Genomic DNA, 72,089 nt, shown 5'->3' with positions numbered 1-72,089 from the left:
AAACCAAGGAGAAGATTATCCATAATCCATGCCCATTGAGATTTATCAACCTCTTGAGAACATTGGACCTGTATATTCCTAGTTTTAGAGGATGGTTATCAACCAACTTTAAGATTTGAACATGGCACAAAATGCAGACCATGCATATTGCACAACAAGGTTCCAAGACTTCGATGATTCGCTACATAATGTTCATGACCTCCTCTCTAATGTCTACAACAGAGACAACCCCAGGGATGAGTGAAGGGGATAACTTATAGGTCAGGCATTGTATTTAGTGTTGCATTTTGTGTGTTTGTTTGTCTATTCCAATATTTTAATTAATTGCTTTCCATTTTTAATCGACTGATTATATCAGTCTCAGCTTCATGTTTGGTTTTCCATTTCTATTTTGATTCTGCAGTGTTTGTATTCACTATCAATTGCTCTGATAGTCCCTTATGTTACTACGTTAATGAAATTTTACTCTTTCCAAAATTATATGTGGATTTTCTTTAATTAATGAACCCAAAGGGGGAGAAAAGGGTATAAAGTTGAGTTAAAATGAGTAAAATTGGGTTAAAATTGGAAAATATGAAATTAAATTTGTTGGAACCATGTAATATAGCAAACTGGATTTGAAATTTGAATTTAAATCACATTATTAGTGATAGGGGGAGCATATGCATGTGATATGTATGTATGCTTTTGTTCTTTTCCTTGGATGTGTATTTGGATATTGGTATCCTATGTGCAAAAGCTTTTTCAAGTTTCTCAATGGATCTTAGCTCATCCATTCAACTTGAGGGTGTTGGCTTCATCAAATCAGGTGGAGATTGTTGGTACAAGCAAGCTTGAAGCAGACATTTGATAAAGCCAAGTGCATCAAGATCACATTTGTTTGATGAAGATTGATGAAGATCCACTTGAACATTATGTTTTTAGTGTATTAAATCTGGAAATAATGTGTTAAATGTAATGATTAGATGTTGAATCATGTTGGTAGGCAATATGACATAGGTTAGATGTCATGTTAGTCTTAGTGTGTCCTTTTTAATATGTTAAAATGGGTTTTAACAGGTTAAAAGGCTTGCAGTATATAGTTTTTGGTATGAATGTATTCAATCAGTTGAATTATTTTTCAATCAACTGATTTCACTTAAACTAGACTACATAAGCTGTATTTTTGAGAGCAAAGGTACAATTCCAAGTGTTTGAGCGCAAAAACTTGTCATTCATCACTGGAAAACTCTCTTTCTCTTTGCAATACACAACTACAACGTGTAGATTGAAGATCTTTGTTTATCTTGGAGGCATTTTGGCTTTAGATTAGCTTGAAGAACTCATGTATTGTTGGCTAGGGAGAGCCACCATCAAGTTTTGTAGTTCTTGTGCCTCTAGTTGTTTGCCTGATGTGATTTCAGGTCTATTAGTGTGATTCTTGTAGAGTGTTAGTCTAGATTTTTGTGTGAGTCCAAAATCTTGTGAGTTTCTTTGTTCAAAAGTTTAATCTTGGTGTGTGATTTGTAAAACTACTGAATATAGTAGAAACCAGGCTCAGGTTGTCCTGGTAAACTGGATGTAGCTCTGTGATTGAGTGAACTAGTATAAAAACAACTATGTAATTCTCTTTCCTTCATCTCACCCACTTTAAATCACTAAAAACTCAAGAAAACCAAGAAATTCATTATTCGTTGTTCTTTAATGTGTTTTTGTGTAATCTGAGGTTGCATACCTGTTATAAATATTGATTAGAACAAGTCTTGTATGTAAAAGTTTGTTGTTTGTGTTAAATATACGAATTCTGCATTCTGCATAAATTCCAAGGATTGTAGCCAATTGATTTGAAATTGTAATCGACTGTTTCATAGGTTCAAGAACAAATTAGTCAGCTGTTTTTTTTTACTGATTGAAAGTGTATTGTTTTGCAACTTTTGCATTTGAATTTCATTGTCTATTTGATTCAATCGGAAGGGGTTTTATGCTTTCGAAAATGTTTTAAACAACCAATTCAACCCCCCTTCTTGGCTTAAATCACCATTTCAAATTAACATAAGCATCATGGATAGGACTATGATAGATGTTTAAGTGGAGGGGCATTGGTGGACAAAACGCCTACAAATGCGAGACAATTGATTGAGAATATAGTGTCAAACCATCAATAATTTACCACCAATAGTAATTCCAGAACTCTATTGAAAGGAATCCATGGAAATCACAAGAAAATAGAAGGGAAGTTGGATGACTTAGCTGCCATGGTAAGAACCTTGGTAGATTTACAAAAAACTGCTACCCCTGCTACCTTATGTGGAATTTGTGCTTTTACTAGTCATCCTACTGAGGTGTGTTCTGTGTTAAAGGAGACAGGGATGTTAGACATTTAACAACCTCAGGCGTATGCTGCCAACATCTATAGCAATGGTAGATCACCTTAGCAGCAATACAACAATGATTTGTCCTCCAACATATACAATGTAACGTCCTAGCCGGAAATTACTTATTTAAAATAAAATCAACTAAATATAGTAATAATAACCTCATTTATTCTCAAATTCTTTCCCAAAACGCGAGAAAATTTAAAAAACATTTAATTGAACGCGACAAACCAAATAAAATCATGGTGTTCAAACATTACAATCCTAAAATAGTATTGAAGCCAATACAAATAATCCATAAACTTCCAAATAGAAAAATTAGTGAATTTTCTATTGTGTTCCCCACTCCATCTCTACGCATCTACACGCTCATTTGCATCAACATCTGATGTTACATGATCATTGCCAAACACACACAGATAGGGTGAGCTCATTTAAATAAACAAATAAAACATGATAGTAATTAAAGCGTCACAAAACTAAATCCAAAGTTAGCTTTTCTCTTTCCATAGTTCATCCACTTTCAACATTATGTTAAACACCTCTTGATTCTACACACTTTGGTGAGGACACTGATCGACCTTTGTTGCACGAGTGTCTACTCACCCCTCCGACTATAGGCCACCACCTAATAGTCCACACGCGGGAATAAATTGCCACGACCACAATTCGCGACACCAAGTGAAGTTCCCTAAAACGAACCAAAGTCCGTAGTTGTCCCTAAACTACCAAACTCTATTAGATGCATTGAAGAGCGCAATCATCTGAAACCTCGTCGTACGAGTCACGATCTTGCACACTCCACTGGACTTCCTAAACTACCAAGCTACAACATAGAGTTGCCACGTGTTACCCCAATACAAGTTAAACTCGTAACTAGGGCCCTAGACAAAACATCGCATCATGACATTCATCCAAAGCTGTGTAGAAATCCTCCTCACAAACCACTCTACACCCAAAATCATTGGCGCCCCTCTCGCGTCGCTAGGCAGAACTTGGTTCCAGACCGCCAAGCGCACCTCTCGTGCCGCCAGGCCCAAGCCCCTTCTAGGACTTCTGCCTCACAATTTCCGCCTGGCAAGATAAAACCTGCCGCCAGGCGCTACACGCGTACAATGGCCATTGTCACTATTTTGGGTCTCCATCGCCTGGCAGGCCGCCGCGCACCGCCATGCGCCATACCACTAGCGTAATGTTACTGGTTTTTGGCATATTAAAGAGGTCCTAAAGGACCCCAAACACACAGTACGCGAATTATAACACACTTAAAATCATCCAGTCATGATAGTATGACTGAACATCAATGTACCCATTCAATCATGCCACAATAATTGTCAATATTGCACATACACTTTAAAATAACACAAACAGTGAAGCATAATATCTATACCACCTCCAAACATCAATCTCATCCATCCAGGCATATTTATAACAACTGAATTACACTTTCACTCACTTCACTTAGCAAGTTTCTTCATTCATAGCATGCCTTCCCCTTAAACAACAATGGTGCATTCTACTTCACATTCATCATATTACCAATTAACCATCCCTTAATCATCTGAATCAACAACTCATAGTGCCCTAATTACCGCTTTCCAATAAATACAACCCATATCAGTTTTCATAATTCAAGTTGTGCTTTATACTTAGATATAATGTACACAATGATGACTACATTATTTTACCAATTAATACCTTGCACACAAGGATAAACTCAATTGGATATCTGGCCTCCTAGTTGTTAGATATAGCAAAGATCCAATCAATCCTCTATATTTATTTGAATCAACTTACTGCATTGCTTCATCTACATCCATAAGGCAGTTTGTAGCAATTGGTGTGATAGCCTCTTTGTAATCCTCCATTTTGAACTTTTTCAATAGGTAAAAAAAGTATTTTGACTAGCTTAAAAATGTCTCATGCTTGAGTTGCTTCACTTGTAGGCCTAAGAAGTAGGTTAGCTCGCCCATCATAGACCTCTCCAATTCTCCTTGCATAGATGCAACAAACTCTCCACACATGTAGTTGTTATTTGATCCAAAGATTATATCACATCACTTGCATGTTTTCTAATGAAAAGTGTTTTATCAACAACACCTCTATCATATCCTTTAGATAAAAGAAAGTTGCTTAGCCTCTCAAACTATTGTCGTGGTGCTTGGTTCAAACCATACAAGGCCTTTTTCAATTTGAAAATGTGATTAGGATAGAGGTGATCTCCAAATCTAGGGGGTTGTGATACATACACTTCTTCATTTAAGAAACCATTCAAGAATGCACTTTTCACATCCATTTGAGAAAGTTTAAAATTACATATTCAAACATATGCCAACAATAATCTCATAACTTCTAGCCTAGCTACAGGTGCATATGTTTCATCAAAATCAATATTTTCCTTTTGATTATAACCTTTGGCAACTAGTCTAGCTTTATTCCTAACAATGTTACCATTTTCATCCATTTTATTCCTAAACACCTATTTAGTCACAATCACATCATTTCATTAGTTCTAGGAACAAAAGACCACACATCATTTCTTGTGAATTGATTAAGTTCGTCTTGCATAGCAACAACTCAATTACTATCACCTAATGCATCATTCACATTCTTATGTTCAATTTGAGACACAAATGCAACATGTTTAAACAATACAAGCTTGTGTCTAGTGGATACTCCCTGTTTTATATCACCAATTATGTTGTCTTTTGGTAACCCCTTGGGATCAATGCACTCCTTGGGTAAGTTGTTGTCAATAGGTTTTTCAGCCGAATGAATATCCTTTTCAACTGGATGATTTCTTGCAACAAATTGCTTTTCTACAGCAGTTTGCTTTTCTTGCAGCATATCTTCTTCATCTACAATCTTAGGTATTTGATCTTGTTGTACTTGTTGACATGAGAACCCAAGGTGGTTTGCTTCTTGATGATTTGATGAAGATTGAATGAAACTCTTTTGAACTATCTTGAAGCCATTACCATTGGAATGAAGCCTACATTAATGAAGGAAAGGTGATTTAATGATAACCATGTTGATCAAGGCTAGAACGTGTGCTCTCCATGTAGTTACATCATTTAGAAATTGTATTTTAAGTTTGTAATTCATATTGTAGACATTGTAGCATTAATTAGATGTATTTGGTCTTAGGTGTGTCTTTTAATCTGTTGAATGGTTTTTCAACAGGTTAAAATGTTTCTTTTAATCTATTGAATGGTTTTTTAATAGGTTAAAACGTTGGCTGCAATAGTCTTAAACTGCAATAAATTCAATCAATTGATTTAGTTTTTAATTGACTGATTTCACTTAAGTCAAGTGAAATTAACCGTTGATTTGAAAATCAACCTGTTGAATTTCGTAACAGTTTAACTATATAACCTGTGATTTTTGAAAGAGTGGTATGGTTGATCATTTTAGAGCACAAATTTGTTCTGGAAACTTGTGGAAACTCTCTCCTTTGTGATCATACGTGTTGCAACTGTTGAAGATTGATCTTGGATCAATTCTTGGAGCTTTTGGCTTGGTTTAAAGCTTTGAGAAAGTGGTTTGTGGTAGGATGGGCTATGGTACTAATGAGGTTTGACCTTTCTCAAGCTTTATGTGTGCCTGGTGGTTTTGCAGATCTGCAAGAGGGTTCTTGTTGTGCTGGTGTGATTCTTGTGTGATTCAAGAGTCTTTTATGGTGTTTTTGCATATTTTGGAAGTGTAAGGGTGGATACTTTGTAAATCTTTTGAAATAGTGTAAAGTCAAGCTCAGGTTACCTTGACAAACTGGATGTAGCTCAGGTTTGAGTGAACCAGTATAACAATTTTGTGGTGTCCTCTCTTCTCTAACCTTTCTCTCTTGCATTATCATTTTAAAGTTTAAAGAACTTGTGCTTTAATCATCTCTTTCATCCTCTTGCATGTTTTCATAGCATTTGCAATATTAAGCATGTTTACATAATCATTTGGAACCTGTCTTGATCATTCTTGTGCATTGTTCCTGGTTTAAAATTCAAATTCGCATTTCTGCATTTTTCCCATTATTTCAGTCGACTGTTTTCTTGTTTCAATCGGTTGATTATACCAGAACATAATCTGTTTAGTAAAATCAATCGATTAACTATATTTTTGATCGATTGAAAGTGTATAGTTCAGTATTGTTTGTATCCTAACTTGATGATCTATTTGATTCAATTAAAGGTGGTTTTTAGCTTGCAAAGATAGCCTAAATTTTTAGCTAGCCAATTCAACCCCCTTCTTGGCTTTTCAACCATTTCAAAACTAACAATTGGTATCTAGAGCTAGGTACTTGAAATTTGCTCAAGTAAGGACCTAAATCTGTTTTGAATTACTTGAAATGGCTGAAAACAAGTTACCCTTTGGTGAAGGTGCCTCAATTCATAGACCCCCTGTGTTTAGTGGCATTAATTACCAATTTTGGAAAATTAGGATGAAAATCTTTATTGAGTCAATAGGTCAAGGGATATGGGATGCAATCATAAATGGACCATATACTCCTAAGCATATTGTTGATGATGTGCAAGTTAATAAGTCGTGGACTCAATGGACAAAGGAAGAAAGGAGGATAGCTCAATATGATTGCAAAGCAAAGAGTATCCTTACTTCATCTCTCAACATGGATGAGTTTTTTCATGTTTCACAATGCAAGAGTGCCAAGGAAATGTGGGAGGTTCTTGAAGTGACTCATGAAGGAACCAATGATGTTAAGAGAGTAAGGAAGCATGCTTTGATTCAAGAGTATGAGTTATTCAAGACGAAACAAGGAGAAAGGATTATGAAATGGATCCCAAAAGGATCTAGAAAGGCATAACCATGATGGACCCAACTTGTCAAAGGGTACCAAGTAATCCAAATCTGTTTTGCAGGTCATGCAAGGTGATAAGAAAGATTTGTGGTACCTTGATAGTGGTTGTTCGAGACATATACCAGGAGATAAAACCAAATTTGCAAAGTTGGAGTTGAAGGAGGAAGGGTTTGTAACCTATGGAGACAACAACAAAGGAAAAATCCTTGGAAATGGAGTCATAGGCAATGAATCGTCTTTCAACATCAAGAATGTGCTGTTGGTAGAAGGACTCAAACACAATTTGATAAGTATAAGTCAACTATGTGATAAAGGCTTTAAAGTCATGTTTGAACCAAATAGTTGTTTGATATATGAAGCACATGGTAGTATTGTTTTGATAGGCAAAAGAGTCAATAATATATATCTACTTGACCTGCATCATGCATCATTTAGAGTGATCAAGTTTGCTTACAAAAGAGGATGATACTTGGTTATGGCATATAAGACTTTGTCACATACACATGCAGCATTTCAATTGGCTAAATAGAAAACAGCTGGTTGAAGGACTACCAAAACTCAAGTTTGAGAAGGATAGAGTGTGTGAAGCATGTCAAAAACGAAAACAGACTAAGGTCACTTTTAAATCCAAAAATGTTGTTTAAATTGAAATACCTATAGAGATGCTTCACACGGATCTATTTGGTCCATCTCGAACCATGAGCCTTGGTGGCAATCTTTATGTATTAGTCATTGTTGATGATTTCTCTAGGTACACATGGACTTTATTCTTAGCTGCCAAAAATGACACTTTTCATGCCTTTAAAAGAATTGCCAAGATGCTTGAAAATGAAAAGAGTTCCAAGATAGTGTCTATTCGAAGTGACCATGGTGGGGAATTTCAAAATGAAAAGTTTGAACACTTTTGTGAAAAGCATGGCATTAACCATAATTTTTCTGCACCAAGAACCCAACAACAAAATGGTGTTGTTGAAAGGAAAAACAGGTCACTTAAGGAACTAACTAGAACTATGTTAAATGAAAACTCACTACCTAAGTATTTTTGGGCTGATGTAATCAAAATTGCTTGCTATGTTTTAAATAGAGTGTTGATTAGGCCAATTTTGAAGAAAACCCTCTACGAGCTTTTCAAAGGGAGGAGGCCTGCTTTAAGTCACCTAAAAGTATTTGGATGTAAGTGCTTCATCTTAAATAATGGCAAAGAAAGTCTTGGCAAATTTGATGCAAAAGCGGATGAAGGTGTTTTTCTAGCCTATGCTACATAAAGTCATGGATATAGAGTCTATAATAAGAGATTGATGACTGTTGAAGAGTCTATGCATGTTGTATTTGATGAAACTAACCCAAAGTTGCAAGATCAAGTGTCAAAGAATGCAGATGAGGAAGATCTACTACAGGAACAAATTTTTGCTGCAAAAAACCCTCTGCTGTAGGAAATCAGTCGGTTGAAAAGGAAAAATAGTCGATTGAAAAAGCTGGTGACAACAACTTCCCAAGGATTAGATCCAGCCTTGAGGTTTATCAAAGGACAACATCATAGGTGATATCAAACAGGGAGTATCTACTAGACGTAGGATTGTATTTTGTGAACATGTTGCTTTTGTATCTCAAATCGAACCTAAGAATGTGAATGATGCTTTGAATGATAGTAATTGGATTGTTGTTATGCAAGATGAACTCAATCAATTCACAAAAAATGATGTGTGGTTTCTAGTGCCTAAAACTGATGATATGAATATAATTGGAACCAAATGGGTTTTTTGAAACAAAATGGATGAAGATGGTAATGTACTAAGAAACAAAGCTAGACTAGTTGCTAAAGGTTATAATCAAGAAGAAGGCATTGATTTTGATGAAACTTATGCATTTGTAGCTAGACTAGAAGTTGTGAGATTACTGTTAGCATATGCTTGCATGTGTAACTTTAAATTGCATCAAATGGATGTGAAAAGTGCATTCTTGAATGGTTTCCTAAATGAAGAAGTGTATGTTTCACAACCTCCTGGATTTAAGGATCATCTCTATCCTAACTATGTTTTCAAATTGAAAAAGGCCTTATATGGTATGAAACAAGCACCAAGACAATGGTATGAAAGGCTAAGCAATTTTCTCTTATCAAAAGGTTATGCTAGAGGTGCAGTGGATAAAACACTCTTCATTAGAAAACATAATAATGATTTTATAGTTGTTCAAGTGTATGTTGATGATATCATCTTTGGTTCAAATAACAACACATTGTGTGAAGAATTTATTGCAGCTATGTAGGGTGAATTTGAGATGTCCATGATGGGTGAACTTACCTAAAATGGAATGTAACATTCTGGTAGGATATTACTTAAAATAAAATAAAATAAAATAAACAAGCAAAAATAAATAAATCATTTATTAAATAAAGCATTTCCCAAAAACACAGGAAAATTCAAATCCTTTAAATTTAATTTCCAACATAAATAAATAAAGTATTAATAAAATACTCAAATCCTCCTATTACAAATTTATTGTTCAAAACCATAATGAAATTATAGAAAATTATTTAAAAATGCTTTATAAACAATCCCAAGATCTTTGTTCCCACTCTCCGCTTTTATGTAGCTCTTGGCTCACCTGAAACATCATCTGCCACCGGATAATAAATTACTCGATCATCGCCACACACACAGATAGGGTGAGTTATGCACAGATATACATATAAACATAAAATAAATATGCCCTCCATCCCAATGAAAATAACACCACTAAAATATTTCATTATTTTCAAATTACCCATCCCTGATCTCATAGTCCTTCATGAGTCATATGCATGAACTAGGTCTTGGGACTTCATTGTACTCCCACGAAACTAACCCATTCGTGGTCCAACCCTATGAGCCTATCATGCTCATAGTCCTGCCCTACAGACTCCTCGTCTATAATAAAACATCCAAGCCCAAACCATGATATCTCGCTTGGGTGAGGTCTGTTCGCCTAGGCGAGGTCATCTCTCGCCCAAACCCATAGTCTTTTCTCGCCTGAGCTACAATCTAAGCAACACACCAATATTTATCACGATTTCTCGCTTAAGCGAGATCTTCTCGCCTAAGCAAGACCTTAGTTTGCTCAAACCCTCAGCTCCTCGCCTAAATGAGGATTTAAATCAAAATCCAACCTTGATTCGTCATAGCTTCACTTGGGCGAGCCATCCTCACCTGAGCGTGAAGACACATTACTGAACACCAAGCGAGTCGCCTGGCGAGATGTTCGACCCTTAAACCAGTAGCGAATTTCTGCAACTCTCGCTTAGGTGAGTGTCTCGCTTGTGCAAGTATTGCACTATTTCTCCACTGTTCTTGCGCAAAAACAACAAACCCATACCAAAAACTCAAGACAATCATTACCAAGGCTTTCATTTCATCAAACAACCACAAGAACATATTTGCATACACATTTGAATTAATAAAACCAAAGGTTTGGCCATAACAACCAATACAGTACCATAACCCTACTCCAATTCATATAAAACACCCATAAACCAAACAATGTGCACATCATCAACCATCCAATTCTCAATCATACTGTATGTACTACGAAATTTCATATACATAGAAACCAATTGAGAATGTAAAACACAGAATCACAAAGCATAAGTCACACATGTAATTTTAGCACCCCTAACCTGAATTCTTGATTGAAATTGGGAAGAAAGTAAGGGTTCCTTGGTTCACCAATGCTTTGCCTCACTCTCTCTCCCAATTCAGCCCTTGCACACCCAAAGACTCACCTCTCACTCTCAATTTTGTGCCCCTTTCAAGACTAGTTCCCAACACTGCCAAAACCTTTTCTTTTCCCCTAAAATAGCCTTTTATATGTGTCTTAATTATGGGTTTAAGTACTAAAACGAAAATGAGACTAATGGTCTTTTTAATTTCCAATTAAGGGTAATTACTTAGTGTTTTAATATTATTTTGCCAACCCTTTGGCTGCTCCTCATTCTAGTTTTACCTTTGTCCTTTCACCTCCACTCCAAGCTAAAATTATCAAAAATAAAGCCTACTTTATGTCCATCAAAGTTTGGACCCGTGACCCTCCACTCATGAGACCAAAGCACAACCACTATGCCAATTCACATTTAGTGATAACTATTATAATCTTATGATTATAATATCACTCACCAGTCACATTATATTATCAAAATAATAATTAATAAATTAAGACACAAAGCATACATAATTGGCATACATAGGACTCGAACCCAAGTCCTCTAACACAATCAAGTACTCTCAACCATTGGAGCTAGTACTTTTCCACATCATACCAATTAACCTTTAATGACTTCAAAGTTTCCCACCACCCGCATTTATTACTTAATTAATTATTTAATTAATTAATTTCCACGGGTCTTACATGGAACATTTTTAAATCAAGCAAAATATTGTTTTGACTTGTTGAAAAAGTTCAAAATGGAGGATTGCAAGAAAGTTGCCACTCCAATTGCAACAAATTGTCTTATGGATGTAGATGAGGCTGCCCAACCAGTGGATTCAACCAAATATAGAGGGTTGATTGGGTCTTTGCTCTATCTTACAGCAAGTAGACCAGATATTCAATTTGGAGTATGCTTATGTGCTAGGTTTCAAGCAAATCCAAAGGAATCAGATGTTGATTTATGGTATCCATGTGAGTACCTCAAAGGATTCGAAAGTACCTCAAAGGAACAACCAATGTTGGTTTATGGTATCCATGTGAGTTTAACATAATTCTTAGTGGCTTTTCATATTCGGACTCTGCAGGGTGCAAATTGGATAGGAAAATTACAAGTGGTACTTGCCATTTGCTTGAATCAAGTCTAATCTCATGGAATAGAAAAAAGCAAGCTTGTGTGGCACTTTCCACAGCTGAAGCTGAATATATTGCTGCTGGACATTGTTGTGCATAAATCATATGGTTGAAACATCAACTTTTGGACTATGGTGTAAGGCTAAGCAAGGTACCTTTGTATTGTGATAATTCTAGTGCAATCAACTTAACCAAGAATCCAATACAACATTCTAAAACCAAGCATATAGAGATTAGGCATCATTTCATTCGTGATCATGTTCAAAAGAGATATTGTGAAATCAAATTTTTTAAAACTGAAAATCAATTGGCGAATTTGTTTACAAAATCATTGGCTAGAGATAGGTTTAACAAGCTAAGAACTAAACTAGGCATATTAAATATCAAGAATGTGGTCTGATGTGTTTGTAGCATGTTAATCTTATGTATTCATGCACTGGTTTCATAAAAATCAGCTAGTGTATGCAAAAATTAAAAACTGTCATATTCAACCTGTTGATTTTGCACTTCAACGTGTTGATTTCACTTAAATCTGCCTCTGTTTAAAAAAACATGATCTGTCAACCTGTTGACTCTGTATTTCAACATGTTTATTTCACTTAAACTGCCACTGAATGCTGAAAAATTGATTTGCTATGATTTTTAATCTGCTATTTTCACAATTCAGTATGTTGATTTCATTAAAACTGAATCTGTAAAAATGAAGTTAAATTTTACGATTTTCAATCTATTGATTTTCAAAATGAGTTAACTGATTTCACTTAACCAGATTCTGTTTTTAATCTCTGCTGCTCTGATGTTGTTTTAATCGACTGATTTTGTTTTTCAACATGTTGATTTTACTTAAAGTTTGCATGTACTCACGAATTGAATTGTTGAGCTGACCCAGTCAAGAAAGCATCTTTTTGTTAGGTACTATCTGCTTTTAACTGCTCCTTTCATCAGCCATGTGTTACTTTTACTGATTTGTTTGACCAAAACGCATGTTGGTGAAGAAAATTTTGGAAGAGCTTATTTGTATGATTCTCTTAAGTTCGATTCAGAGGAAGAGTTGTACCCAAGATGTGCTAGATTTACACAACTATCGGCAACTTTGAAATTGTACAGTTTAAAAGTAAGGAATTGATGGACAAATAACACATTACCTATCTATAATTTGGAGGCGAAGAAAGTTTTACTTCCAATGAGTTTGGAATATCAAAAGATACATGCATGCTCCAATGATTGTGTATTATATAGAGAGGAGTTTGTTTCACTGAAGGTGTGTCCAACATGTGATTTATTGTGGTTTAAAAAGAAAATTGATGTAAATAGTGGTGATGAAGAGAAAGAGGTCCACCTTCTAAGGTGATGTCGTACTTGCCTATAATATCTAGATTCAAACGACTATTTTGCATTAAAGAAAATGCAAAGAACTTGAAATGTTCGTTGATTGAAGAAAGTGTGATAATCTTCTTCGACACCCAGCTGATTCTTCGCAATGGAAGAAGATTGGTGAAACATTTCCTGAATTTGGTGCAAACACAACAAGAAAAATTGATATTACTGACAACAATAATACGTTGGTAATCCTTAAAATTCGTCTGTAAATTAAAATTACCAACGAATTTCTGACGGCCAAAACTCCTTCGGTAATACCTTCATAGATGAATTTTACCGATAGATAATAATTTTGTCGGTAATTACGGACAAAAATATTCGTCGGTAATTTCAATACTGATTTTTTTTGTTCAAATTTAGATTTTTTTTTTCGAAATTAGACTTTTTCTTTTGGGTAGAATTTAGAATATATTTTTTTTGTTAAAATTTAGAAATTAGATTTTCTTTTTTAAAATTAGATTATTTTTTTTTCTTTTGGCTAGAATTTACAATTTTTTTGGTTAAAATTTTATTTTATTTTTCCATTAGATTGATTTTTATTGGAACTTTATTGTTGTGAATGCTTTAATTTGGTCCAAAACAAAACAATTCCAGATTGCATCACCAAAAAATATAACCTGCCCAAATAATTAGAAAAAATAAAAAACATAATCCACCACAATAACAATATCACAGATCCAGAAAAAAAATATAAACAAAAACATAATCATCCACAATAGCATTCACCTATACATCCCAAATCCAGAAAAATGACAAAAAAAATACAAACAAAAACAGAATCCTCTACAATAGCATTCACCTACACATCACAGACCTAGAAAAATAGAAAAAACTAAAAATAGTTAGCGTTCGGCTTCCTCATATGAAGTTTCAAACCGAGAAGAAGCAACAACAAAAAACAAAGACGAAACTGAGGAATAAACCCTCACTCAAGGGTGAGGCAAAACAGGGCCAGCGTGACTAGTCGACAATGCTTCTAATCGCATGGAGAAGGTGCCAGTGACAAAAGCTTGAAACATCATTGGAGAAGACGAGATCCATGAAGACGAAGAAACCCTCGTGTTGTGAAATAAAAAAGGTATTTGTAGTGGCGACAATGTTGAAAGGCTTCTTGTAGTGGCGGGGACGACTGCATTTCAGAAGGGAGGAAGTGGTAGGGAAGAAGACGATACCTTCAAAAAGAGAAAAAATGAATTAGGATTTATGAGAAAAGAGGACAATTAGGGTTATTTTAAGATGTTCATTAACATTGTAATGAGTCCGCCAAATTAGCCCAATCTCACATTACTCTTGTTATTAACATTTAATTATTATTAATAATTAGTATTTTAACTTGTAAATATTAATTTTAAATAAATAGAATAAAAAAATTAATTTTCCTGAATATATTAAATAATGATTTCAACGTAGACAACAATATCAATTCCCAATTATGCATTCATTAATAATTTTAAATAATTTAATAAAAAATCATTTATTGATAATAAAAATTTTATATTATAGAAATATTAATAATTAACAATAATAAAAATCTTCTCCTATTAAAGAAAAATAATTCAAAGAATTCGTAATAAACATTTTCTATTGAAATTATTTTTGTAAATAAAATTTAAATGAATTAATTAACTAACATCAAAATTAAAAAAATAATAAATATCAATAATTATTTTTATACTACAAACAAAATAATTGTATTATTAATATATATATATATATATATATATATATATATATATATATATATATAATTTAAAAGAATTAAATTGTAAAAAAAAAGTATTGTTATTATATTTTATTTTTGCAAATATTGAATTTAAATTTATAGAATAAATTTCGAATAAATGATGATTGAATGAATTAATTAAATTATGACTCAAATAAATGCTAATTTAAAATAAATGCCGATTAAAAAATAATTATTATTTATCAAAATTATCATTGTTATTAACTAATACTGATTGAAAGAAAGAACTTGTCATGTGTCAAAGTCTCATTGCACAATCAAAGAGTCAAACAAGCTACTTTAGTCAAACAAGAGGGCTACTTTAATCAAAAAGTTACTTTGATTTGTTAACTTTTACTTGATAATACAAGGAAAATAATAGATATGATTAAACATGGTAACATTTAATTGAGAAGTTACTTACGTTAAAAGTAAGAACACCACAAGTTAATTGAGAAGTTACATTAATTGATTTGAAAATTTAGAACAATAATCTTTTGATAACCACTACAACAAAAACAATTTTTACCAGAGGTTATTTATGATATTTCCGGGGGTTTTAACCCCCATTAAAGGAGTTTCCGGCGGTTTGTTTTTCTCCTAGAAAAACCAGTGTCGTTAACGGATTACCGGCGATTTTGACTAAACCCTGGTAAAGCAACACTTACCGGCGGTTTTGAAACCCCTGGTATTTACCGGCGGTTTCAAACTCCTGGTAATTACCGGCGGTTTTAAAACCCCTAGTAATTATCGACGGTTTTGAAACCCCTGATAATTACTAGCGATTTTCAAACCCCTGGTAATAACCAGCGGTTTTAAATCCCTGCTATTTACCTGAGGATTTAAAACCCCTGGAAATTATCCCTAGAACCGATACTTTTAAGGGATTTTCAAACTTTTGCTAGTTTTCAATAGTTTTAAATCCCTGATGGAGTTATTTGTGTTTTTACTTTATGTTTCAAATTTCCTTAATTTTATTTATTTCACTTTTTTAATGCACATAATTCTTAAAACATCAAATAAAAAGCAAAAATTATAAAAAAAATGTATATTTGTTTATAACTAGATATAACAATCATATATCAAGGAACATTGTCTATAAGTTCAAGGAAAATATTACAATATCTTTGTTCCAATTTTTATTCCGGCCATAATTTGTCTATGTTCTTCCTACAAAATTTAGGAAGTTAAATTTTAAAATCTTTGAACACAGAACGGAGAAGATTGCATGGGGTCTTCAATACTCTCAAGCTTTCCAAAACAATATGATTTTGAGCAAGAAGTTTAATGAGCCATGTAAGAGCAACAATTGTGGTATCATGGTCTGCAACCAGCATAGTTAATATATTATCCTTCAATTGCTTATCTATGAATTTATTTTCATCCTCTTCTCTATCTTTGTTGTGTTTCATAACTAACGATCCTAAGAAATCCTGTTGAAAGTCTTGGTCACTTCTCCGCTAAATTGTAGAATCCAACATCTCATACATCCTATCTTGAGCCTGCACACATTCATAGCATGCATTAGGGTGAAAGAGAGTTAAGTTATCTTAGTAATTGAACCAAAGAACCTATTTATTTCTGGGCGGAATGTTTTGTACTACTTTGTTACCTTGATGCCACGATGAAAAGTTGTTCCTGGAATTTTAAAAGGCAATGATGCAAATGAGGAAGAAATAATCTGAAAATTTGATCTAAACTTTTCTTGCTTCTCCCTTGAAGGCTCTAAACTCATGATCATATGTCTAATCACTTTTAGAGTAAACTGTAATATTCAAAATTTCAAACATTTAGTATGGAATAAGAATGTATAATATAGCCAAATAAGAAGTTTTCTTTGTTTGAAAAGTTAATGCCACTCAACTGTAGAAGCCTCCTCAAGAACCAGGACTTTCCTTCCTTCCCATTGATCTCATGTCTGCATCTGCATTGCCTGAATGCTGATAAAATGAAAATAATTTTTCAGTCCATCAATTCATAAAGGTTCACCAACCAATATTCTTAGCCTTTTGTGTGCGTCTCCAATAGTATGCAACAAGGTAGTGGGGCCTATAACTTGATACAAGGACTGGTCAATTTAATAGTATCAACTATAAAAAGAGTATGTTATGATGGATGAGATAGATGATGATGTGAAGGTGAACAAGTGTTACTATGATCAATTACTTGTCCCCATCTAGAAGAGGACTTATGGATGGTGTGTACATCAGAACTAAACAGTATAGGCATCTAGAAAACATTTTAGAGAGAAGCGAAGATAAACACAGTCTGGGATCCAGAAAACATTTTAGAATTTAGAATTATTTTAACAAAGATTATACTCCTTTAAGAAGATGAAATCAAGCCTAACAAAAGGATAAAAAAATTCAAAAACCAACTTAAATATGCAATCAAGAATGAATTGATTTCCGTTCCTATTACTTGTTTCATGAAATTGTATTATTACTTCCCCAGGATTTCCTTATTTGCAACTTAAATTCCTTCTATTCCTTAATATAGTATATCACCGTCTTTTCAGAATTCTATATTACATCCTTGGCTTTGATACATTCTCAAACCTCATTCAAATGTCTAATTACATTGTTAGATTATATCACTAGCCAGGTGTTCTAGAATAACATATGAATCTGACAACTAAATATCTGAAATTATAAGCTATTGAAAATGATCAAGTGCATGGACAAGATGTATGTGTATTAAACCAGTCAGTTAATACGTCTATGAAATGTTAACAATAAATTTTATTCCTTCCAAGCAGAAACATGGGACCATGACAGAAGAAATGTCTAAAAAAGTATAAAAACTCTAAAGTGGTCTTTGGGAAAATATTCCAAGGTAACTTTGATCCATACAGTAACAAAACATGAACTAATAGTGCACATATATAGAAATAAATTTGTTAAATTTTAATCCATACATTCTATAAGTTAAATTTTTATATTATGGTTTCATCTTCAGAATCATTGTTAAATTTTAATTAAAATAATTATTACTTTAATTCTAATCTTATGATACAACTCCAAAACTTAATAAATTTAAAATTTTCACAATTATTAAGTCTACTCTGTCTTGTTGCAGGAAAAACATTAGTCTTATGTAAGTTTACTAGTAAAATAGTTATTGAGATGAAATATCAATTACATTGCTAGTTGTATATTTCCATCCTCATTTGGAAACCTCTTCTACTTGTCATTTTCTCCCTGCTATCACCCTCTGGAATCAAAGTTTTTATGATAATTGTAAGACCCGTGAAAAATTGATTAATTAAATAATTAATTAATTAATAAACGCGGGTAGAAAGTGCCTTTATGGCATTAATTATTGTTTAATGTGATGTGGAAAAGTACTAGCTTAAATGGTTGAGAGTACTTGGCTTGTGTGAGAGAACTTGGGTTCAAGTCCTATATATGCCAATTATGTGTTGTTGTTTTATTATTGATTTTAATGATATGCATGAGTATGGAATTGGTATTGTAAACTTATATTGATTTGAGTATATCATTAAATGTTAATTGTTGTAGTGGTTATACTTTGGTCTTATGAGTGGAAGGTCATGGGTTCAAACCTTGTTGGGCATAAAGTAGGCTTTATTTTTGCTAATTCTAGCTTGGAGTGGAGTTGAAAGGGCAAAGGTAAAAGGAGTAGCCAAAGGGCTGAAAAACCTTAGTTAACAATGAATAAGAAATTAAAAACATAATTAAGCCCATTTTTTACTTTACCCTTTTAAACCCTTAATTAAGACACCTATAAAAGGCCATTTTAAGGGAAAAGAAGGGTTTTGGCAGTGTTGGTAATTGGCTTTTGAGAGGAGCACGAATTCTAAAGGAGTGAGAAAAGAATTTAAGGTTGAATTGGGAGGGTATTGGAACAAAAGAGTGGGCAACAAAGGAACATTCTCTTTTTCCCAAAATTGAATCAAGAAGTTCAGGTTAGGGGAGCTTATCCTAATTTTCGTGTTGTTATTTTAGGTGTATGCATTGGATAAATTGTATGTCATGGAACTTGTGTGGTATGTGCTGTGATTCAGAATTTGATTGGTTGAGATTGTGTGCAAGCCTTGCTATGCATTTTTTTGTGATTAGAGGGAGGGTTTTGGTATGGAATGGGTAGATATGATTTAATCTCGAGTTGGGTAATATGAATGGATGATATACGACCTGTTCTGATGATTGTGGCCACTATTTGTGCTTGGTAATGTATTAATTGTGTTTTGATATTGTTGGTGGTGCAATTTGGACAAAGTTGGGCGATTTGAGTGCGTGAACAGACTCGAGAACCTGCAAGTCTCGCCCAAGCGGGTCCACCTCGCCTAAGCGAGAGTTGTAGAGTCTCACATTGGGTCCTGATTCGTGGTTCTCGCCTAGGCGACCTGGAAAATGGTTGAGCAACAAGGTCTCTCACTCAGGCGAGAGGCACTCGCCTAAGCGAGGTCGCGAGGAGAACCTGGGAGTTTTGAGCGCGATATCTCGCCCAGGGTTGTATTTGCTTTTGCCAAAAAATCTCCCCCTTTTTTATGATGATCAAAACAATATGTTTAAAGTATCTGCAATCAAAAAATCTGACAAGTAGATTTGTTAGTAGCACTGTTTGGTTTAAACTTTTAAACTTTTTCTCCCCATGTTTTGATCATTTGAAAAAAGTTTTAAGAGAAAAGCTCTCCCTGAATTAGACAATGGTAAATAAAATGGACTTTTATTAAGAAATAATAACAATGGTAAACACTTTACAATAGAAAAAAAAATAATAACAATGATGTAGACATTTAAAATTCTTGACTCATGTCATCATCTTCATCATATTTTTCAAACTTATGTTCTAGATTAGAAATCCTAGAATTTAGTCCTCTTATTAAGCCAGTGATTTCTTCATGTCGGTTAGTGGAGAGGAGAAAGAATTCTTCAAGTCTCTGGTTTAGGTTTAAAATGTGATCCTCTAAAGAAGAGGATGACCCACCAACCCCACTTGATGAGCCAATATTTGTGTCAACAGGAGGGATAGGAGCAGTGGGAGGATTCTCTTCTTCGTTATGGTTCGAGGGAGGCATATCATCCTTGTGAATGTAAGTATTCCCAAAAGGAATAAATTTCATCTACTTCAAGAAATTTTCAGCAATTTTGTTTGCCTCAGTGGTGTTATGAGATTGTTCATCATAGACATTTACACCTTTGTACTCATAAATACGAGAGATTAGCAAGGAATACGGGAGTGGATATTGAGGCAGTCTCTTGGCTTTGAGCATTGTGTCAAGAATGATGCTTGGCCAATGGATAGGAATGTGATTGAGCATAGCATAGATAATCATGAGATCAGCTTAACTGCACTGTGCATGATTTGCACCACGTGGACATAAAATCCAAACAATAAGATAGTGAAGTAGACACTCATCAACTTTGAGAGGTCCTGCTAGCAATTGTCGACCTATTTCTTGATCTAGTCTTCGCATTAGTGATCTATAGGGGAATATTTTGTTGAATCCTTCAATGCCAGCAATGAGGATTGGAGATGTGCCATCATGAATGGGAAATTGAGCAACATTTTCCCAAATATCATCATCCAGAATGATGTCGACGCCTTTCACTTTTGTAAAACCCACTCCATCTCTGAATTTGTAGTTGAAGTAGAAGGCTCATACCAGATCAGGGTAGTAGGTGCCCTGCATCTTTGTGAAGAATTTGACCCCTTGTTCAACAAGAAAGACAAGGATTGTAAAACGCCGATTTACAAACCATTGAGATTTGATGAATTTTGGAGTGATAAGAGGCTTGTCTTTTCATAGAGTGATGAATTTAGATCTCTTATCTTCATCTAAAATCCAACCTTCAATGGAGGCAGTCCTAGGTGCAATTGAGGTTTGAGGAGCACAAGATGCAGTTCTTCTACGGGTAGGAATCTTCCTATGAGAAGCTTCAGCCATTGTTTAAATGGAGGAGAAGGAAGCTTTGAGAGTTTTTGAGAAAATGGAGGGATCTGAAGAATGTGAGGGGTGAAAAGAGTGTAACAGTGACTAGAATGGCATGTATTTATAGGGTAATGTCTCCAACGGCCATATACATGGATTTTAATGCAAATCTAGTCTTTACAACGGCTAGATTTTGAAATTATTTGGTCCAACGACGTGTAATAATTGATTATCTAAAGGTGATAATCGATTATTGTTTCAAAAGCTATGTAAAACATGAATCCTGATGAGCTGATAATCGATTATCTTAAGTGATAATCGATTATTCCAGAGAGGTTTTGATATTTGGCTCAGAATTAATGATAATCGATTATTGCCCCCAATAATCGATTATTCCATAATGTTTTGGAATTTTTAAGAGTGGCTGATAATTGATTATTAGCCATGATAATCGATTATTGACGCTGTTTTTCGGATTTTTGAAGGAACTTGAGTTTTGGCATTTTTAAGAAATCTCTAGTATTCCTAAGTCTCTTCTTAGTTCATAAAATCTATCTTTAGCTAATGGTTTGGTAAAGATATCAACTAATTGATGCTTTGTGTCTACGTATTCTATCTCATAGTTCCCTTTATTTATGTCATATGTTAGGAAGTGATGTCTTATCTCAATGTGCTTTGTCCTAGAGTGCATTATGGTATTTTTGGTTAGGTTAATGGCATTGGTATTATCACATTTCAGAGGTATATGATTTAGAAAGATATTATAGTCTTCTAATTGTTGTTTCATCCAAAGAATTTGAGCACAGCAGTTTCCAGCTACTATGTATTCAACCTATGTAGTTGACAAAGCCACACAAGCTTGTTTCTTAGAGTGCCAAGATACTAATGAACTTCCTAAGAGGTGACAAGTACCATTGGTAATTTTTCTATCTATTTTACAACCACCATAATCAGCATCTGAATAGCCTATCAAACTAGGAGATGCTCCTGAAGGGTACCAAAGTCCAAAGCATGCAGTTCCTTTTAAATATTTTAAGATTCTTTTCACAGTAGTAAGATGTGATTCTTTTGGATTGGCTTGAAAACGAGCACACACACATACAGATTGCATAATGTCAGGCCTACTTGCAGTAAGATATAACAAAGAACCTATCATGCCTCTAAACATAGTCTGATTTACCTCTATTCCTGATTCATCTTTGTCTAAATAGCAGGAGGTTCCCATAGGAGTACTTGCTTCCTTAGCAGTATCCATTCCAAATTTTTTAAGTACTTCTTTACAGTACTTAGTTTGAGAAATGAAAGTTCCATTTTCCATTTGCTTAATTTGTAGACCCAAAAAGAATGTCAATTCTCCCATCATTGACATTTCAAATTCTCCATGCATTATACTTGCAAAGCCCTTACATAGAGAATTATCAGTAGACCCAAATATTATGTCATCTACATAAATCTGAACTAGCAATATATGCTCATCTACACTTTTAATAAACAGGGTTAGATCAATTTTACCTCTTTCAAAATCATTTTCTAACAAAAATGTACTTAATCTTTCATACCAAGATCTAGGTGCTTGTTTTAATCCATACAATGCTTTCTTTAATTTATAAATGTGATTAGGAAACTTATAGCCTTCAAAGCCAGGTGGTTGTTCAACATAAACATTTTCTTTGATAAATCCATTTAAGAAAGCACTTTTGACATCCATCGGATACAATTTAAATTTCAAGAGAGAAGCATAAGCAAGAAGTAAACGTATGGCTTCTAACCTGGCAACTGGAGCATATGTCTCATCATAGTTTATACCTTCTTCTTGTTTGTATCCCTTTGCTACAAGTCTGGCTTTGTTTCTAGTGATGTTTCCATCTTCATTCAGCTTGTTTTTGAACACCCACTTTGTTCCTATGACTTGGTGTGAATCATCCCTAGGAATGAGTTCCCAAACTTCATTCCTTTCAAATTGATTTAGCTCTTCTTGCATTACTATACACCACTGATCATCTTGAAGAGCTTCTTCTACACTTTTGGGTTCTATCTGTGAAACAAAAGCAACAGTCATATAGAAATTTGACATATTTCTAGTAACTACTCCATTTGATATATCTCCAATGACATTTTCCAAAGACAGCCCTCTAGGTGATTTCCAGCTTTTGGCAAGATCTTCAGGTTCAGTCAATGGGTTCTCATTTAGGTACATCTCATCAAGAGCTTCTTTAAAGTATTCTTCATCACCTGCATTTGTTTTATTTAACTCAAGAGGGTTCTCCTCAAGGTCCACAATTTCATCAAAAACAACATGCACAGATTCTTCCACATTCAAGGTTCTTCTATTGAAAATTCTATAGGCTTTACTAGTTAATGAATATCCTAAGAAAATAGCTTCATCTGCTTTAGAGTCAAATTTACCCAAATTTTCTTTTCCATTGTTTAGAACAAAGCATTTGCATCCAAATATTTTTAAATGTGCTACATTAGGCTTTCTTCCTTTAAACAATTCATAGGGGATAATTTTTAAAATTGGTCTAATTAGCATTCTATTTAATACATAACAAGTCGTGCTCACATCATCAGCTCAAAAATATTTAGGCACATCATATTCGTTCAACATTGTGCGAGCTAATTCTTTTAAGGATCTATTTTTCCTTTCTACAACTCCATTTTGTTAAGGAGTTCTAGGTGCAGAAAAATTATGCATAATTCCGTTTTCTTCACAAAATTTTTCAAATAATTCATTTTGAAATTCTCCACCATGATCACTTCTCAAAACTTTAATTTTCAATTCTTTTTCATTTTGAATTACTTTTGCAAATTTCTTAAAAGCTTTAAAGGCCTCACTTTTTAGTGTGAGAAAGAATGTCCATGTATATCTTGAGTAATCATCAACAATAACAAGAGCATAATAATTTCCTCCAAAAATTTTTGTCCTTGAAGGACCAAACAAATCCATATGCAACAGTTCTAAAGACTTTGATGTAGAAATCACATTTTTTTGAATGAAATGATGATTTTACGTTTTCTTTTCGACATGTATCACATAGTTTATCTTTTTCAAACTTTATTTTTGGCAATCCAATTACTAATTTTTTAGAAATTAGTTTGTTTAATTGTTGCATGTGAATATGAGCAACTCGTTTATGCCACAACCAAGGATTTTCTTCTTTAACAACCAAACAAGTTATATCACTAGATGATGCAGTATCAAGATCAATCAAGTAAATGTTATTGTGTCTAATACCTTTTAAGGTTACTTCTTCGAAGTCCTTTTGATGAATAGTGCAAAATTCACTCTCAAATATTACTTTGAGTCCTTTATCACATAATTGGCTTATGTTGAGAAGATTGTGCTTTAGTCATTCCACATACAGTACATCCTTGATCTCCAAAGTATTTCCTCCACCTACATCTCCCGTTCCAAGTATTTTTCCCTTGTTGTTATCCCCATATGTAACAAATCCTTGTTCCTTTCTTTTAAAGTTTTTAAACTTCTTTTTGTCTCCAGTCATGTGTCTTGAACAACCACTATCAAGATACCACATTGATCTTTTGGATTTAGAAGTCATCTACAAAACAATGGAACAATTCATTTAGGTCCCCAACAACTTGTTTGGGTCCTTGGGGTTAGAAGAAAAATATTTACTTATAAACAGGCACCCAATGATACTTCCCATTTGGAACACCAAAATGTTTAATATTGCATTTATTTGAAGTATGACCCTTTTTCATGCAATAAAAACATGTAGCAGTACATGCATATGTATTCATAAAATGAGACGTTCCTTTTTGTACCCAAACTCTACGAGTTCTTTTAGTTTTATTTTTAAACTTATGATTATGAGCATGCTTGGTCTTATTTGGGTTTTTCTTAGATCAAACTTTTCACAGTTTTTATTTTCTAAGGCATCTTCAAGATGTTTTTCTAAAATACATATATCAAACATGTAACTTTTACATGAAGCACATTCAACATTTTCTTTTTCTAATATTGAAATTTTATTTTTCAGAAATTCTTCTTTTTCAAGAGATTTTTCAAATTTACATTGCAAATCTTTAAAATCATATTTTAACTTTTTATGAGCAGTATCCAATTTACTAGATTTAACAAGTAATTGTTGAAAAGCATCATACAGATTATCATAGTCATTTTCATTGCAAGTAGAATTTACCTCACTGTTAGAATCATTGTGATTAGCCATCAAACATAGATTTGCTTCTTCATTATCAGAATTGCTAGAATTTGATGAGCTTGAGGCATTGTCTTCCCATGCTATGTATGCCTTCTTTTTAAAGAATTTTCTACCCTTCTTTTCTTCACTTTTATCTGAATTTGGGCAATCAGCCTTGACGTGTCCAGATTCTCCACATCCGTAGCATTTGAAATTTGAAGATGATCCTTTATTCTCTTTCTTGTTGTTCTTGAATTGATTTTTACCTTTGGTCTTCATGAATTTTGTAAACTTCTTAATCATGAGACTAAGATTTTCATCGTCATTCGAATCTTCTTCTTCCTTTTTGCTTTTTGCCTTTAACCACTTCAGTTTTGAAGGCAATGTTCTTCTTTCTTCCAATATCTTCTTCTTCTTTTAGTCTACCCAGTTCAAGCTCATGCTCCCTTAGCTTTGCAAATAGGGCCACCATCGTCATTGTCGCAAGATTTTGTGACTCCGTGATGGCTGTCACCTTCGGCTGCCAAGTCCTGTTTTTATATTTAATTCATCAGTGTCAAAAGTTTTACCTAGACCTGTGAGATGATTGATAATGTGTGTGAATCGTTTCTGCACATCGTACATAGTTTCTCCTTGTTGCATCCAAAACATTTCGTATTCTTGGATCAAGGAGTTCTTGCGTGCCCTTTTCACATCATTTGTTCCTTCATGGGTCACACGCAATATTTCCCACATATCTTGTGCACTGGTGCAGACTGAGATCCTATAAAACTCATCTAGGGTTAAGGTAGATGAAATTATATTTCTAACTTTTACATCATACTGAGCTCGTCTATTTTCGTCTGCGGTCCATTGCGAGAATGGCTTTGGTTCCTGCACATCATTTACAATATTAACAAGAACAAATGGACCATTTAACACAGCATCCCAAATACCTCTATCAACAGATTCCAGAAAAATTTGCATCCTAACTTTCCAGAAAGGATAATTTTCACCAGTAAATAAAGGAGGTTTGTTGATAGACGCACCCTCAACAAAAGTTTGATTTTGTCCAACCATTTTCAAAAAAAATTGAATAACTATCAAACCAAGCTATAATACCAATTGTTAGTATCGCGCAGCGGAATGTTTAAGCGTTTGGATAAAAACCAAGAGGGGGTGAATTGGTTTTAAGCAATAAAATTAATACTTAAAAATTTTTCCAAATTTTATCGATTAAATCAAATATTAATTTCTTTAAACATAATAGTAGATGAAATAAAAAGATAGAGAAAAAGATTGAACACAAGTATTTATACTGGTTCGGATCAAAAGACCCTATGTCCAGTTGTTAATCTTTAAAAAACGAGATTAACTAAATCACTAACAAATATCATATTACAATCAGATAATAAAAGAGTAAGGAAAGAAAACACCTCTCTTGAACACACAAGAGATAAACACCTTTCTCTGAATCACACAGAGAACCTTGACCTTAACTTTCCCAGCAACAGCAGTAGCACTCAATCTCCTAGAAAACCTCTTAAGAAAAGTTATCGCTCTACCCACACTAGGTTTTTCAAAGCTTCTTTTGAGAACACTCAGAGAACACTCTTTGCAGTCACAACACTTGCACTTTAGCTTCTCAAAAAGGTAAGTTAGAAGTAACTCTGATGTTCCTTAAATAGGGGTTCCAAAAATTAGGTCAAAAACTAAACAGTCGCGCCAAACTGACCAGGATAATCGATTATCACTAGTGATAATCGATTATTCCAGTGTATTTTCTGAAAATGAATTTTTGAGCAGATAATCGATTATCAGAGGTGATAATCGATTATTGCAGTGCTTTCCTGAAAAAATTGACTCAGCTCAAGAGAATTGATTATCCTAAGTGATAATCGATTATCACTGATTTTTCGAGAAATACCAAAATTTGCTCTTTGCATTTGATTCTAACTATTCTAATTACACTTTACAAGATAACTTTAAACATAACAACACATGTTCTTCATATTGACTCCAGATGGCTTTTAGGCTTCTTTTATCATCATCAAAATCTTGCTTCAGCATTAGACTTGTATTTGCTTTTGCCAACAATTTGCACCCTACATAGTCAGAATCTAAAAAACCACTAAAAGTTACGTTAGAATAACATGGATACCATAAACTAACATTAATTATTCTTTTTAGATACTTAAGCTAATACATCATGGACATCTCAATTTCTCCCCACATAGTGTCTAATATCACCAATGATGTTATCCTTTGATAGCCTTTTAGGTTCAATCCACTCCTTAGGTAAGTTATTGTTTGTAGCTATTTCATTCGGCTGTTTTTCCTTTTCACTCGATTGATTTTCTATAAAGCAGATTGCTTTTTTGCAGCAGATCATCTTCATCCACATACTTTGACACTTAATCTTGCAACTTTAGGTTAGTTTCATCAAATACAATATGCATGGACTATTCAACAGTCATTAATCTTTTGTTATAAACTATATATACATGACTATGTATAGCATAACCAAGAAAAACACTTTCATCCACTTTGACATCAAACATGCCAAGTTGCTCTTTGCCATTATTTAAGATGAAACACTTACAACCAAATACTTTTAGGTGGCTTAAAACAAGTATTCTCCCTTTGAAAAGCTAATAGGGGGTTTTCTTTAAAATAGGCCTAATCAACACACAATTTAACACATAACAAATTATGTTGACTGCATCAGCCCAAAAGTACTTAGGTAGTGAGTTTTCATTTAACATGGTTATAGCTAGTTCTTCAAGTGATCTATTCTTTCTTTCAAATACTCCATTTTGTTGTTGAGTTCTTACAACAAAAAAGTTATGTTTAATCCCATGTTTTTCACAAAAGTGTTCAAATCTTTCATTTTGAAATTCTCCATCATGATCACTTCGAATAGACACTATCTTAGAACTCTTTTCATTTTCTAAAACCTTAGCAAGTCTTTTGAAAGCATGGAATGCGTCATTTTTGGCTGCTAAAAACAAATTCCATGTAAACCTAGAGAAAATTATCTACTATGACTAATGCATAAAGGTTTCCACCAAGACTCATGGTTCGAGATGGACCAAATAGATCCATGTAAAGCAACTCCAAATTTCTTTCAGTTGAAACATAATTTTTAGGTTTAAAAGAGACATTGGTCTATTTTCCCTTTTGACAAGCTTCACATACTCTATCCTTCTCAAATTTGGGTTTGGGTAAACCTTCATCCAATTATTTTCTATTTAATTGATTAAAATGTTTCATGTGTATGTGACAGAGCCTCTTATGCCATAACCAAGTATCATCCTCTTTAGTAAGCAAATAATGAATGTTAAATGATGCATGATGCAAATCAAACAAGTATATGTTGTTGACTTTTTTTCCTATCAATACAATACTACTACAAACATTATAGATAAGGCAGTGATTTGGTTCAAACACAACTTTTAAACCTTTGTCACAAAGTTGGTTTATACTTATCAAATTTTTCTTTGACCCTTCTACCAATAACATGTTCTTGATGTTGAATGAGGATCCATTGCTTATGACTTAATTTACAAGTATTCTTTCTTTGTTGTTGTCTGCATAAGTCACAAATCATTTATCCTTCAACTCCAACTTTGTAAATTTGGTCTTGTCACCTATCATATGTCTCGAACAACCACTGTCAAGGTACCACAAATCTTTCTTCTCACTTTTTATGACTTGCAAAATAGATGTGTATTACATGGTACAATTTGATAGGTTGGGTCCAATATGGTTATACCTTTCTAGATCCTTTTGGGATCCATTTCATAACCCCTTTACGAACATCATACTTTCTAGCATAACATTTTTTTAATAACATGACATTTCTTCATACAATAGTTGCAAGAAATGGATAGCATATCATTTGACTTGCTTTTTGAAAAGAAACTAGAGAACTTCTTGGCTTTCTTTTTTTAAAGTAGGATTGTAACCAAGTCCAGCTTTCCCAAACAAACAATTTTGAGACCCAAGAATAGCTTCTAAGTTTGTTTTCCCTCTTGTGAACTCTGCACAGGTTTTCAAAAGGTATTTCACTTGATTTTTTAAAACAGTGAAGTTTTCACAAGGTTTTTCAACTGGCTGATTTCCAGAACAATCGATTGAATTACTGTAAATCATTTCTAAGTGTTCAAAATCAGTTTTTAAATCAACTATTTTTGTTTCCAATTTATTGACTTTGTTTTCCAGCCAGTTGTTTAAGCCTTTCAATCCATTGTTTAATGCAGAAATCTTGTTTGCTTCATTATACAACTCTTCAAAATCATGCAACACTTCAAGCACCTCCCACATTTCTTCACATCATTAGTCCCTTTTATGCATCACTTCAACCACCTCCCTCATTTCTTTGGTACTTTTGCATTAGGAAACTCTAAAGAACTCGTCCATGTGCAATCATATTGAACTCTTCTTCTTTCTTCCTTTGTCCACTCAGTCCAAGGCTTGTCAACCTGTTTATCATCAAGAACATGTTTAGAAGTGTAAGGTCCATTCAAGATTGCATCCTATATCCCTTGGTCAATTGATTCAAAGAATATTTTCATCCTAATTTTCCAAAATGGGTAGTTTATGCCACTAAACATAGATGGCTTATGAATAGAGGCACCTTCAGCAATGAAAAGCTTGTTTTCAGCCATTTCAAATAGTTCAAAAATAGTTTTAGGATCAAACTTAAGTAAATTTCAAGAACCTTAATCTATTCCAATTATAACTATTGAAATGGTTGAAAGGTGGGTTGAATTGGCTAGTTAAAAAATATGTTGACTTTTAAAAGCCTAAATAAGTTTTCAATTGAATGAAATCAACCACGAAGTATGGATGGAAACACTTCTGGACTAAACATTTTCAATCGATCAAAAATAGAGACAGCCAATTGATTTCGTTAAACTGATACAATATTGATAGAATCAACAAATTGAATCATAAAAACAATTGACTGACAAACTGAGAATGGCTGAATTGCAAATTCTGTTGAATCCTAATTCGGATTCCATGAGGAACTAAGTTTTTGCATTGATTCCTTGCCAAAGAATGAAATGAAACCTTGAGATTAATGTTTTGTTCGGTGGGTTTTGTTGTTTCTCCATTGTGGATTTGTGTTTGCGTTTTAATTGAAGAATCCAATCTGAATTTGCTTAATTTTCAGAGTAGAAAACTCGTTTTTAGTTGATTTTCATGCTCAATGAACTTTGACAAATTCATGAACGCTTGCATTGCTTAATTGCATGTTGAATTTGTGGTTAACATTTGCTTAGTTGTTTAATAGCGAGTTCATGAGGAATAACGAAACCAATTCAGTTTGCGATCTGTGATGGGTGAAATTTCATTCGAAGCAAGGAATCACTGCTATCTTTGAGGTTGTTTAATCAAAAATTGTAATTACGTTTTGTTGTTGTGTTGAAATACTGAATTTGCCAAACCCCCCCTTGTGTTTGAATCTGGAAATTGAAGCTTTGAACAAGAACATTGGTCGTTGGAAGACGACTTGGTTCAACTGTCACATACTGCATTTTAAGTGTTTTAATTTGGTGAATTACGACCTCTATCACTCTTGCACCACTTGTTTACTCCACCTCGTTTTTTTAACAAAGGTGGTCGTCTAAATGTTAGACTCGTCTACCACAAAGGGCCATCTAAAACTAGACTCGTCTAACGAAGGCTCCCAAACTCGTATAACCATTGATGACCTCGCTACCCACACTCAATTCATCTACCTAATGTAATCATGCACCTTGTATACTCGGGACTCATCTACTCCACACCTAAGCATTCTCGATGGTTTCACATGACTCGCATATCTTTCTTAGGAACACACTTAGTAAACTTTCAACATATATTTTTTCTAGAAATTATATTAAATATAAATTATCTTATTATTGATATAATGAAGTAACATATAATCTATATTTTTGTAGTAATTACTGTGGATATTTTATTTTATCTCAATCAATATTTTATTAACATTAAATATTATTATGGGTTTATTTTTTATTTTAGTGAATTTTTTCTCTATTCTTGTTTTTCTACAAGTTGGAGGTTGTTATGGAATTGAAAATGTCCTTGAATTTAATGAAAATCCAAAAGTTTCTCTCGCACGCTTTCTTTTCTATGTTTTTGTTTGAAACCCTTACGAAGGACTGACTAATTTATTGTAACTTTTGAATTCATGATTCAATTTCTCACTTTATCGATAATAAATTCGTACATTTCTTTAAACTTAATAGTTTGATGCATTCTTCCTTGATCAATAAATAGGATCTTTAATGCATTAGTATTATGATAACTTGCATGACCATATAGACAATGGCGGATGTTAGAAGGGACTAGGGGGCCATTGTCTCCCAAAATTTTTTAATTTTTTTAAATTAATATATTTATATATTAAAATTTTAAATTTTTTAAATTTTTTTATAATTTTTAAATTATAATATACTTTATACATTAAAAATTGGTAAAAAATAAATTAGATATTTTCTTATTCTTTTTATCACACAACATATAATATTAATAAATAATAAAACAAGAATACAAATATTTCTTAAGATATTTTTTATTTTTATTTTTATTGTGTTTTAAATTTATCACATATTGTACTCATCCTCCATTCTCACATGTTTTCCTTTTTCCATTTACAAAGAAATAAGTTAGATGCAAACTTATTATTTTTACCATCATTTTTCATCTGTTTTCTTCTATTCTTAAAAAAGAAATAACTCTTATTTGTCTCACTTGATAGTGAAATATTAGTGTAATAGTTACCATTATCTTTTTAATCTCATGAGTCCGAGTACGTGTATATTCACTTTTTATGAATATAAAAGAAAAAATGGGTTGTGTTCTTTCATAACCAATTGAGTCCGAGTACGTGTATATTCACTTTTTATGAATATAAAAGAAAAAATGGGTTGTGTTCTTTCATAACCAATTTTTAATTGTTGCTCAATTATCACAAAGTTTTCTTTTAGTAATTGCATTTTTGAATATTTGATTTGATTATGATAAATTATTTTTTAATTTTAAACATGAAAAAATAGATATATTGATGAAAAATAAAATGATAGATTTATTTTAAAAGAAAAACATATTCAACTTCTTTACATATTAGAAAACATGATATTAATAATTTAATTGTTCAATTAAAGGAGTTTTTCTTTAGAATAATAGAATAATTGGGTATCGGGATGGGTATGGAGATATATATATCTCCGCCATAATACCCGTCCCCGTTTAAATTATTAAATTATTCACAATTAATTAAGTAACCATATATATATATATATATAATATTTTTTATTTCTTCTAATTATTTGGTTTGTCATGAAACTCATTCGCATCTCCATTATATTTTTCATCTTATCATAATCTTTATGTAATTATGTTAAAAAGATGTATGTCAATTAATTTTTTTTATGTCTCACATTTGAATATTTTTATTATTGTTTAATATTTTATTTATTATATATTTTTCTTTCACATGAGAATGTTTAGTACTTTCAATTTAAGTATTTAATAGCACAAACATTTCGTTTACTAGGTAATATAAAAAAATCTTTTACTTATATTATTAGTTTTTGTTTCATTTGAAAAACATTTTTGTTTCGCTAAAACAATTTTTGTTATTTCTCAACCATTGAGTATATATGTTGATATTTGAAAAGTTTTCTTAGATCTTTAAGATATTTTTTAACTTATCATATTCTTAATTATATATATTTTTTTCTTTGTGCGATTTTTTTCAATAGTCTCTAAGATTGTTTGTAAAGATTTGTTAATTTTTTTAATATTTTTATTTGCTGTTTATTTTCATTATGTATAATACTATTTCGATATATTCTATCTAATTATTTTTTATTTTCTAACTCATTATCAATCATATATACTGTAATTTTTTCACTATAATTGTATAAGTAACTTTTATTTACTACAATATAAAAATTTAATGTAATTGTCATGAATATTTTTTATCACCATCCAACATAATTGAAGTTCAAAAGATACAAGATCTATGTTAAAATTTTATTACTATGATTATTATTTGTTCTTTGTATCATTTTGATCAAGTAATGTATTATAACTTTTATTAGTATATAGAAAAGAGATTCATTAGAATTTAAAAGATTGAAGTAAACAAAGATTTAAAATATATTTTAATTTGAATATTTGTTTTTCTTTTATAGTTTTTTTAAAAAACTATTTTTAAATTTTATCAACTAGGTTTCATTAATGTTTGCAAATTTAATAAATGTTTTAGTTCTCATTAAATTTTATTTGATATTATAGTCTAAAATGTAAACAATTATAATTTATTTTAAACTTTTATTATGATTATTATTTGTTCTTTGTATCATTTTGATCAAATGATGTATTATAACTTTTATTACTGTATAAAAAAGAGATTCATTAGAATTTAAACGATTGAAGTAAACAAAGATTTAAAATATATTTTAATTTGAATATTTGTTTTTCTTTTATTTATTTTTTTAAAATATTTTTAAATTTTATCAACGAGGTTTCACTAATGTTTGTAAATTTAATAAATGTGTTGGTTCTCATGAAATTTTATTTGGTATTATAATCTAAAATGTAAACAATTATAATTTATTTTAAATTTTTATTATGATTATTATTTGTTCTTTGTATCATTTTTATCAAATGATGTATTATAACTTTTATTAGTGTATAAAAAAAGAGATTCATTAGAATTTAAAAGATTGGAGTAAACAACCATTTAAAATATATTTTAATTTGAATATTTGTTTTCCTTTTATATGTTTTAAAAAATATTTTTAAATTTTATCAACTATGTTTCATTAATATTTGAAAATTTAATAATTGTTTTGGTTCTCATGAAATTTTATTTGGTATTATAATCTAAAATGTAAACATTTATAATTTATTTTAAAGTATTTGATATCGAAGAAACAACCATCTTCTAATATTAAATATTTGATAATATTATGTTTCCTTTACCATAATTTTTTTATAAAAATTAATTAAAATTAATATTGAAGTAGTAAGAAAATGGATATGAGTATGGGTACGAGATTATTACCCGATGGGGATGGGATGAGACAAAAGTTTGATACCTATTGGGTTTGGGTATGGAGATGAGGATGAATTTTTTTTACGAGAATGGATATGGGATAGCGAAACTCGTGCCCGTCCCGACCCGATACCATCCCTGAACAAGAATCAAGTCAAAAATTAAATAAATAATCTTTATAAATCGATTATATTTTAATTACAAAATTATGTTGTCCATAGTAAAAAAATTACATAAGAATAGTAATCAAGTGGAATATGAATAGTAATCCGGCGGAAGGGATGTGAGTTTAAAAATTTTGTTTATATTTTTAAATTAAAAAAGTCAATTTTCATTTTAAAAGTAAATATTCAATCTCTATAATTATTATCCCACTCATAAGTATGAAATTTCCGTTTCATCTTCATCCCGTTAAAAAAAATAATAATTAAATAACTTTTTCCAAAAGAAAAAATAATAATAAAAATATTATATTATCAATTATTCAATGTCGAAATGACACATATTTTCTTATTTTCAATATAAAATATCAAGACAAAAATTATGATTATTAATAAGTTTTTAAGACTACCTTAAAAATTAAAACATTAAAAGTATTTTAAAAATTTAAAATGTTGTCACGTAAAAAAATATGGATGGAAATAAAAACAGAGAGAAATATGTACATATTCGGACCTATATCGCATCAGTCATGCATTTTTCGTCAAAATAAAAATGAATTAAAAGAATATACCTATAAATAAGACTTCATTTGTCATCCTTAATTTGGCGTATATAAAATTGTGAGCTTCCTTTATATTTTTTCGACACGCTTTAGATCAAATTAATATATATTCTTCTTAACACAGTTTATTTTTGTACAAAAATAGCTTTCATATTTTGATAAATTGGGTTATCTATACTTACGATTAGTTCTTGTTCATGAATTCAAACCACTTTTTCAATTTTATTTTTATTTTCTAAATTCGTCTTGTTAGGTTATGACAACTCAAAATCTTTGAGAGAACTATGTTAGAATTCATGACCTATCATGGTTGAAGCCTGCAAAGAGATGAAACAACACAAAGAGAAGAGAACACGAAGCACGAGGCAAGGAGGAGAATGAAAGAAGGAAGCTCTGATTGATTGAAGATCTCAGTGAAGAATTTATTACAATTGTACTATAACGAGAAGGGTAGGCCTCCTTATATACAGAGAAAAGGAAAACAGAGGAAAAATAAAAAACCAGACAAAGGAGGGAACCCGTGTGGACATGGGCCTAGCAAGACCCAATATGGGTTCTAAGATCCCGCTGCAAGTTGGCAGTAAACATTATGGATGCCAAGCTTGGAACTGAGTTGGGAAAAGATGCCGGGAGGGAGAGCCTTTGTTAAAATATCTACAAGTTGTTGATTTGTCTTGACATGAAGAAGTTTAACCAGACCTTGCTGAATCTTTTCCCTTATAATGTGGCAATCTATTTCTGTGTTTCGTTCACTCATGAAATACATGGTTGTTGGCAATCTTTATGGCGGAAGCATTGTCACAGTAAATGGTGGCAAATTGTGTCATGGGGAGTCTGATGTCATGCATAAGATGAAAGAGCCATTGTATCTCACAAACAGTATGTGCTAAAGCCCTATATTCAGCTTCAGCAAAGCTTCTGGAAATAGTGGTCTGCTTCTTTGATTTCCAAGAAATGATGGTTTTTCCAAGATAGACGATATACCCAGTTATAAATCTTCGAGTGTTAGTGCATCCTGCCTAGTTAGAGTCGTTGTATGCCTTGAGAGGAATCTCGCTTTTTGCATCAAGGAGAATGCCTTGTTCGACGGTTCCTTTCAAATAACAGAGCACTTTGTAGGCAGCTTGTTGATTATCCTTTGTAGGTGAAGAGACATACTAGCTAAGTTGATTGACAACGTAGGTAATGTCCTGTCTGGTGTTTGTCAAATAGATCAACTTACCACTGAGCCTGCGATAAGTGGTGGGGTATGGTAGAGAGTCACCATCTGCATGAAGCTTAGTAGAAAAATTCATGGGTGTGCTCACAAGGGAAGAATTCAACATACCAATTTCACTAAGTAAATCAATAGTGTATTTACGTTGTGAAAGATTAATGCCCTGATGACTTCTAGCGATTTCAAAACCTAAAAAATAGGTTAGATCTCCTAGGTTCTTAAGTTTAAAATTTTTGTCAAGAAAAAAGGTTATATGTTTGATTGCTTCATGATTGTTTCCAGTGACAATAATTTCATCAACATAAACAAGGATAGTGGTGATCTTATTTTGAATGTGTTGTATGAACAGAGAATGATCAGTAGTGGATTGATTAAAATTTTGGCTAAGAAGAAAATTGGATAGTTGAGCATACCATTGACGACTAGCCTGTTGCAGGCCATACAAAGATTTATGTAAGAGGCATACCTGATCTGGATTTTTTTGTTTCATACTCGGAGAGAGATCCATGTAGATAGTCTCATCCAATTTTCCACGAAGAAAAGCGTTGTTTACATCTAACTGGGTTAACTTCCAATTTTTTATGGCAATTATAGCAAGAATGCTACGAACAATGGTGAGCTTTGCAATAGGTGTGAAAGTATCATGGAAGTCCATGCCCTCGAGTTATGTGAATCCTTTAGCCACTAAGCGGGCTTTGCATCTCTCTATGGATCCATCAGCTTTGTGTTTGAGCTTGTAGACCCACTTGCATCCTATGGTGGTGCAATTAGGAGGAAGATTCACGACAGTCCAAGTTTGATTTTGTTCAAGTGCAATCAGCTCCATATCCATGGCTGCCTTCCAATCATAATTTTTAACAACTTCATCAAAGGATTTTGGCTTAGTGTTGCTGTCAATGCTGAGTATAACCTGTTGAAAATGAGAGGACAATCTAGACAAAGAAATGTATGAATGAATAGGATATTTTGTTTTAGTTTTAACACATGCCAGATCAGTTTGATAATCGTTCAGATATGTAGGAGAACTTCTAATTCTGTTGGATCTTCTTAAATCAAAAATTTCAGAATTACTACTTTGAGTAATAGGAATAATGCTATTAGAATTGTTAAAATTACCATTAGGGTCACTGTCATTTTGATCATTAAAGACAAAATTATATGATTGGCTAATAGGTAGGCAAACATCACCTATGTTAACATTTTCATTAGTGTTATAACAGCTAGGAAAATTATCCTCATGAAATAAAGACATTACGAGAAATCTTAATATCATGGCTCTTTAAATCATATATGATATACCCTTTTGTATGAGAAGGAAATCCTAGAAAAATACCAGGTCTAGCACGTGGCTCGAACTTGGATCGCTTGGCAGTCATGGTTTGCATATAGCATAGGCAGCAAAAACCTTGAGGTTTTGGTAATTATAAAACTTTTCATGAAGTTTCTCATGAGGGGTGCAGTTCTTAAGGAAAGGAGTGAGAGTTATATTTATCAAGAAAGCAGCATGTATGAGAGCATAAGACAAAAAACAAGTAGATATCTTAGATTGGAAAATCAAAGCTCTAGTAACATTCAACAAATGTTGGTGTTTTTTTTTTCAGCTATCCCATTTTGTTCGGGAGTCTCTACATAAGTAGTTTGATGAATACTGCCTTTGGAATTAAAAAGATCACGCATCTTGAACTCATTGCCATTATCACTTATAATAATTTTTAGGTTAAAATACCTTTTTGGTCCCAATTTTCGTCAACTTTTTTGAATTAGGTCCCAATTTTCGCGGGGTGCTCAAATAGGTCCTAAATTTGGTCAATTTGATTCAATTAGGTCCTAATTGGGTAACGCCGTTTAAATTGATAACGTTTCACTGTACAGTTGGCTTTTCCTTGCTACGTGTCGAAATACTAATCCTACGTGTCAGTGTTTGCTTTATAATGAGATGGTTAATTAGGGGGTTAATGACATTACGTTTTTAATTAAATGCAAGAAATGAAAATTAAAAAAGAAAGTGTTAGGGTTTATAAAAAGTCGAATAAGCCATCTCGTCGTGTGTGACCTTGCTCATGGTTGAAGCTTTGTTGCAGCTATGTCTCAGACCCAATCATCTTCTTCATACTGTAATAACTGCGTGCAGCGTAGTGTTCCCGCTTCTCGCACTCAAGCTTTAAGACCTATTTGTGATTGTGGGCAAGCTGCAGTTGTGCGGACAGCAAGAACTCCGAGAAATGTGGGTAGAAAATTCTGGGGTTGTGCTAACTACAAGGTAAGATTGATTTAATTGAATCAATTGCTATTGTTCTGGGTATGTCTGATTTAATGAATCTTTTATGTATTTTCTGTTCATCAACAGCGGTAGAGTGAAGGTGGTGGTGTTTCCTGCAATTTTTTTCAATGGTGGTACGAAGACGTTGATGAAGAAAAAGAAGTTCTTATTGTGAACCAAAACATGAAGATAGAAGATCTCGAGAATGTAGTTAGGGATTTGAAAAAATGCTTTAATGTATTAGTCGTAGTTGTTAGTATCGTTGGGTTGATAAACGTTGTGATGTTGGCGTTGATGCTGAAAGATTGACAAAAAAGGGTTGTAATTGTGAAGGTTCTGATGTACGTCTGTTCGAAAATTATGAATGAATTAAGTTATTTATGTTCAATGAGGTCCTCAATTGTGTTAGTTTTGTTCAAATAGGTCCCTACTTTTGTAATTGATGTTCAAATAGGTCCCTACTTTTGTAATTGATGTTCAAATAGGTCCCAAATTTTTAAAAAAGTGTTTAAGTAGATTGTGTACTGGATCAACTTTTCCTGTTTAATAATGTTCTTAATACAATTAGGATGCATTGTAAGTCGTATAAGAATGTCAGTACTAATAAAATTATAATTCAGAAAAAACCAAAATCCTCATAATTGAGATTAAACAAGTTGTTGTCCACCATAATCCTGAATTTACCAACTTACAAAATGAAAATGTCTATGATCCAAATTATCCAAAAATGGCTAATGAATTTTACAAAATAACAGCCATCAAAATTAAAACTTAAAGACCAGATTACATATACATTAAAGAAGTGAATCAGAGTGGCAGGGTTGGTTGTGGAGGAGCAGAAGTTGGGTCCTGTGATGGCTGGTTTGGTTGTGTAGTAGCATAAATTGTCTCCTGAGATGGCTGGGTTGGTTGTTGAGTAGCAGAAATTGGCTCTTGAGATGGCTGGGTTGGTTGTGGAGGAGCATCACTTGGTTGTGAGGACTGTCCTTGTGTAGGCAGTTGTGGGCAATTTGTTCTATTGTGCCCCAGTTCACGACAAATTCTGCATCTTTTTCTATGGCCACCTTTTCGTAATTGGGTATCATCTTTCCTCAACTCCCATTGTTCCAGCCTTCTCTTTTTCTTGGGTCGCCCAGGCATAATCCTTTTATGTGGAGGCATGACATCTGGAAAATCAGTGGTGGGCCACATGTTTTGTCCATTGATGGGGTAGATAATGGAGTTGTACATCTCTTCAAAAGTTGATTTCCTGAAACATAGGGGGATATAATCTGCTGCATTCAAGTTCAAGAACCTGATGGCAGCAAGTGCATGGCAGCACGGGATGCCAGTTATCATCCACTTCCTACAGCTGCAATCTTGGGTGTCTAGGTTGACAACATACTTGTCACCTAGCACTGATAGGTGTGCAACTTCAAATACTTTCCCCCCAGCACAACTACATTACAATTCATATAGACATATCAGATTCTACAACAGAAATCATCAACAAAGATGAGGTTATACATGATCAACCAATTTATAAATTGCTCTGCACCAGGTAATAACTCCTGAATTGCAGGCAACAGACCCTGTTTCACAGCAGTTATATGCATTAAAATTAATACAGTTCATGGCTATAATGTGAATAAAAATATTTCCATGAACAGATACAAACCTTCTGTTGATCTGACATAAATGTACATGCCCCACAGACTTCAGGTCCTCCTAGATCATCCACTAGGATTTCCAAAAACCATTTCCATGTCTCTTTGTTCTCTACCTCCACAATTGCGTATGCTAGAGGAAGCATTTGGTCGTTAGCATCCCTGGCCACTGCAGTTAGCAACTCGCCCCCATATTTCCCTTTGAGGAAGCAACCATCCAACCCAATAAAGGGGCGAGAAAACACAAAAGCATCTTTGCATGCTTTGAAACATGTGTAAAACCTACTAAAAATAGACTCACCCTGCATTTCATCCACTTTAACTTTGACTGTGCTCCCTGGATTGCATCTCAGAATTTCATAAGCATAATCATGTATTCTTCGAAACTGTTCTTTGAATGACCCTTCCACTTCCTCAACCCTTTTTCTCGCACATCCTTAATCTTGAATTTCGGATTTTCAATCAAAGACTTCTCTACCTTCTTACTCAGCCATTTTGCACTCATAATCTTAAGTTTAAACTCCCTAGAACAGTTATGCCTATCAACCACTTTTCTTAGTTGCCATGTCTTGCGTAATGGAATATATGCAGCATATGCGGACCATTCACATTTTCCTTGTGCCCCCATACATTTCACCCTCACTCTTTGTTTATCATTTTTAACCCATCTTATGTTTCTACCAGAATGAACTGCATAAGTTATTATTGCTTGTTGGAATTGTTCCTTATCTATGAAATTTGTTCCCACATCCCACCTATAGTCAGCCATGGAATTTGGCATGACAAATGTGCCAAAAGGACCACAGCTCCCCCCTTCATCACCTGAACTTTCACCAACACATCCTTCATCATCACTTTCATTAAGACTAAGGAGGTCATCTGATTGCCATTCATCTCCTGTTGTTTCTCTATCCAAAATTACATAACTACCATCTTCCTCACTGTCACTGTATTCCTCTTCTTCACTTTCATTCTCTTTTTCAATATCTTCCACCTGGTCAGACTCTTGCTCATTATTCACCTCCACACTCCCTTCATACAAATTATGATCACCATGGTCCAAACTGATCTGGACATCAATAAGTCCCTCATCCTCTTCTTGAACTCCTTCCTCACCCCTGACGTGAGATTGCACCTCACAATCACTTAAACCATCACCCCTCATCTGCACTTCTACCTGAACCTCGTGAAGCTCCTCCTCAACCTCCATATTAACCTTCTCATGAACTTCCCGATGAACCTCCTCACCAACCTCCTCACAAACCTCCTCATTAACCTCCTCATTAACCTCCTCCTCAACCTCATTTTGAACCTCCTTTTCAACCTTATGTACCTCCGCATTAATGTGACTACCCTCCCCACTCTTTAACTCAGCCCCACAAAGCAAACCTTGTTCATCCTCTAAGTCGTTTTCCACAACTTCTGCTTCAGATATACCATGGACAACAAACATATGAACCTGGCCATAGTGTTTCGCAATGTGCATCATATTTATTGCACTTTTGTCATCCTCCAACTTATACATGGCATTCTCTATTGCATACCATAACTCCTTAATATTAACATACCCCATTTCCCTGATTTCTCCCACCACCTCAAAATAACTTCACGTGTCTGGGTCACAACCCCAAACAGTGGTTTCCCCACCTATGTAATTAATAGGACCAAACTGTTTAAAAATTCCACCATGGTGGACCACAACTTCGAAAGTCTCATCACACATTACAAACAACTTTTTCAAACAAGTGATATCTGGCACATATAAAAAACATTTGGTAAGCAGGGTCCACAAACACATTTAATATCGCATAAAACATGTGAAACAACATACACAGGGTCCACGAACAAAAAAGGTAACACAACTTTCAAACAAACCGCACCGACACCGACAAAGCACACACACAACCCCAATCCACTGACAAACATGTTCAGGACAAACGAGTGGGACACTACAACGAAAATCAGGATGCCATACAATAGCAGACAATGACAACACAATAGCATAATAAAACAAACAAAACCGCTTTCGAAACCAACACCAACCCAATCGCAAACGACGAAAAAGAAAATCGCAAACAACCAAAAACCCAAAACCAAAAATGAAATCGAAACCCTAAACGCAATAGAAAACCTAACCTGGTTAAGATATGTGCGATGAATTCACGTTGACCCCGTACCAATTGCTCTTAAAAATCGAGTTCAATGTTTTCCCCAAATTCCAGCGCAGTAACCTAAACCCCCAATTCCCTCAGCAAAGACCTTAAGTTGGGTTTCCTTCTACTTGCATTTATCGCGCTGCTTGTTATGTTTTATTTTTATTTTACTTTCTTTTCTTTGTTTTTTTCCTCTTAATTAAAAACTTAATGTCATTAACCCCCTAATTAACCATCTCATTATAAAGCAAACACTGACACGTAGGATTAGTATTTCGACACGTAGTAAGGAAAAGCCAACTGTACAGTGAAACGTTATCAATTTAAACGGCGTTACCCAATTAGGACCTAATTGAATCAAATTGACCAAATTTAGGACCTATTTGAGCACCCCGCGAAAATTGGGACCTAATTCAAAAAAGTTTACGAAAATTGGGACCAAAAAGGTATTTTAACCTAATTTTTACTTTGGTTTCAAATTGATTCTCAACATGATTAATGAAATTAGTGAGGTGCGTCCTTGTCTCAGATTTATTATGCATAAGATAAACCCAAGAAAATCTACTAAAATCATCTATGATGGTAATATATGAAAAGATGTTACCTGATTCGATGGAACTTGTAGATATGCTGCTGATATGACTTGGTTTCTGCATTATTGTTCCAAGCTCTTCAACAGGTTTGATTAAAGCCATCAAAGCTTGGTATTGCTGCTTTGTAAATTTGATTTCTTGCCCATCATCTTCATTCTTGGTTTCATCAGTTTTGAGATTAGCATCGATGGCCGGGTGGAAAATCGTGTTTCTTGTAACACGTATCAACCGTATGATCGCTTTTACCACAATGAGTGCAGATACACTTGTTTCCCTTATTACTTGGGAACCCATTCTTTTTGAAACAAACAGACTCAACGTGCCCCCCTTTACCACAAAAAGTACATGTTGATGATGAACCATTGGTGGCAGCAGCGATAATCTTGTTTTCCAAATTAGCTCCATTATTCATCGGCTGTCTTTCCTGTTGAGACACATAAGAAAAAATCTTTGAAATGGAAGGCAACGGTTCCATCAATAAAACATGTGATTTCACATTACTATATTGATCATTTAAACCTCTCAAGAACTGCATGACACGGTCCTCTAGTTTTCTTTGTGCCACCAATTCTGAAACCTTCTTGTAGCTACACGTTGGATCAAGTCTAAAATTATCAATTTCATCCCAAATTACTCTTAACTTGGTAAAGTACTCACTAACAGTTTGGTTTCCTTATTTCAATTGAACAACATCAGATTGTAAATTAGAAATACGTAAAAGATCACCTTAGAAGAATCTGGCCTTTAAATCATTCCATATGTCTACAACATTCTCCATCTATAATATGGTTTGCCGTATTTGTGGTGGAACATAATGAACCAACCAAGACACGACCATGTTGTTACATCTTGTCCATACGTCATGTAAAAGATCATCTTTCTCTGGTGCAGTGACATATCCATTTACGAACTGCAACTTATTCTTTGCACTTAAGAGTGATAATTTTTTGAATCTAACACAGAAGACATGAGAGAAACTGCTGGATTTTCTCCAGGATGTAAGTACAAGTAACTATCACTTGTTAAAGGTGTTTTTTCTTCCTTAACCATGATGAAAGTAAACGAAAGAACCCAAAAGAAAGGGAAAGAAAACACAAAGATATATGAAGAAAAAAGATAAAGAATCAGAGTGAACCAGGCGCAGCAGAGCTCTTCAATTGAAGAGCTCTGATACCATGTTAGAATTCATGACCCATCATGGTTGAAGCTTGTAAAGAGATGAAACAACACAAAGCACAAGGCAAGGAGGAGAACGAAAGAAGGAAGCTCTTATTGATTGAAATATCAGTGAAGAGTTTATTACAATTGTACTATAACGAGAGGGGTAGGCCTCCTTATATACATAGAAAAGGAAAACAAAGAAAAAGATAAAAAACTAGAAGAAGGAGGGAACCCGTGTGGACATGGGCCTGGCGAGACCTGATATGAGTTCTAAGAAACTATGATTATGTTTTGTTGTATTATTATAACATTGGAAAATTATCTTTTGACAAATTTTATTTTTGATAAATTTTACAAAGTTTTCATAAATAGAATTAAAATAGATTTATTTTTTACTTTTTAACTAAGATAAAATAATAAAGTAGTATTTTTTACCTAAATAGATAATTTGTCAAAGTTTATAAAAAAAACTTTGTTAACCTATAGTTTTCTATAACTTTTAATATTATTTAATCTATGTATGATCACGGATCAAGATTATTTCGCTTTCATGATATCCTTTTGACAAACAAAATACAATAAAAAATATAAACCATACTCAATTTCAATTTGAACTGTTCTAGGCGGGACAAGATTTTAAAACACTTCCAATGATGGTCGCATGTTTATGTCATTTTATACTTTTGCATAACTTTAGTTCTATTTTATTTGCCAAAAAAAAATTGATGAAAGGAAAGAATCTGCCATTTTGTACTCAATACGACATAACTTTTATTTTTGTTTCAAATGTACTACCTTTATTAGATCAATTTGTTTTGATGAAGTCTAAATTTATATCTTTATGTTCTACTCAATTTAATTTGGTTTTTTAACCTTTACATATTTTCTAGTCACATTACGCATATCATTAAATGACTCAAATCAATAAAAATGAACACAACATATGTATTAATACCTTTCTATCCAACTAAAAAGTAATATAATAAATAACTCAAAGCTAGTATTGGAGAAAGGTTTATGTAGTTTAAAGATTAGACTTGATCCTATGATTTGTTTTTAAACAAAGTAAGATTGATTTTTATTATGCATATTTCCATAACTTTATCAAGAACATTTCTACGTTGCTCTAAATAGCACTAGAAAATATTCCTAATTGGTGATGATTGCCACACTTGGCACATAGCTTCTAAAGGTAACTTTCTTCCAACAGTGATTCCTTTTCCTTCAATCAGATCGATTTCTTCATCAGTGCTTCGTTTCCACTCAAAACATTGAATCAATAAAGCCAAAGTTAAGCTCACTGTGCGTTGAGCTAAGTTTGATCCAGGACAAGCCCTTCTCCCTAACCCAAAAGGAAGCAACTTGTTAGCTTCACTTTCATTTTCAAACCTTTCGGGCTTAAAATGTGTTGGGTCACTCCACAAATTGGGATCTCTATGAATAGCCCAAGCATTAACTAACAAAATTGAGTTTTGTGGAAGATTGTAATCTCCAATGGTGCAATCTTCGGAAGAGAAATGGGGTACCAACATTGGAGCCGCAGGATGCAAACGAAGTGTTTCATAAACAATGCTTTGAATGTAAGGAAGTTTAGGAATGTCAACTTCATCTACTAGACGGTTTTGACCTATGTGAGTGTCTATTTCCCTTTTTGCCTTCTTTAGTATTTCTGGTTGGTTTAATAAATTCGTCATTGCCCATTCTAAAGTCACAGCTGATGTGTCAGTTCCTGCCAATACCATAACCTGCAATGCATCAAATTAAAAAAAAAATATTGTAAATAATAAAACTAAAATACACAATTTCCATCTTCTGAAAAATAAAATAAAACTTCAAATAATACCCTTCTCTCTAATGTTTGTATATATTTCTTCCAAAACATAACCAAAAACAGTTTATTTCAATTTAATAAAGAATGTTAATTAGTAACTTTGTTTAGTTTTTTAATTTCATTTAAGGAACTGCATTTTTTAAATTATCTTTTAATCACGTTTGTTTTTGAACCAGTTAGTTTACTAACAGTTCATTTCACAAATTTTGAGGAAGGACGTCAGTACATGGGTGTAAATTTATTTCCCAAGTTTTGGTTTCCACCGTTTTCTAGACCATGCTCATAATTCCGGTCTGTTATGACCACATGCACAACTGTCATCTTTAATGCTCAATGTATTATTTTCCATTCCAATTTTTGTTTCATGCATTTCACTGACACAGTTATCCAATCCCAATCTCAAATAATTGTGGCCCCTATCTACCTCACCATAATTATCCATGAAAGCTGAAAAAGACCGACTTATCCAGATGCCAATAATCAACGCAATATTGAATATACTAGTTAGGCATTTACTTTATTTCTTTGCACTCTTTTAAACAACCCCAAATGATATAAAGGAGATAATATAGTAATTACCAGGGCAAGTCCTTTGATGATTTCATCTGTGTAGTATTCAGGTTGTGATTGTTGTTGTGTTAAAAGATGATCTATCATAGTATTGGCACTCTGTTTTCTGTTACGATGTTCGTCAATGAGTCCTTGTAGAAAAGCATCGGTTCTCTTACCGATTCTCTTCAGCTTCTTCTCCAACTCATCAAAATCAAACCATCTCAGTAAAGCCAAAAAGTCTCCAGGGTTATTTGCCCCTCCCAAAGCCACCAACTCTTTAATAATCCCTCTAAATTGTCTGGCTTCTTCCGCATCGCTCAAGTCACAATCTTCACCGTAATACCTCTTCCCAGACACCATCCTCATTATAGTGTTAAAAGTCATTTCCGAAAAGCTTCAATAAATTATACAAACAACAATAAAAAATTAAAAAATTATGGAGTATAATCAAAAAATTTTGCTAAGTAGTTCTTAATAATTTCTACCTAATTTAATTCTATGCTAAATTTACCTAGATTTGAGTTCCACTCTGGCGAAGGCGTTGCGCGAGTCGTGAGCGAGCTTTCGCACAAGCCTCATGATCTCGTCCGTGCGGATTTCCGAGAAGCAGTTCAAACGGTGCGTTGAGAGAACCTCAAGCGACACGATGCGGCGGAGGTTGCGCCAGTGGTCGCCGTAGGGCGACACCGCAATGGTGGTGTTGTTGTAGCCGATGTACTTGCCGGTGAGGAAGCGAGGCCGGTTCGCCAAGACGATGTCATTTTTGGTGAAGCATTCCTGCACTGCCTCGAGCGACGAAACGACAACGACGAAGCGCGAACCGAACCAGAGAGAGAAGACTTTGCCGTGTTTCTGAGAAAGGGCGTGGAAGGTGCGGTGGAGCGGTTGTTTCATCTGGTGGAGGTTTCCGATTATGGGGAAGGAGAAGGGCCCTGGAGGGAGGTTCCAGAAGGTTCTTGTTTTGAAGAAGAAGCTCCAAGAGAAGAGAAGAACGATGCATGTGAGAAAGAAGTAAAAAAGAGTGAGCATGGTTGTTGAAAGTGTTGCTTGATAGTGTTTGGCTGAATCTTGTTTGTGTGAGTCTATATAAAGCCGTGAGAAAGGTGTGAAGACAAGTCCACATGGGAGTTCGCACTGCACAGTTAGGCTGGGAAAGAGCTTACGTAATGGATGATTTCATACAACGGTTAGCATCATGGCTTACGAGAGGTGAAACTAAGAACTCTCTTGCACTAAGTGACAACACCACCGCAAGACAACACAGAAAAAAGCTTCCACTCTGTTCAAGTTTATGATGGGTATCTCAATTACTAAAAAATAACACTACCTAAAATTTTAAAATAATGTTGTGAATTTCTTTTCTTTTTCAATAGTATTATCGAAAATGTGTGGTTTTTATTTTTACCAAATACGTGTATTACTTGAATATAACTGTTTCAGTGCGTCAAACCTTCTTTGGTCTTCAAAGCACTAATGTTTGAAAGGTCTTCAACCAATAAGAGAGGTTAACACTTTTTCAGAATTTTTGTAAGCATGACCACTTCCTTTTTAATGGGTGTGGTTGATTAATGGATGTTAATAATGGCAATCGTATTCATTTTCACTTTTCAAAAACAGCCTGCCAACAACGATTGGCTAACATAAAGTGGAAAATAATACCCTTTTGTGAATTTATGATACCATCTTAAATTGTCTTAAATTGGTATGGAGGCTTCTGTACCGAACGATATTTTGCTGTGTTGATAAGGCTATTTAATATGACACTTAGTCTTTTTTTGACTCAGCCTGATCCTTCACAAGATTCGACCACTTTGGTTCAACCAAACAACTTTGTCTTATGGTGTTGGAAACTGTTTATATTTAATAAGTGATGCTATTTTATTAATTTTAATTTATTAATCAAATATTTTATTAATTTTTTAATTTGATGTTATTTAATTAATTCATTCTTTTAAATTTTAATAATAAAAATAATTTAAACTTCTTTTATAATAAAAATATTTTATCACTATTAATTATGGTTATTTTGCTATTTCTTTTTTTTAATTTTGTGATAATTAATTAATTCATTCAAACTTATTGTTTATAGAAATAACTTTAATTATAACAATATTTATTTTAATTTTTTTGATAATATAAGATTTTATCACTATTAATTGATGATATCTTTTTTTAATAAAATATAATATTTTTATAACTATTAATTATTAATATCATATTAATCTTACAAAATTTTGTGTTGTATAATATTATTTATTCCCAATCTTATATCTTTTATAATATAATTTTTTTATCACTATTCATTAATGTTCTCCTAATCTTTTGTGTATTAGTTTGTTCATTCAAATCTCTCATTTATAAAAATAATTTTCATAAAAAAATATTTATTTCAAATTTTTTTCTTTATTAATTATCGATACCTTATTAAGCTTTTATTTTTTATGTTTATTAATTATTTAATTGATTTAAATTAATGATAAAAATAATTTTAATTATAGAAAAATATTTATTTCAAATTTTCTTTCGTTTATAATAAAAATATTTTATTACTCTTAATTAATGATATAATTTTATTCTTCTAATTTTTGTGTAAATTAATTAATTAATGAATTTAAATTTTATTGAACAAATAATATTAATTATAGAAAAATATTTATCCCAAATTTTATTTCTTTTATAATATAAATATTTTATCACTATTAATTATTGATATTTTATTATTTTTTAATTTTTGTGTTAATTAACTAATTCATTCATTCAAAACTATTATTCATAAAAATAATTGTAATTATTGTAACATCCCAAATAAATAGATAAATCTAATTAAATAAAACGTCTCATACTTAAAATATCGAGTACGGAGTTTAGGGTATGAAAGTTTACGATTACCCAATCATACCAACACTGGAAACAGAGGCACTACATTGCCTAAAACAAAAATAAAAGTTTAATAGTGGCTCAAAAGACTTGCCCATAAACAGGGGGATTAAAAAAATAAATAAAGCTTCTTCAAACGTGGGCTCAATAGTGAACCCAATACCCATCCATGATCATCAAGCTGCATCATCCTCATTTTCACTGCGATTGTCAGGGGTTCCCACATCTACTCACATCAATAAATTGTTGATCATCGCAAAGAAGAAAAACCACACACAAATACACAAGGAAACAAAAGAATAAGCTAGAGTAAAAAGATTATTTTATCATAGAACTTAACATGCAATTCAAAAATCAAGAATACATATCGGACATCCAAACATGTGATAGCAAACAAAGTTAAGACTTTTTAGATCGTAATATTAATTGTTAAGGGTATCTTGTTGTATTGATAATAAAGCACGTCCAACAACAAATCCATCTTTGGATTGATTTGTCATCGACAATGCAAAAGCTTATAATTATGAAATATTTACCATCACATGTGTGTATATAATCCGACCAAATATTAATCTTCTTTTGGATCGACCAATACTCGCATGAATATACATAAACACGAACATTTAACATCTCCTCAAGAGATGTCATTTTGACAACATCTTGATTCAATTTGTTCATAAAAATAATGTTAAACAAAACCAAAATTTGAATATTTATTTATTCCAAAATCAAATATCTTTATTATATATATCAAAAACCAAAATATATATAATAATGTAAAATCCAAAATAATATTCACATATTCATACAACGCAATTTATATATATATATATATATATATATATATATATATATATATATATATATATATATAATATGTGTATAATATCATGCACCATCACAGTAGCCTTCACGTAAAGTGAAAGTCATTTTTATATTCCAAAACCAAAAAACTATATTTATATATAGACCAAAACCAAAATATTAGATATACATATTCCAAAATATAAATCTTTATGTTCAAATATCTCAATTTAATTATTATATTTAAACCAAAAAATAAATAAATTATATAATATTCAAACCAATGCTTTTGTATTTCTAATCCAATATTAATAGAAAATAGAATTACAGCTGCGTAACCCGTGATTCACACTTTATGCATTTTAAATGGATTTGAGATTGTATATACCAAACAGCCACGCATGCCAATGACGATACTATGCTTTAATTAAGGAAATGTAACAATGCTTGAATTGTTTTTAATGTATTTGTCTGCCAAAGGTTTGAATTTAAAATATGAATAAAAACATATTCACCTAACATTCTTCCAATCAAATTAATCCCAATTGAAAACCAAATAAACAGAGAATTAATCTATAATCTAAAATATAAGAAAACAATGACTTCTGGAAAAGACCCAAATACCCCAACTTAAATTCTTGACAGCTGTCCCATTTTTAGGTTTTTTGGTAAGTTTGCTTCTTCCATGATCTGCCCATTTTCATTTCCGTTTTTGACGAATGTACCCCTATGATCAAGCTTCGATTTCGTTCGATTGTGTGGCCAAAGAAGTCGTTTTTGGTTTCCCGCCTTAGATGGAGGAGTACTGCATGATTTGATTGATTTGCATGGATTAATTAATGAGCTCAGTTCCTTTACGATCAAAGTTCATTGTTCTGTATTTTAAAAATTGTTTCAGCTGGGTTCTTTCCTTCTTCCTTAGTTTTTACTCTCCGTTCTGCAATATCTTACCCCATCTTCTTAAGGTTTTCCATTTCTTTGGCTTTTGTGGTTGAGTCTTTATTTTTTTTGTTTTCTGAGTTCGTTGTGGGTTTGTGTTATAATCATTTAAATTTTGTACTTATAGACGTTTTGGCAATGAAGTTAATCCGAGTCAAGAGTGTAGCCAATTGAGTTCACCTTCCCAGTATAGTGAACATGAGAAATTTATGTATAAAGTTGTTGTGCGTACGATATCTGAAATTACATGTATGAAAGAGGTAATCAGTAAGTTATTCTGGGTTTTTGTAACATTTTTGTTGAATTTATGATTTATTTGTTGATATAAGTTCGTTTTGTTTTGTAATAGGAACAATATTGTGTTACCGTTGCAAATATTGTAAAGTTTAATTAAGGTAATGATGGATGGTGTTATCCAGTATGCAATAGTTGTAGGAAGAAGACTGATGAAGTAGGTCCTTTTAAGTGTGTTCTCTGTGGGTTTGATAATGAAAAACATGGAATTAGGTTTGTATTTATGTTTTAGATATTTTTCATGTTTACATTAGTAATATGTTATTAAATAACTAAATCTTTTTGTTTCAGATATAAGTTAGAATTACAGGTTACAGATGGAGACAGTTACACAAATTTTGTAATGTGGGATCAAGACTGTACTAACTTGATTGGTGTATCAGCTCTTGAATTGATGAATAAGATGATTGAGGTGGTATTAGTTTGTTTGTCAATTGTTTCACTAAATGGATGTGTAAGATTGCATTTTATTTATTTTAGGATGGTGAAGATGATCCCAAATGTTTTCCAGAGGATTTAGATGCTTTGCTAGGATGTACTCTTGCTTTTAAGGTTAGAGTTCAACCAAGTAACAGATCTTCCTCTGTAATGAAAGCTTCAACCAATCCTGAAACTATTGCTTCAATTAGAAGTAAACTTGATCCTAAGATGGTAGGTTAATATGTTGTACTAAGAGAATTTATGTGTTTGACTTATCCTTCATAACATGATTTTTTTACTATTATTCATATGTAGATTAAGGACAACAGTGGTGAAGGTACATGTGATTCGAGTACCGAAACAAACTCCAAGGGCGGACCCGAAAGAGAGGAGGTCATTCTCTTGATTATGATTTAGTTGTTTTTCCTTTTTATTGATTTCGTGATGTAATAACTTAGTTTGAGATTATGTATTTAGTACTTTGATTTTCAATGACAGGATAAAGGAACTAAAGCAGCAGGTATATACGTTTGGAATAAGCAACCAAAAATAGTTGGGTCTATTAAAAGTGCACCTCATGGGATAAAGGTATATGTAATATCAAATTTTTTTACTTTCTTAATTGTAGATTTTTACAGTTTACTTTTGGCTGAATGATAGCCCAAAGAGTCAAGCCCCAAGGCTATATGTGGTCCCAATACGCAATCTCAAACAATTGGACTGAATATAAGTGGTCGTCATACAAAAAATGTACATCTAATTTGTAAAATTTTGTACTTCTTTCATAATTATAAATTTATTCAAATTTGTTGAATGAATTTGACAGATTGAAGAGTCAAGTCCCACAGCTGTATGTGTTTCCACAAAGCAATCTAAATCATCTGATGGATCCATAAACAAATAAAATTCTGGCGGTTTCACTAAAAGTGCATGCCATACAGGAAAGGTATGTAGAGTTTAAACTCATTGTATACTTAATTTTGATAGTACTATTGATTTGAAGTAAGGATTTTATGTTTAAAAATCGCAGAACAAAGAAATCATTGGACAGGCAAGTTTTGATCAAAATACAGAAGCTAATATGTGCATGGTAATATATAATCTATTCTTATGTTAGTTTTACATGTTTTTGTAATCCACAAAATAAATATAATAAAAAATTGTTTGGAATGTGCAGTTGACTTTGAGTGGATCCGCAGATCATGATCCTTATATTGACTTCTGTGTTACCCCTACCAAGGAACTGTTGTTCGACTTTGAGGTTGATTGCAACCATTTGAATGATATTTCAAGTGCAGAATTTTCTAGGTCCAAAACTAAAAAGCGGATGAAACAGGAGAAGCTTTAAGGTTGACCAATCAAGTTTGTAAATAAATATGGATTTTGATGTCATGGTGATCAAAGTTGGTGATGGTGTCCTGTATTTTGGAAATCATTATCATATTAATGGTTTTGTCTACATTTGGATTTGCGGACAGTTGTTTATTTTTACTATACCATCGTTGTAATATTTTATCCACGAACTATGTTTACCAAATATTATGTTTACTAACTATATTATTATGTAAATGTTATTATTTACTATTGCACATCAAAATTCTAAGTTCCATTCACAATTTAACTATTATGTATGGAAATGTGTTTAAGTTATTTCGTCGTATATTCAAATTGATATTCTATCAGCTTAATCATTTAAGCCTGTGTGAATTTATCGTCCTAAGTTCCCACGCACATTCAATATATTATACTATTTGTTGTGTAGAAGGTCGAACTATGGTTATAACATTATTGTATGCATGAACAAGTACAAAATATAAGAATAAGCAAGATAATTATAGATAGAATTAGTAATAAATAAGAATTCTATAGACCTACAAAATAGATGTTTATATATATAAATATATAACGATAACATACATTTGTTAATAGATATATATCGAAAAGATTGTTGTTCTTCTGATGGATCTATGAAATACTATTGTGGTTAATTGTTGGACAAAACAAACTACCAAATACAAAGGCTATACTTTTATCTCCATTACATAGATAAAATTCGATTGTTCCTTATCTACACCAAGTCTGATTATGGTTCCTTCCTTTAATTTGTTCTGCTTGCAGAATTCTTTCCACCCACAACTTAAGTAGCATTCTTTGTTCCTTCTTCCAGATCTTCGAATTGTACAAGGCCAACAATCACCTTCAGCATTGACCAATATGTATCGTGTCCTCTTCTTAACAAGAGCTTTTGCTACAAATTCAGATTCCAAGTACTGAAAGAAAATCAAATCGGTAGTTATAATTAGAACACATGAAAATACATTGCACTATAACATCTAAGGTCAAAAATCATATACCAGTGATGATGATTTGGTATCATTCTCAGATAAGCATTTGGCCATTGAATAGCAAAAATCTGAAGGGTCATAGTCTCCGAGATGTGTATCATGGTTACTAACGCTGACCACTTGAGGAGCATAATTAATTTCAATTCCCTCAGATGAAAAAAGCCTAAATAAGAATGTTTTAGAAGTTGCAGCCCTTATTGTTGGAGATGTTGATACTGCTTCAGGTAGAGACATCATAATGGAAAAGCAATCCGACAAATTACAAAGAATAAATGAATTGCACACAAGCTACCTAGGGTTTCAATATCCTTTACTATTTCCATATGGGGAAGATGGATATAGATATGATGTCAATCATCGTGATAGACCTGGAATCAACCAGAAAAGAAATAGACTGACAATTAGGGAGTGGTTTTGATTCAGGTTGCAAACAAGACACTCAGAAGCATTAACTTTGGTTACATCTAGACGACTTTTTCAACAATTCATTGTTGATGGATATACAATGATGGAATCCGAAAAATTGTCGTTCATTAAATATAATCAATCTAAGTTAAGGGTTGATAAATATAATAACATCTGTCAAGCTTCAAGTAGTTCACAAAGCCAAGGATCACAACAAGGAAAGATTGTTGTTCTTCCTTCATCTTTTATTGGTAGCAGAAGATTTATGGACCAACTGTATTTTGATGGAATGACAATTTGTAGATATATGGGATTTCCAGATCTCTTCATAACTTTCACGTGCAATCCTAAATGGCCAGAAATTACTAGAGCATTGAAAAATTTAAAGTTATCCTCAACCGATCGTCTTGATATAGTTTCAAGGGTCTTCAAGATTAAATTCGAACAACTTCTCATAGATCTAACCAAAAATCATTTATTGGGCCGAACTATTGCATGTAAGTAATCCCTTCTATGAATAATGATATAATTGTATTATACTAACTGTTCTGTGATTATTTTGTAGTCATGTATACTATAGAATTTCAAAAGCGCGATCTACCTCATGCACACTTGATCATCTTTTTGCATCCGAGCAGTAAATACCTAACTTCTGATGATATTAACAAAGTGATTTCTGCTGAAATCCCGTGTCCAATTACATGTCCTCAACTACATCAATGTGTTCTAGATCACATGATACACGGTCCTTGTGGTACTATAAACAGATACTTGCCTTGCATGAAAAATGGAAAATGCTCGCGCCTATATCTAAAAAACTTAGATGTTGGAAACCAAGGAAAACAAGAAATACTATTGGAAGGCTAATTTGGGTACCTCCAAGTACTGGTGAAGTATTTTATCTTAGAAGAATGCTAACCCATGTAAAAGGTGCAACATCGTACATAGATATCAAAACAGTTAATAATGTAACATATTCTACATTTAGAGAAGCTTGCTTAGCTCTAGGAATTTTAACAAATGATACAGAATATGTCGAAGCTATAAGAGAAGCAAAAGATTGGGGTTCCGGACATTATCTTAGAAAACTATTCGTTACTATATTGTTGTCAAATAGCGTTAATCATCCAGAAGATCTATGGAACAAAACATGGGAGTGGCTTGCAGATGGAATTTTGTATCGCGAGAGAAATATTTTCGGAATTGCAGGTTATATCTATTTTGTTTATTTGCACATGAATTGGATTACGAGATTGTCTCTTCCAAATTAACAAGAAATTCTATAAATTATTTGTACGCAAATTTAACCATTGGAACAGAAATGCTCCAAAACATGACTTTGATCGAGATAGAAAAATTGCTTAAAAATAATAGAAGCAGTTTAAAATTCTTCCCAACCATGCCATACCCAAATGATTTTGTTGTCCAAAATTGTGGAAATAGGCTTATTTATGCAGAACTGAATTATAACATTGCTGAGCAACGAGAATTGTTCCAATCCAACTTAAGATCAATGACAGGTTCAGAATCTATGTTCTTTCTTATTGTATTACTTTAAACGAAAATGACATTATTTAACAATTGTCATAACAATTCCTTTCAGGTGAACAAAAGCAAATTTTTGAAAAGATTAGTAAGGCCATTCTAAATAAACAAGGAGGGGTATTCTTTCTTTATGGATATGGTGGAACTGGAAAAACTTTCATGTGGAGAACACTGTCAGCAGCATTTCGTTCTGAAGGAAAAATTGTACTGACAGTTGCTTCAAGTGGAATAGCTTCTCTATTACTACTAGGAGGACGAACAACACATTCTAAATTTAAGATACCAGTACCAACATTAGATAATTCAGTTTGAAATATCGAACAAGGATCTGAAGCTTCGGAGTTGTTAAAGAAAGCTGAACTTATTATTTGGGACGAAGCTCCAATGACACACAAATATTGTTTTGAAGCATTAGATATAACTTTGAATGACATAATGAGTGGTATGACAAAAGAGAATGTTGTTTTTAGTGGAAAAGTGATAGTATTCGGAGGTGACTTTAGACAAATCCTTCCTGTTAATCCTAGAGGTAGCAGGTCCGATATTGTAAATTCCACAATTAATGCATCTTATCTTTGGGATCACTGTGAAGTTCTAACATTGACAAAAAATATGTGTCTGCTACAACGAGGTTTACAAAGTAGTACTGCATCCGAGATTCAGGAATTCTCATATTGGATTGTTAAAATTAGTGATGGTAAGTTAGAAGAACCAAATGACGGTTTAGTAGAAGTCGAAATACCCAAGGAATTTTTGATTTCAGAGTTCAATGATCCGATACAGGCAATTGTGAATACAACATATCCAGATTTAATTCACAAGTACACAAAAGAATCATTTTTGCAGAGCAGAGCAATATTAGCAAGTAGAATGAGATTGTCAATCAAATCAATGAATACATGCTATCACTAATTCCAGGTATGCCAATGGAAGTCATGAATTTATAATGGTACATGTTGGTATGATTGGTATTAATAATAGTCTTATTTATATATCTAACAATTGTTTACAGGGGAAGAAAAAGAATATCTTATCTCTAATTCAGTGGATGAATCCGCTTCAAGTGATGCTTATAGCAATATCACCTCTGAGTTCCTAAATTCACTTAGTATGTTTGGACTTCCTAACCATAAGATCAAACTAAAGATTGGAGTACCTATAATGCTTTTTAGAAACTTGGACCAAGCTACAGGATTATGCAATGGAAGCAGATTGATCGTGACCAGACTTGCAAACCATGTCATAGGTGCTAAATTGATAATAGGTAACAAGGATGGACAAGAAATTTATATTCCTTGAATGTCAATGTCTCCGTCCCAGTCCCCATGGCCATTTAAACTAATTAGAAAGCAATTTCCCATCATGCTCTCATATGTAATGACAATAAACAAATCTCAAGGTCAGTCAATAGGTTTTGTCAGATTGTATTTGTCGACACCCGTATTTAGCCACGGTCAGCTCTACGTTGCAGTTTCTAGAGTTCAAAGTAAATCTGGATTAAAGATATTAATCCATGACAATGACAACAAAAGATGCAGCAAAACAACAAATGTTGTTTACAAAGAAGTCTTCCAAAATGTATAGCTTAGCAATCTTTTGTTATGAATTTCAAAATATTTTGTCCAATAGTGTGTAGCAATATGATATAGTATTAAACATTGAAGCAGAGACTTACTTTATTTGGACATACATCCAAGCAAGCCAATGATGCGTGAAACATCTGCCCATGCTGGAAGTTGGAAATCACGATATCAATTCCCTGCAATGAAATATCAATCTCCATGTTGTTAGATACCAGATTAAGAATTCCTGAAAACAATAAGTAAATAAATATAACAGAAAAAAATTTGGTATACATTTGATGTGCTAAATCCAATAACGATCGACAAAGTAGGTAATTATCTTATTCATGAATATTTAAAGACAAATTTACAAATTTTTCATTCTCCCCAAATTCATAGGCAAATCACAGTGATGGAGGAGTAATTCTTACCCAGATCGATCCATATTTTGTTCTCTGGTCCTATTTCTGCTTTGTTCATACAAGCTGAATGACATGAACGACTGTAGGAAGTACTGTCGAAACCACGAAGCTTTACCATTGCTTTGTACCATTACTCCACATATGCAACGCTGTATTTAAGACAAAACCAACCCATCCACCAACTCATCCTTAATTTAACTAACAACACCACGATAATTCATTTATGCACCTCCATTACATAACAACGTGACTGTAAAATATCTATATATTAATTTTGACTACATAACAGAATATCTTCAACCTAACGACGTTATCATACCAACAACGAAACAAACAAATGGATTTGATGTAATTTCAAATCCGGAAATGAGTGCTGAATATAAATCTATAGGTCCCAGGTTATTCTAATATTAATAACAAACAACATAATTGTACATGTTTACAAGAGTCAATTACTCGGTTCCAACTAACATATTTTAGATCAATTTATAGACGAAGAACTAATAAAAACCATTACCAATATGTAGAAAGCAGTGGTGAATAATTCTTTGTTAAATTTTCGACATCTGTTGTAATGATAATCATATGTTTGAAAATCTGTAATACATATAGTAGGATTATACATTTTGTTATAATTATATATTTCTACAATACGTAATGAAAAATTACTTTCAAAATGTACAAACTATTACTATTAAAATAAATTATACAAAACTTGAGTAATTGAATTTTTTTTAAACAAGTTGATTATAGTTTAACATAAAAAAGTTGGACGTCATTGTTGAAAACAAAATAACAATTAAACTTGGACCTCATTGTTGAAAACAAAATAACAATTAATTGTTTATTAAAGACCAATTCATCATCGACAAAGGAAATTCAATAACGGATATAAAAACAAAAATATAACTACAGATAAACATATTAACAATATTGAGCACACAATATTAACACAATAAATAAAATAGTAGAGTACTTAATAAAATTTATAGATGTACGGTTAAAACATACTAAAGTATTCCAGGTGTTCAAACTACTACATAAAAAGTACTACATAAGGCTTTACAATCTAAACCTTAACTACATGGATTATATTTTTCTTCTCATTGTCCATTCCAAATTGAATGATATCACCAGCAACCAACAAATTATCTTTGCAGAAACTTTTCCACCCACATGTGATATAGCATTCATAGCAAGTTCTTCCAGTCCATCGAATTCTGCAAGGCCAGCGTCTGCAGGTTTCATTGGTAATGAAATATCTCTTCCTATCCTTATCCAAAAACTATTTAGCAAAATTCGAGTGCAGATACTGCAACACAATGAAATTAATTTAGACAAACCAGCAAAACCAAAATACCAAGATCAAATTAAAGACAATAAAGAATTTGCATACCAGACATGAAGCTTCAACATCATATTGAGTTAGCTTCTTGGTCAGGTTATGATTTCCATTATCAAGGCCATTACCAAACACCGTATGAGTATCATTACCAGTCGAACTATTACCATCATTGTTCAGCAGTTCAGATGAAACCCTTTCATACAATATTTGTGTTCCTTCAGCCAAGAAAATCTTATAAAGAAAAACATTGTTTCCTATATAACTAAAATGTACGTAAAAATTGCTATTCAAACCATAATACTTAAAGAACTCCGCGAAACTAAACAAAACAAAACAGCCATCTATATTGATGTCCACAAAGAACTCGAACTTTTTGTATAGGGGATCATACAATTCCACCTTGGAGTCCAGTTTAAGATCATCTTGACAAAACATTCGAAATTCCTCTACCAAAACTATAAATAGTTGTTCACAAACATGAAATAAAAAACCAATATTACCTACAATACACATATGTATACAACGAAATAATAATAAACAAGTATAAAAATTGTTACCTTTGAGGTATCGACCATCAGTCGAAAACATTGGAAGAACCTAGGTGCGCATGAAAGTTTACATAGTTTTCGTGATCCTCCTGAATTCCCTACAACAGGATACTGTACTTCCTTCCAGCGTACGTCAAATACTCTTAACCTAAAATATCGATCACCGCAACACAAGGTACATATATATGCAGCATCATCTATATCATAAAAATCTAAAATCTGTCTTCCACCGACAAACTTCCTGTCGGCCAAAAGCCTTTCCTCGAATTCAATATTCAAAACATTTCCCCTCGGATCTGAGAAAAAATTTGTCCCTATTACCAACGTATCAGCCCATTCCAAAAAGAACCTTTCGTCAAAATCCAAAACCTCCTGAAAAACAAATTACCCAAATTTTAAGGTTGATTCAAAAACCCAAAAAGAAACGATCTTTATAACAGAAACGGCTACAGGGACGAATGCATGATGATATTAAAGTCGCCAAGAAATTTTACAACGAAAAAGAAATTCAAATTACGAAACTATAAACACAAACCTGTTTACGATCCATAAACATTATGGAGTTCTGGAAAAAGTTGTTAAAGCTAAAGCGTTTTGCACTTTTGTCCTCCATGTAAGCAGATGAAAATGGAAGTCTGTAGGGCACCCAATTCTTCTAATTCAGGAACGTAAAAATGAAAAACGAAACCACTGAATGTGTACACTACACGAAACTGAAAAGCCAAATCAAATCTGCAATGCACTCTTTGCAGAGATACGAAAAGACTCTCTGAACTTTTCGGAATATGCGTTGCCGCCAAAAACCCACATATTTTTTCAAGAAAGTAATTATTAATATATCTCACATATTTTCCCTTTCAGCTTTTTATTATTTTGGAAACACACAACATTTTTTTAAGTAGGTTTTTCAAAATAGTATTTTCTTATATTTAGATTCCTCTACAACTGATTCAAACATAAATTAAAACTATATCGATCAATAGAATAACAATAATTTTATTTACTTTTAAAATTATCAAATATCTAATAATTAAAACAAATGAGTACAACAACAATAACATAAATACAAAATACACACAACAGCAATAACAAAAAAACAATAAAAGGCCCGTGCGTACGCACGAGTCTCATACTAGTAATATAAGAAAGGAAACTACCACTGAAAATACAAAAATACCCATTGTTGTCTAGCTGACACGTGTAAATTTTTTCGTTTTATTGTCTTTTCGCTTTTTTTCTTCAAACTTCCACTTCTCTCCCTGTCCTCTGTGATGTTCTCTTCTCTTCATTGGGTTTCATTGTCAAATTCAATTTCCCGCTTAATATCTCTGACATTTGATTAGTTGATTGATTGATGTCTGAGTAATTGGCAGAAGCAGAAGAGTGTTGAGTCTTCTAAAGATTAGAATTTGTTTCATCTACTCATTCCTTCATTTTTCTTTCTAGCTTTGTTGTTCCGCTTCTGTTAAGAAATCAGGTATTTTTTTTTTACTTTTTTCGTTCAATCTTTGTTTCATCATCAGTTGTTTGTCTACTTTTTACGCTAAATCTTTGTTTTATCACTTTATTCCTTTTTTTTTCTTTTTTTTGTCTTTGATTATCCGCTGCTCTGTACAGACATGGTTTTTTACTATTTGTTTTTGTTCAATCTTTGTTTCATGATCAACTATTTCTCTACTTTTTTCGTAAAAATTTTGTTTCATCAGCTCATTAATTCGTTTTTTTTTCTGGCTTTGATGTTCCACTGCTATGTAGAAATCAGGTATTTTTCTACTCTTTTCGTTCAATTTTTGTTTCATGATCAGTTCTTTTTCTACTTTTTTCGTTAAATTTTTGTTTTTCCTACCTTATTCATTCATTTTTTTGGCTTTGATGTTCTGATCGTCTATAGTAATCAGGTGATTTTTAACTTTTTTCCTTCAATCTGTTGTTTCATGATCAACTTTTTTTCTACAGCAGACTGACGCTTTCTTCTACCCCTTTCATTTTCGTCTCTCTGTAAACATTAGGTATTATTTACCTTTCTTCCGCCTTATTTTTGGTGCTATGTTTTTTTTTATTTCCTTCATTTGACATGAAGTCCATATTTTTTTTCCGTTTTCACTTTTCACATGTTTGAGAATGGGTCCTTGATTTCACTGTTTTATTTTTTTATTTTGTTATTTTTGTTAACTTGACATTTCTAACTCCAGGATATTTTTGTATTTCAGGTTTTGGTTTTGGTGTTTATGGAAGTTAAATGTTTTTATTTTTAGTGGAACGTGAAATTCCTAGGTTTCGGGCTTATTTATTTTATTTGTTTGTTTTGCATGTCTTTTACCTATATATTTTTAAAAAGTTATCTAATCAGTGCTTTGTTTTGATAAATAGTTTATAGATGGCCAGAAAATTTGATTTTATTAGTGGGAGTGATGGTCAGAGAGAAACTCTTAAGCTTGTTGTTAGGGTAACTGATTTGTGGTTTGTAAAGAATAGTGATTTTAATACACATATCGAGATGATATTGATGGACGAAAAGGTAAGTTGTTGTCGTTTGTTGTTAAAAATTATATATCATTGAGTTTAATTTGTACTAACTTTAGTTGATTATTGTATTAAGCATGATATTATTCAAGGCTTGGTTAAAAAGGAAGATTTTTCTTTGTGAGAACAAAAGTTGGTTGAGGGAAAAAGTTATATTATGAACAACTTCAAAATTTTAACTAATCAAGGACAATATCGTGTATGTGATCATCCATTTAAGTTGTTATTTATAGGAGCTACCACCATCAAAGAACAATTACTTCCTACCATTCTAATGAAAGTATTTAAGTTTAAGTCTGTTAAAGATATTGTTGATGGAAATTTCGTTGCTGATTTGTTGGTTGCTAAGTTTGTAAAATTAAATATTGACTTACTATTGTTCTTCTTTTTATTTTCTTTACTTTTTTTTTTTTGTTTGGTATGTGTGATTAATTAACTTTCCATTTTCAATTAGATGTCATTGGTGTTGTTGACAATGTTAGGACAAAGCCTTATTCCAAAATTGTTGTGTTTGATCTTCATGATCTAAGGTAGTTGCTTATTTTTTTAACTATGTGCTTTGATTGTTTTAATCAATATGTCAATTTTTTACCACAACTTTATCTATGTAGCTTTGCAGTTGTTAGTTGTACGTTGTGGGATTCTTACTACAACAAATTTCTTAGTACTTGGAAGGGAAATGATCCATCTGAAGTTATTGTTATTATTTTGACTCTTTGCAAGATTAAAGCTGCATCAGGTTGATATATTGTTTTTTTTTATTTTCGTTCTGTGATGTTGTATATTTAGCTTATCTACATTTTTGTCAGTAGGTCCATGGCCAGTTTATATTTCTAATTCATGGAATGGTTCAAAATTGTTGTTTCTTCAAGATGCACCGAAAAATGTAGATTTCAAGAAGCAGTGGTCTAAGTATGTTTTTGTAATACAACTTAATCACTCATTTTATTATATTGTATTGTTATTTATTTTTGTACATGTTGCTATTTATTGAACATTGTCATGTATATTCATTGTAGTCGTTTTGGGAATAGTTTCTCTCAATATAGTCAAGAGCTACCTCAAACAAGTTCCTCTACACAAATAAGTCCGAACGATCATTTTTTGTTTAAAGCTGTTATAGAAAAACTTTTAGACATTACATATTTGAAGGAGGTATTGTACTGTCTCAATACTAACTTTTGTTCATAGTACATTTATTGTTATTAGATTATTGTTTTGATTTATTTTTATAAATCAGGAGATTTGTTGTGTTACCATTGTGAGTACTGTGAAGTTCAATTTAGGAAATGATGGATGGAGTTTTCTGGCCTGTAATATTACAAGAAGAAAACCGATGAAATTGGACCTTTTAAGTGCACTTATTGTGACTTTATTAACGATAAACCTGGAGTTAGGTAAGTAGATGTCAATTATCATATATGTTTCAATACTTATGTTTTTGCATACTTTTATGATATCAGTGAAATTATTCAATTAAAGGAACTTATATATGTATAATGCAAATATAAGTTAAAAGTGCAAGTAATGGATGAATCTGGATTTAGAAATTTTGTGTTATGGGATCAAGACTGCACTGATTTTGTTGGAATATCAGCTGCTGATTTAAGAAAAAAAAATGATAGATGTACAACTATTGTGTTTGTCTTTTTTTTGTTGTTACACAATTCTAACTTATCATATATACTGAAATTAACTATAGTTTCATTATTTAATTTATTAGGAAGGTAAGGATGATCTTAAATGTTCCCCGGAAGATCTGGATGTTTTGCTAGGATGTACACTTGCTTTTAAGGTGAGATGTCAACCCAAAACTAAATCTGCATCTGTAATCAAGGTTTCAAGTGACCCAGAAATTATTGGAAGCATTAAAAGTCAGGTTGACCCAAAACCCATAAGATTTCCGTTTTTAAGTTTATGTATGTTTGTTATTGTTATTTTAAATCATTGACTTCAAATTCTTTGTTTTTATAAATTGAACAAGCAGATGAGATGTCTAGGTCTGACATGGCAATAGAGTCTCAAAGTTGTGTGGTATGTTCATATAATATAGTTTTTATCATAGAAATGTTCTATTTCTACTTGTGTATAAGAAAATTTTAAATAGTGTTTCATCATTTTTTACAGATGTCCATCAATGCCACAGCTGACCATGATTATGAAGTTGATAAAAATCGTACCCTTTCAAAACTATTATCACTAGATTCTAACCTTTAGTTTGAAAGACTTGAAGATATTCCATCGGGGCAAATGTCGAGCACCAAAACAACGAAGACAAGGAAGAAATTTATTAAGAAAGAGAAGACTTAATATCAAAGAAATTATGCTTGTCTGACTTTTAACAATTATAACCTTATGTCGACATTATCCCAAGTTTTTGAGGTCACAACAAATCTCTTTTGGTATATGTATATTTGATTTGAAGTTATAAGACAAGATTTGTGTGAGTGTTGTGATTGTCGAATATAAATGCAAACTACTGATGACCGTAGAACATTTGTAACTCAGTTTTATTTGATATGGTTATTAATTTTATATGGACCTGAAAGCTATGACAATTTATTAGAAAACATATCTCTCTATGTCATCGACTAAAATATTAATGTATAATTCAAAGTAACTATTAATACGTATGTTTAAAATCTTTCCTAAGTACATGTGACTTACTTACTCTTTTTGTAATGCTTCCATTTAAATAAAAAAACTGAACTTGTCTTAACTATGATATTACTTATTCCTCATTTTGATTTTAAAATGACCTTTTTGTTACTTACTTTATAAGAAATAAAACGTTATACACAGTGTTTTTGTAACAACACAATTACAATGACGTATATTTTTATATTCAATATGTATTTAAGCAAACACAATGAAATCCTACTATTATATAGTAATATGTATTACACATTTTGTACACCAAAAAAATTATGTTGTATCCATTAATGAACCATAAATGTAACTTTATTTAAAGCATATATATATATATATATATATATATATATATATATATTCCATTTTATGGTTCTTTTATCATACTTAAAATTATATTTGTGTTAATCAATCAATATAAATTTAATTTAAGAAAGACATTTACTTACCATTACTAACGTCTTTTGTAATTTGTAATTTAATTTAATTTATAGCCACTCACTATGGTTTTCCTCACAGTTCCTCTTTCATTTCAGCTCTACCTTCAAGATAAGGATATCACCTACAAAGTTGCCAAGTTAGTGAGTTGCAAGCAAAATGAACCAAGAGCACTCACATTCTTCCACATAAGAATAACAAAGCAGAAAAGCAAGAAAAACTCAAATGGAAGAATTGGACAACATCAAGTGAAAGAGTGAATGACAAACTCAATGGAATAAGTAAGCAAGACAAGCAAGAAAAAAAAGGAGAAGCAATAAAGGATGGCACACAAAAGAGAACCTAAAGAATAGGTCTAGAATAAGATGAATAAAACCAAATTCAAACAAAGACTCAAAAAAAAAAGTTGAATCAAGAATGAGAACATATGCAAACAGAGTTGAAATGGACAGTACAAATATGCTGTGGTGACTAGGCCACTTTTACACAAACACTCAGTTCATTCCATAACATTCAGTGGCAAATTTTTCTAAGAAAATTTGCTTTTTCCAGGGATTCTTTTCTTTTCTTTCAACGCTCAAAGTGGTTTATACTTATTAGCATTTGAAGCCATAGGTCACAACAAGTTCAGTTTTCCCATTCCAATTCAACTAGCAAGTGCATATGACAGAGTAAAAGCAATTAATTCAACTCAAAAATCAATTTTGAAAGAATCACACAAGGAAACAAAAGAAACAGATCTTGGCATGGCAATGCAGTAACCAATCAACAAAACTGTTTCACACAACCAAAACTGATTTGGTGAATCACACAGATGACACAGTTGCACTTAAACAAAGTCAGTAGTGTAAAAACACAGACAGATGCAACAAATTTTAAAACACTGATGCTGGCCAAAGTAGTCATAGACTACGAAAATCATGGCACCACAAAGTGGCTACTGCATAAAAATAAAAGCAAGTTGTAACTCACAAGTAAGCCCATGATCAGTGCACACAGATGTGAACCAAACCAAGAAATTGGCCAACACAATCAAAGCAAAAAAAAATGAAACTGCAGATATATATGATAGATGCACAGTCTAGGCCAATCACAAATACAAAAAAAATTGTGATATAGCAAATAGAAGTGATAAAAACATATTGAATGTTGAATAACTGGAAACTGTTCAAACAGGAATAACACATAGCAAATCAACCAAGATTTTGCTAATTAAAAAACTGAAATACTTTTTCAACACATATCAGCTAATGAATTGGAAACAGAAATGGCCAAAAACTAAGTCACTCAACATTAACTGATAGGTATGATTTTAGCCAAAACAGAACGGTCAAGGTTCAACTCTGCATAACATATTGTATCCACAAAGATAGTTAATCCAGAATGCACCAGCACAAAAATATATGGCAAAACTGAATCTGTTACACAACAGTAAGTATCCACTCTAAGCTAGAAAGCAAAGAAGGATCAACAGGATTTTACTTCAAATAGGTGGATACGAATCTATGTAGAGCACTCAAAAATCAATCACGAGACAAGACTCATTCGATGAAAACAAAGTATTCAAGAACAAGGTGCTAACATCGCCTATGCCTTCACATGACCAAACTTGCATTTCCACACATAAATTCTGATATGAATCAGATTACCGTGATGGAATGCGCTTGAGGTGTGTCGGTCACATCAATCCTTGGCCACCAGATTCAAAGTGCAGTACAGACACAGAAATTCAAAAGCACAAAGATCAATTTTGGAAGCAAAACAGCGAATGGAAACAACAAGCACGAATTAACTGAAACAACTAAAATCATGAACTGTAGAAAATTGCTATTGATATACTAGTAATTAAAGAACCCAACAAAACACATAGGAAGCTAGACACATTTAATGAACTGAACAAATTCAATTAACAGCACGCTTGAACAGCAAAAGAAAAAAAAAGGTACTACTTCTACAGAATTCACGACAGTAAAAGCAACTAACATGAACCTAAGACAAAAACACGAGATAAATGAAAATTAAAGCTAGGTAATGAAAAGAAATCAACAAGAAAATCCTATGGACATGCATTGGAATGGCGGAAGCAGGGAGCTAAACATTTCAACATCACAGTTATTGATTCAAGGCAATCCGAACAATATTAATGAATCAATTTAAACGAGAAAAATATCAGCACAAATTCAATCACAGCGAAGCAACAAAATCAAACTCGAAACTCAAGCATAGAATGAACAAGACAAGAATCAAACAGCAAAGAAGAAAACGAGATAAGACGAAGAATACTTATCTCAGCACGGTCCAAGCACGAGTGACTCTGAATACCACTTGATGAGGCCATCAACGTCATTAATCGGCGGAATCCTGCTCCAATCAACGGTGAATCGTTGGAACAACCTCCTGACGTTGATTCCTTCGGTGTAATCGATTGTAATGCAGCGGAAGACTCTCGTTCTCACACGGAACTCACTCACGCATAATGTTTGAGGCAACCCGACAAGATGAACTCTCATCTAGGGTTTAAGTTTAAGCTAACGAATGGGGAGTGATCTCAACCAATCTGTTTAACATTCATCTAAGCTGAATCTATTACAAAGTGTGGTTCACCCTTTATAGGAGAAAGGCAATCGGAAAAAGAATGAAAGGAAAGAAGAAAGGTCATCTAACAACATCCTAGCAGCATGGGACGAGATGCTATCTAGGTTTAGGAATGCAAACTAAACCCTAACGGTGAATATGGTAAGGAAAACGTGGCTACTAACACGACACCGTGAAACTGGCAGAAAAAACATGAAGCAGTGGCAAGAAACCCTAGCAGAGGTTGGGTTTCAACAATGAAGAGAAATGTGAAGTGAGGCCACGAAAGGGTTGAGTGAATCCCAGTAGCGTGAAATAACCCTAGCCGCACCTATCTTTAGCCATGGACCCTTTGTTTAGAATGTTGTATCATGAAATGAAGTTGGGCTGTAAGTTACAGGCCTAAGCCATGGAAGTACCCGTGCTGATTGAAATTGGGCTTCGCTTGATGAAATTGAATGTTGGGTGCAGATTGTTGAAGGAATTGGATGCATGAGGTATGAGAGAATTGGGCTCGGGCCCAATTAATTGTGCTGCTACGTAGCAGGCCCAACAAACACGTTCGATTCCACACATCATCACATGCTGCAATATGAATAGATTGGCTGCAATTAGTAAACCAACCCAATTAGAACAAGTTTTATTTAACTAAAAAAATAAAAGAAATTACAAGAAATTAAAAAGAATGGGCCTAGGCATTGGCCCAATGCTATAAGCCTTATTGGAGTCACATCAATATAGATGATGTAGAACATATTACATTAGACGATGAAGAGCAAGAACATCAAGAACAAGATGATTACCCATTGCCTTCGATTTCAATCTCAAGATACGACACTAATATATAATATATTTAGCTTTTATCAACACACTTTGTTTACTAATATGTTTTTCAATGTGCACAGAATATTAAGATATAGGTGATCCAATATTGATATGTACATAATGTCAAGCTTCTATGTGGTACGATGAAAGGATGGACAAACATAAACATCAATCAAATCAAAAATTCCAACTCTATTGTGGCAATGGTAAAGTTCAGTTACGACTATTGAAAGAACCCCCAACGATTTTGCAAAATTTTATTCGATACTGAGTGAAAAGAGAGCAGAAATTACCAGAAAAATATCAGAACATATAACATGATCTTTGCATTTACTTCTCCCGGAGCAAAAGTTGATAATACTTTTAACAATGGTCATGGTCCTCCAAATTTACGTATTCATGGGTAATCCTGTCATAGAATAGGAAGTCTTTTGCCTTTCCAGGGGGTGCTCCAAAATTTGCTCAGTTATATATTTATGATACTAATAATGAAATTCATAACAACTTACAATCTTTCAGGTAAATTTTAGTACTTATACCATAATATTTATAATGTATAAGTTTTAATTATTTTCGGAACTATTTTCTACAGAAACACTGGATGTTATCCAAAAAATGTTAAAAGAAATCGCTTGACTATTAGGAAGTGGTTTTGTTTCAGGATACAAATAAGAGATTGTGAAGCATCCACCCTACTAAGGTCACGAAGATTGTTTCTATAATTTATTGTAGATGGTTATACAATGATTGAATCTGAACGATTATCTTTTATCAAGAATAATCAGTCAAATCTAAGAGTTGATAAATATATTAATCTTTGTGAACAAGTAAGTAGTGGTTCAGATAACAATGGATCACAAAGAGGTAAGAGGGTTGTACTGCCTTCCTCATTTATTGGAAGAAGAAGATTTATGCACCAACTATATTTTGACGAAATGACAATTTGCAGTACTGTTGGATTTCTATATTTGTTTGCCACGTGCACATGTAATCCAAAATGGCCTAAAATAGTAAGATTACTTGAGCCACACAAGCTCTCCGCAGGTGACTGGCCAGATGTAGTTGCTAAAGCCTTCAGAATTAAATTTGAACAAGTTCTAATAGACTTAACCAAGAAACATTTGTTGGGGAAGGTTATTGCATGTAAGTATTACAACCTTTGTACAAATTTTCTAATTTTTTTTTATGTATTCAAATGATATATAGTTGACATGTTATATATTTGAATACATACATGTATACTATAAAGTTTCAAAGACATGGATTGCCTCATGCACACTTGCTAATTTTCTTGCATCCAGCCAATAAATATCCAAATGCAGAAGATATTGACAAGGTCATATCAGATGAGATTCCATGTCCTATTCAAGAGCCAGAATTGCATCAATGTGTGAAGGAACACATGATACATGGTCCTTGTGTGACAATAAACAATTCACTTCCTTGTATGAAAAATGGTAAATGTTCAATATTCTTTCCCAAAAAATTTTACCAAACCACTACCATATCTGAAGATGGTTTTCCCTATTATCGTAGAAGGAACAATTTAGCAACAATCATCAAGAATGGTATAAGCCTAGATAATCGCTCTGTTGTACCTTACAACCCTGTTTTGTTGGTCAAATACCAAGCACATATTAATGTTGAATGGTGCAATAAAAGTTCTTCTATCAAATACTTATTCAAATATATTAACAAGGGTTATGACAGAATAACAACAACTATTGTACCCAATCATGATGAATCCAATATTAATCAAGAATCTGTTGACAAAATTAAGAAATATTTGGACTGCAGGTATATTTCCCCATGTGAAGCATGTTGGAGAATTTTTTCTTTTCATATCCATGGAAGGAATCATGTAGTTGAAAGATTATATTTCCATCTTCCTGGTGACAAAGATGAATATTCTATTGATGATATTATGGGAAAAACAACAGTTGCAAAAATAATGTTTATAAGTTGGATGGAGTGTAACAAGAAATACCAAGAAGCAAGATGTTTAACATATTCACAAATTGTGTCCAAATTTGTGTATGTAAAAAAAAGAAAGATGTTGGAAACACAAAACGATGGGAAACACTATTGGCAAACTTATTTGGGTTCCTCCAAGTTCAGGAGAATTGTTTTATTTGAGGAGAATGTTAACTCCTGTTGATGAGTTCAAATTTTTGCCCTCATTTAATGTTTAAATTTGGGGATTTAATAGAATTTTTGTGCTTAAGGATTGATTTAATTAGGATTTGTGATTATTGGATTTATTGAGTACGTAAGGTAAAAGTGGCGTAAAAATTGATTTCAGTTGCATAAAATATTATTGGGTATTCTAATGTTTGTTAATGCAGCTGAAGTTTAATTTTGGTCATTAAAAGTGTGGATTTGAAATATTCAAAGTTACAAAATAAGTCCAAAATCAAGAAATTCTGGAAAAGAATAAATCAAGAGCTAAATGCACCCCCAATTCTTATTTACACACTCCTCCTGCAAGTGGACCACAAAAACCTGTTCTGCACCCCTAGTTTTTACTGAGTTGCACCCCTCCTACCACTTAAACTCCACTCAACCAGATTATGCCATGTGGCAATCCTCACCTTCTAAATCTATCCAACCACATGATGACACGTGTCATGATCCTCCACTCACCAAATTGACCAACCATACACTGCCACATCATCATCTTCATCTCTCCCATGAGAAACCCTAATTTCTCCTCAAACCCTAGTCGCCACCATGCCGGCAGCCACCACAAATCTGCCACCGTCAATCGTCGGCCACCGCAACTCCGCCACTTTCTGGAAAACACAGGATCGAACCTTCGAACTTCATGGCAGCACCATCTTCTCCGCAGCGACACCAGCACCGTGACCAACTCAGTTTTAATCATCTTCAACCAACACAGATCTGCAGCGAAATCAACCATCTTCATCACTTCCTCACCACGTCGGAATGCACCTGCAACACAGCCTTGCGTTGTAGCAACACGAACCTGCGCAACCATCTTCCACCTTCACAGCGCGTAACCACCACGAGCAACACCAACATCTGCATCTGCACCGTGAGTTCGTGTCGTTACAACAACACCTGCAAAGGCAACATCAACATTCCACCATTCACCACAGATCCGCACCTCCATTCGAACCTGCACCATATTTTCACCATTGTAGCAGTGGATGCATCATCTTCTCCATCCATGCGAAGCCAGGGTCACTACAACGAGCCTGCAACACAGCGTTAACAACAGCACG

At 32.9% G+C, this 72,089-nt stretch overlaps 2 protein-coding genes and 2 long non-coding RNA genes across 4 annotated transcripts; 1 reads left to right on the top strand and 3 right to left on the bottom strand.

Moving 5' to 3' along the window:
- Positions 1 to 16,328: 16,328 nt before the first annotated feature.
- On the bottom strand, positions 16,329 to 16,735 carry LOC146887047 (uncharacterized). The gene is made up of 2 exons (XR_014994202.1): positions 16,689 to 16,735; positions 16,329 to 16,578 (listed from the first exon to the last, which is right to left on the bottom strand). It is a non-coding gene; the product is annotated as an uncharacterized LOC146887047 (long non-coding RNA).
- A 22,465-nt stretch (positions 16,736 to 39,200) lies between these two features.
- Positions 39,201 to 40,347, bottom strand: LOC146887046 (uncharacterized). Its single transcript, XM_085671996.1, has 3 exons — positions 40,051 to 40,347; positions 39,900 to 39,964; positions 39,201 to 39,831 (listed from the first exon to the last, which is right to left on the bottom strand). Exons 1-3 carry the CDS (start codon positions 40,345 to 40,347, stop codon positions 39,201 to 39,203), a joined length of 993 nt encoding a protein of 330 aa, XP_085528122.1.
- Positions 40,348 to 44,995: 4,648 nt separating this feature from the next.
- LOC114182463 (cytochrome P450 81E8-like) lies at positions 44,996 to 47,428 on the bottom strand. The gene is made up of 3 exons (XM_028069337.2): positions 46,841 to 47,428; positions 46,357 to 46,723; positions 44,996 to 45,691 (listed from the first exon to the last, which is right to left on the bottom strand). The coding sequence occupies exons 1-3, from the start codon at positions 47,356 to 47,358 to the stop codon at positions 45,083 to 45,085; spliced, it is 1,494 nt and encodes a 497-aa protein (XP_027925138.1). The 5' UTR covers positions 47,359 to 47,428; the 3' UTR covers positions 44,996 to 45,082.
- Positions 47,429 to 51,109: 3,681 nt separating this feature from the next.
- On the top strand, positions 51,110 to 51,888 carry LOC146887045 (uncharacterized). The gene is made up of 4 exons (XR_014994340.1): positions 51,110 to 51,209; positions 51,299 to 51,456; positions 51,535 to 51,655; positions 51,724 to 51,888. It is a non-coding gene; the product is annotated as an uncharacterized LOC146887045 (long non-coding RNA).
- The last annotated feature ends 20,201 nt before the right edge of the window (positions 51,889 to 72,089 follow it).

The sequence above is a fragment of the Vigna unguiculata genome, chromosome 4 (genome assembly GCF_037176805.1).
Source record: "Vigna unguiculata cultivar grain cowpea cultivar isolate G323 ecotype 2 chromosome 4, ASM3717680v1, whole genome shotgun sequence".
NCBI classification, from domain to species: Eukaryota; Viridiplantae; Streptophyta; class Magnoliopsida; order Fabales; family Fabaceae; genus Vigna; species Vigna unguiculata.
This window is presented reverse-complemented; position numbering and strand designations above follow the sequence as displayed.

What these genes read in the sequence shown, in the direction of transcription:
- LOC146887046 (XM_085671996.1), bottom strand. Translation starts at nt 40,347, where the DNA reads ATGCAGGGTGAGTCTATTTTTAGTAGGTTTTACACATGTTTCAAAGCA. An exon ending in TTATGTCAGATCAACAGAAG is followed by an intron (nt 39,965 to 40,050) that starts GTTTGTATCTGT and finishes GCTGTGAAACAG; the next exon opens with GGTCTGTTGCCTGCAATTCA. An exon ending in TTTATAAATTGGTTGATCAT is followed by an intron (nt 39,832 to 39,899) that starts GTATAACCTCAT and finishes ATTGTAATGTAG; the next exon opens with TTGTGCTGGGGGGAAAGTAT.
- LOC114182463 (XM_028069337.2), bottom strand. Translation starts at nt 47,358, where the DNA reads ATGCTCACTCTTTTTTACTTCTTTCTCACATGCATCGTTCTTCTCTTC. An exon ending in AGAGTGGAACTCAAATCTAG is followed by an intron (nt 46,724 to 46,840) that starts GTAAATTTAGCA and finishes AATTTATTGAAG; the next exon opens with CTTTTCGGAAATGACTTTTA. An exon ending in TCATCAAAGGACTTGCCCTG is followed by an intron (nt 45,692 to 46,356) that starts GTAATTACTATA and finishes GATGCATTGCAG; the next exon opens with GTTATGGTATTGGCAGGAAC.